This window comes from Salvia hispanica, chromosome 1 (assembly GCF_029641045.1).
Source record: "Salvia hispanica isolate PSC_SH4W2 chromosome 1, Shi_PSC_v1, whole genome shotgun sequence".
In the NCBI taxonomy this organism is placed as follows: domain Eukaryota; kingdom Viridiplantae; phylum Streptophyta; class Magnoliopsida; order Lamiales; family Lamiaceae; genus Salvia; species Salvia hispanica.
In genome coordinates this window covers 10,942,848-11,013,722 of record NC_142692.1, presented here as the reverse complement: position 1 = coordinate 11,013,722, position 70,875 = coordinate 10,942,848, and the positions used below count along the sequence as shown (strand labels likewise).

General features: G+C 37.8%; 7 protein-coding genes and 1 non-coding gene across 18 annotated transcripts; 3 read left to right on the top strand and 5 right to left on the bottom strand.

Moving 5' to 3' along the window:
- Window positions 1-9,117: 9,117 nt before the first annotated feature.
- LOC148933231 (small nucleolar RNA R71) lies at window positions 9,118-9,224 on the bottom strand. The gene has a single exon (XR_016134787.1). It is a non-coding gene; the product is annotated as a small nucleolar RNA R71 (small nucleolar RNA).
- Window positions 9,225-26,428: 17,204 nt separating this feature from the next.
- Window positions 26,429-30,916, bottom strand: LOC125222944 (uncharacterized). Of its 8 annotated transcripts, none has more exons than XM_048125847.2 (8): window positions 30,655-30,916; window positions 30,147-30,225; window positions 29,518-29,693; window positions 29,354-29,429; window positions 29,201-29,263; window positions 28,252-28,838; window positions 27,729-28,153; window positions 26,429-27,504 (listed from the first exon to the last, which is right to left on the bottom strand). In XM_048125847.2, the coding sequence occupies exons 1-5, from the start codon at window positions 30,772-30,774 to the stop codon at window positions 29,247-29,249; spliced, it is 468 nt and encodes a 155-aa protein (XP_047981804.1). In that variant the 5' UTR covers window positions 30,775-30,916; the 3' UTR covers window positions 26,429-27,504; window positions 27,729-28,153; window positions 28,252-28,838; window positions 29,201-29,246. The 8 variants fall into 8 exon arrangements, with proteins under 8 accessions (XP_047981804.1, XP_047981806.1, XP_088919253.1 ...); XM_048125849.2 differs by having other exon boundaries at window positions 26,429-27,099; XM_089063127.1 differs by having other exon boundaries at window positions 26,429-27,955; window positions 28,027-28,153.
- LOC125222943 (UDP-Glycosyltransferase superfamily protein) lies at window positions 26,590-28,228 on the top strand. Its single transcript, XM_048125846.2, has one exon. It carries the CDS (start codon window positions 26,590-26,592, stop codon window positions 28,036-28,038), a length of 1,449 nt encoding a protein of 482 aa, XP_047981803.1. The 3' UTR covers window positions 28,039-28,228.
- Window positions 30,917-38,445: 7,529 nt separating the features above from the next.
- On the top strand, window positions 38,446-43,232 carry LOC125222343 (uncharacterized). 3 transcript variants are annotated; one of them, XM_048124874.2, is made up of 5 exons: window positions 38,449-38,909; window positions 38,985-39,074; window positions 39,163-39,409; window positions 40,548-40,661; window positions 42,594-43,232. In XM_048124874.2, the coding sequence occupies exons 1-5, from the start codon at window positions 38,613-38,615 to the stop codon at window positions 42,746-42,748; spliced, it is 903 nt and encodes a 300-aa protein (XP_047980831.1). In that variant the 5' UTR covers window positions 38,449-38,612; the 3' UTR covers window positions 42,749-43,232. The 3 variants fall into 3 exon arrangements, with proteins under 3 accessions (XP_047980833.1, XP_047980831.1, XP_047980832.1); XM_048124875.2 differs by lacking the exon at window positions 42,594-43,232 and adding an exon at window positions 41,122-41,521 and having other exon boundaries at window positions 38,453-38,909; XM_048124876.2 differs by lacking the exon at window positions 38,985-39,074 and having other exon boundaries at window positions 38,446-38,909.
- Window positions 43,233-44,979: 1,747 nt separating this feature from the next.
- Window positions 44,980-45,632, bottom strand: LOC125220026 (copper transporter 6-like). The gene has a single exon (XM_048122139.2). The coding sequence runs from the start codon at window positions 45,567-45,569 to the stop codon at window positions 45,105-45,107; it is 465 nt and encodes a 154-aa protein (XP_047978096.1). The 5' UTR covers window positions 45,570-45,632; the 3' UTR covers window positions 44,980-45,104.
- Window positions 45,633-52,922: 7,290 nt separating this feature from the next.
- On the top strand, window positions 52,923-53,515 carry LOC148933230 (uncharacterized). The gene is made up of 2 exons (XM_089068550.1): window positions 52,923-53,015; window positions 53,132-53,515. Exons 1-2 carry the CDS (start codon window positions 52,923-52,925, stop codon window positions 53,513-53,515), a joined length of 477 nt encoding a protein of 158 aa, XP_088924676.1.
- A 4,437-nt stretch (window positions 53,516-57,952) lies between these two features.
- On the bottom strand, window positions 57,953-61,310 carry LOC125206512 (protein FAR1-RELATED SEQUENCE 1-like). Its single transcript, XM_089059665.1, has 3 exons — window positions 60,749-61,310; window positions 60,357-60,623; window positions 57,953-57,987 (listed from the first exon to the last, which is right to left on the bottom strand). Exons 1-3 carry the CDS (start codon window positions 61,308-61,310, stop codon window positions 57,953-57,955), a joined length of 864 nt encoding a protein of 287 aa, XP_088915791.1.
- A 5,064-nt stretch (window positions 61,311-66,374) lies between these two features.
- Window positions 66,375-69,326, bottom strand: LOC125217616 (uncharacterized). 2 transcript variants are annotated; one of them, XM_048119143.2, is made up of 4 exons: window positions 69,083-69,326; window positions 68,670-68,775; window positions 66,824-66,940; window positions 66,375-66,653 (listed from the first exon to the last, which is right to left on the bottom strand). In XM_048119143.2, exons 1-3 carry the CDS (start codon window positions 69,192-69,194, stop codon window positions 66,862-66,864), a joined length of 297 nt encoding a protein of 98 aa, XP_047975100.1. In that variant the 5' UTR covers window positions 69,195-69,326; the 3' UTR covers window positions 66,375-66,653; window positions 66,824-66,861. The 2 variants fall into 2 exon arrangements, with proteins under 2 accessions (XP_047975100.1, XP_047975099.1); XM_048119142.2 differs by having other exon boundaries at window positions 66,375-66,629; window positions 69,083-69,323.
- Window positions 69,327-70,875: the final 1,549 nt, after the last annotated feature.

The window sequence follows — 70,875 nt, the reverse complement described above, 5'->3', positions numbered from 1 at the left end:
TACTTCACTGAACTGAAAAAACAATGCACTATAAGCAAGGATCACAAACATGTCACTCTAAACACATTTTACTTCACTGAGATGAAAAAACAGATCACTATATGCATGCATCACAAACACTTCACTCTAACCATAAAATACTTCACTCTATGCACATTTTACTTCACTGAGATGAAAAAATAGTGCACGATCACAAACACTTCACTCCAAGCATGAAATACTTCACTTTAAGCACGTTTTACTTCACTGAACTGAAAAAACAATGCACTATAAGCAAGGATCACAAACACTTCACTCTAAACACATTTTACTTCACTGAGATGAAAAAACAGATCACTATATGCATGCATCACAAACACTTTACTCTAACCATAAAATACTTCACTCTATGCACATTTTACTTCACTGAGATGAAAAAATAGTGCACTATAAGCATGGATCACAAACACCTCACTCTAACCATGGAATACTTCACTGAAATGAAAAAATAATGCACTATAATCATTGATAAGGCTAATTTCATGCATCGGTTATATGGTAAAAAGCGTTACAATTTGTTGGGTCTAACATGTTTCCTAAGCCAGGTGTGTGATAAAATTGCTAGATCGAGGGAATGCTGAAGGAAACGGGCTAGCAAAGGAATGAAGTGAAGTGAGCAGAATTCAAAAGAAAAGAAGGCGTGACGGAGGGAGTCAGTGGCTGAGGGCAACAAAGTCTATCTATACCTCGCTGGACCCCACTCCAACGCCTATAAATAGAAGAGCATGCAACGCACAAGGATATCACTTTTTTCACTCTCTTTTAGCTCACACACATAACACACACTTGGGAATGGGAGATCTGGGGTAGTCAGGGTTACGAAAGGGTTCATTTCTTTAGAAGGTCTCAGTTGCAACACCGTCCGCGTGTGGACGAAGATACAAGCTCTTTTAATTTCAGTTGTTTTGCACTTTTGCGGTCGAACTTCACTTTCGGGAGTCGACTTGGCTGTTGATGTTACTTGTTATCTTTTCGCTTCTGTTGGTTGCGTTTAGTTGTGATATTTTGAGTTGATTTACGTAGATCTTGCTGCTGAGAGTTTATTTTAACAAGTATTATGTCGATCTCTGTTTTATTTTGATGTTGTGGTACTCGATCTAGGAATTTGGTGATAGATCTGTGGTTTATTGACTGATTGGAGGTTGTTGTTTAAATCTGAAGTGATGAAGTGTTTCTGTTTGGAGGAGTTTGTATCGGACGCTTGGATCCGGAGTGGATTTAGCGTCTGAGGTTGGATCCAAAGTGAGAAAAGGAAGTTGTTAGATGGATTTGAGTTTTCTGCTTGTTTCCTGTTTTACTTCGTCTAGCATCTGTAGATCCGTTCAGTTCTTCATTGTTATGCTTCAATTTGATTTAGATTTAGTTTGCTCTGTTCTGATTTCGTTCATGTTGTTTTTCTTATGAGTTTTTTTTACGCAATTTGGTTGAAGAAGATGATGTCGCTGTTAGTTAGTACTCGAGTTAGTTATTCTGCCAGCTTTTCGTCCGTACCCTGCTTTTTCAGTCATGGTCCCCACAGTTAGTTTGTTTCCTAGGTCTAGGTAATTAGAGTAGTTTTCTTAGATCTGGTGGTTGAGCAGTTAATTTTCTTGCAACGTTTATTGTTATTTCGTTTAAGGATCTGGTGTAAATATTTTAATTTCTGTTATTTTCTTTCTCCTTGACAGTTTATGAACGCATGCTTCCATTTTGGAAGTTGGGCAAACTCATCTGGGCCAGGGTGTGGCCAATACAGGTGGCGAGTCAAGGAATTTACATCTACCATCACCACCAGATCAGGATTGAGGACGGAGGATCCATTCCCGTTCGAGTCAGAGAGTGAAAAAGAGTGGAATTCGTCGACAGAGGAGAACCCCGAGTCGTTAACAGAACCAGAGCATTCCGAGACCGAGGAGGAGGAAGACCCGAATATGGCTCATCTGTTAAATCCCGATCCGGAAATAGGGTCACTCACCGCACATCCCGACGGTGAACCCGCTCATGCTATAGTCTCGAACCCACGACGGAGGTCGATCGATATCAAGACGAATGTACTCGGAGTTCTACCCACTTTCTCTGGGCGTAGGAACGAATGCCCTTATGAATTTTTGAACGAGTTCAGTAAACTATGCAGCATTCAAAAGCGACCCAATGAGGCAACAGAGGAGGTCTACCGTCTTCGAGCAATCCCGTTTGCTCTCAAAGGGGAGGCGAACACTTGGCTGCTAAGGCTCTCACCGGACTCGATCAACACGTGGAAGGATTTTAAACTAGAGTTTCTGGATTACTTTTTTCCATCGAACAAGACGAATGCCTTGAAGAAGGAGATTCCGGAGTGCAAACAAGAATACGATGAGTCTCTGAGTTCTTATTGGTCCCGTTTCAAGGGGCTGCTGGTTGCTTGTCCGAACCACAGGATGATAGAAGTGGAGACTTACTATCTGTTCTACGAAGGTGCAAACCCTGAATCAAAGGACTTGATGAACTCCTCGAGCGGGGGAAATTTTTCCAAGAATAAGGCAAGTGAAGCTCGGGAAACCTTGGGAAGGCTGATCGAGGTGAAGAAGGCCTATGATAACCTGCGAAGCATATTGAGGAGAGGATCAGCCAATGCAGTGATGGAACAAGAAGACAAGAAGGTGGAAGATAGGATCGATAAACTGGAAAAGGCCTTGCTAAATGCAATTGAGAAATACAATCCGCATGCTCCAGTGGAAATTGAGAAACCCCCTGGTCAGGAGGAAAGGCAACTTCAACCATACTACAGTCATCCCTGCGAAGGGGAGTGTCAAGCTCAGGCAAATTCGATGGGAAGTTGGAATCCCGACGGAAGTTGGAACCAAGGAAGACAGAGGGACGCTCCATGGAGGACTCACCCAAACTTCAGATGGACTGACCATGATCAAGGCCAGCCACCCCCACTTCAGCTCACGAATTATGCACACCCTCCGTAGAGGCAGTCCAACTGGTCATGGAAAGGTCAAGAGGGGCAATTGCAGCTGGGGTACAGGAATCAGGACCATACTAATTGGGGAAATAGGAATCAGAACAACCCAGGGAGCTTCTATGTGCCACCTCATCAGAGGAATAACCAATGGAACTACCAGATTTCCCAACCAAATCATCAAGGGAATCAAGGGTCTGGTAGCCAGTACAACAACCATCAGGGAAATCAAGGGTCTAACAACCAATACAACAATCATCAAGGTAACTATCGTCAGAACCAAGGTCAAGGACCAAATTCTGGTCAATTTAACTCCAGACCACAGAGGAGTTTGGACGACATGGTACATGATCTAGTGAATTCACAGCAGTTCATGCAGAGTAACCTGCACTCCAACAATGACGTGGTGCACAAATTGCAAGACGCTCAGTCTGAACATAAGGCTGCCATGGACATGATGGCAAAGCAACAGTCCCAAATCGCAGTTTCCTTGAATGAGATGCGAGGGAATGAAGGGAAACTTCCCGCCACCGTCAAACCGCCAGACCGAGCAAACATTAGTCAAATCACCTTGAGATCTGGGCGGGGTTATGAAGGGCCGACTATGGAGATTGACGAGGAAGTACCCGTGCAGGTCAGTGGAGGACAAAAAGGCCAGATGCATCAAGGGGATAACCCTAGACCCAGGGAAAGCCTTGTTCAAGATGACCTCCAGAAGGGAGATTTAGGGGGGTCCCTACCTCGACCGAGAGACCCATTCTTCCTAGACCAAGAACTGGAAGGAGTGAGCAAGGAAGGGAACAGGGGAGTTGATGAAACCCAGGCTGGGACTTCCACAAATGCAGTAAAGCGAGCAAAACCATTTCCATACCGAGGGGAAGCGAAGAAGAAGAAGGATGATATAGAGGATCTCATGGAGATTTTTAGCAAGTTGGAAATCAACCTGCCATTCTTGCAAGCCCTTAAAATGCCTGCCTTCAGCAAGTTTGTCAAGGAGTTTATTGCAGGGAAGACCAAGCCAGATGGGAAGATTGTGATCGGGGAGACTGTGTCTGCTGTGATACAAAAGAGAAGGATGCCCTCAAAATGCACCGACCCAGGTATGTTCACATTACCCATCTCTCTAGGGGATATCAAGGTCGAGCATGCTATGTGTGATCTAAGGGCGTCAATAAATGTTTTACCGCTTTCGATCTATAAGAAGTTGACTGGGGTGAGAATGGTTGCTACCAAGGTAGTGATCCAGTTAGCAGATAGAACTTGCATCTGCCCTGAAGGAGTGTTGGAAAATGTTATAGTCAAAGTGCATGATTTTCTATATCCTGCTGATTTTTATGTGATCAAGATGAATGATAATGAGTCTGCTGAGTCCAGTGGGGTAACTTTAGGGAGACCATTTTTGCGTACCGCTAAGACCATTATCGATGTCTTTGATGGAACAATTTGCTTGGACTATAACGGGGAAAAGTATACCTTTAGCATAGATGAGGGGATGAAAAGGCCTTTAGATGTTGAGAATCTCTATGCTATTGATGTTATTAACCCTTTAGTCCAAGAGTATCTTGAGACGGAATTGATACAAGAACAAATCGACAACTCGGAGTTGAGTCATTCGATTGACAGAGAAGTTGTAGGATGGTGTGCAACAATGAACACAACGAAATTGACAGATGAAGAACTCAAGGAGGCCATTATGGAATTCTGCAGAAGTCCTGAGTCAGCCAAATCTAAGGGATTAGCTCACGTGGCTAGTCTGGAAACATCTCCTGGGTCTGGGAAGGAGGCATCACCAGAAAATACGGACAAAAATCCCTTGCCCCAGGAGACGAATGGAACAAGAAAGGAGCTGAAGACACTTCCACCAGGCCTCAAGTACGCTTACTTGGAGGAGGATGAGACATTTCCGGTAATAGTCAACAGCAACCTGACCAAGGAGCAAGAGAAGGAGTTATTAAAAGTCATCAAAAGAAACAAGAAAGCAATAGGATGGACTCTCTCAGATTTGGTGGGAATAAGTCCGGATCTTTGTATGCACCACATTCGTTTAGAAGAAAGTGCGAAGGCTCATCGAGATGCACAACGGAAACTGAACCCGAACATGCGAGAGGAGGTCCTAAAGGAGGTGTTAAAATTGCTTGCTCTAGGGATTATCTACTCCATTCCTGATAGTGAGTGGGTCAGTCCTGTCCATATGGTACCAAAAAAATCTGGAATACAGGTTGTTAAGAATGAAAGGAATGAGTTGGTACCCACCAGACTAGTGACAGGATGGAGGATGTGCATCGACTACAGGAAGTTGAACGAAGCCACAAAGAAGGATCATTTTCCCCTACCTTTCATTGATCAGATGCTGGAAAGACTGGCTGGCAAACAGTACTTTTGTTTCCTTGATGGATACAACGGCTATTTCCAAATTTACGTTAATCTAGAGGAACAAGGGAAAACCACATTCACGTGCCCCTTTGGTACCTATGCATACCGAAGAATGCCGTTTGGATTGTGTAATGCACCGGGAACTTTCCAACGGTGTATGATGAGCATTTTCTCGGATCTGTTGGAAGTATGCATTGAGATATTCATGGACGATTTCACCGTATATGGGAACTCATTTGATACTTGTTTAGCCAGCCTTGATCTAGTGTTACAGAGATGCCAAGAGAAGCATTTAGTGTTGAATTTCGAGAAATGCCATTTCATGGTGACTGAAGGCATTGTCATGGGTCACGTGGTTTATGAGAGAGGTATTCAAGTAAACAAAGTAAAGGTGGATGTGATATCAAAATTACCATACCCTACGAACCAAAAAGAGGTGAGAGGCTTCCTAGGCCATGCAGGGTTCTATAGGAGGTTTATCAAGGATTTTGCAAAAATCGCGCAACCACTCACTCGGTTGTTACATAATGATGTGGAATTCGTCTTTGACGAAGGATGCGAAAGGGCGTTCCAGTTGCTTAAGGACAGGTTATCAGCACCAATTATCAGGGCACCAGACTAGAGCCATCCTTTCGAGATAATATGTGATGCGAGCGATTTTGCTGTGGGAGCTGTCCTAGGACAGAAAATTGATGGAAAAAGCTATGTGATCTTCTATGCTTCCAAGACGCTGAATTAGGCTCAGAAAAATTATGACACCACGGAGAAGGAAATGTTGGCGGTCGTATACTCGTTTGAAAAATTTCGACCGTATCTCCTTGGGTCGAGGGTTATAGTCTTCACGGATCACGCGGCGATTAAGTACTTGCTGTCTAAGAAAGAGTCTAAGCCGAGATTAATCCGTTGGGTGTTACTCTTGCAGGAGTTTGATTTGGAAGTAAGAGACAAAAGAGGAACGGAGAATAGAGTAGCTGATCACTTGAGCAGAATACATCAGGGGAAAACAGAAGAGGCCATACCCGATGCCTTCCCCGAGGAGCATTTGTACCTTTTGGAGAAATTTCCTAGACCACCTAACTGGGAAGCAGTACTGGCTCTGACCGGTCTAGGGGAATCGGATAAGGGGAAGCACACACTAAATGCAAAACCGTGGTTTGTTGATTTAGCCAACTACTTGGTCACCGGAGAGATGCCAAGTTCAGGCGAAGTTTCTCGGGCCCAGATGATGAAAATTAGGAGTGAAGCTAAATATTACTTTTGGGATGACCCTTACCTGTGGAAAATGTGCTCAGATCAAGTGATTAGACGCTGCATTCCTGAATGGGAACAAAGAGATGTGTTAATTCATTGCCACACCTTACCATGTGGAGGCCACTTTGGACCAAAGAAGACAGCGAGGAAGGTCTTGCACAGCGGTTTTTATTGGCCGACGCTAAATAGGGATGCCTTTGATTTCTGCCAATGTTGCGAGAGGTGCCAGCAGACGGGGGAAATTTCAAGGAGAGACGAGATGCCTCAGGTCCCGGTGATCGTGTGCGAAATTTTTTATGTGTGGGGAATGGACTTTATGAGACCGTTCCCATCGTCTTGTGGGAACACGTATATATTGGTTGCAGTGGACTATGTGTCTAAGTGGATAGAAGCTAAGGCCACCATGATACACCCGGATTTTGCACTGTTTTAAGGCCATTATTTGGTCCGTTTTTGTTATCAAAATCACTCTACATGTCCATTATTTGCATATTCTATACATTTTGGTATTTTGACGTGTTTTGTGAGAAATGTGCATATTTGAGCCGAAAAGGGGAGTAAAAACGCATAGTCTGGAAATCTGGAGTCAGACGGCGACCGGCGACCGCCGCGAAGTTGTACGGCGACCGCCGGCGCCCGGCGGTCAGAGCTATGTGGCGGCCCGCCTCGGAAATTTACGCTAGGAGAAGAGTCTCGCCCGGCGACCGCCGGAGGAAATGTGGCGGTCCGCCACCGAAGGGTCAGAGTCTCTGGACTCCAACGAGGCGACCGCCGGCCAAGGTGCGGCGGCCCGCCGGAGAAAGGCGGCAAATCCGACCAGCCCTAGATTTGCTCCAAGATTTACCAAATTGTGAAGATCTTTTCCTTCTATGATGAGGAATAATCTTCCCCTATAAATAGGACCTCAAGCTTCATCAAAAGAGAGTTTTTTTTCCGACACACAACAAGAACATATTCATAGAGATCAAAAGCTAGAGTACTTCAATTGTGCAAGGAGTTGAAGAAGGATTTCAAGAACATCAAGAACGACAAGGATTCAACCTACGGGTTTTATTTGCTTTAGTTTTATGTTCAAATTGCTTTCCCTTCAATCTATGTTTTTAGTTTATTCAGTCATGTGTAACTAAACTCATAGGATTCTAGGGATGTGTTAGTAGCAACTTTGGTTATACAATTCTGTTTTCTATTTAATATCCGTTTTGTTTTTACTTTGTTTCTTCCCTAAGTTAATCATGATGCTTCATAATTGAGTGACACAATTATGTATGATTCAATACAACTTGCTTCATAACTGTGACAGAGTTCTAGCGAGTTAGATCCACTTAGTAGACACTACAGTTAGCTTCATTTAAAACGGCACTGTTAATTGAGAGTGAGGACTTTTCAAGGGTCTTAGGAGATTTTTGGAGTTACGTGTTAGGATTGACAACCCTAATGTTAGTAATCAACGTTTGTATCGCATGAGCATAAGCTAGGTGACTCGTCCTTTCAAAGTATTAACTGTGCTAGGGTATTGTAGTTTGGAATTTGTATAACCATAAAGCGAAAGCACATCCCTGGAATTCCCCTTATCTCTATACTTTTCTCTCCGTGATTTGCCTTGTTTTTAGTTGGTTACTGTTTTTAATATTTACTGTTTTCAAAAAGTTACAAAAAAAAAATTCTTGTTTCTCCAGATAGTAATTGAGTTCTAGTAGGAGATAGACACTTTGTGTACATCTTCCCCGTGTTCGATACCCGGTACTAACCTTTTGCTATACTATACCTACTCTGTATACTTGCAGGTATTTATAGTGCAAATAAAAAGTGCATCAAGTTTTTGGCGCCGTTGCCGGGGAAGACAATTCACTTTGGTGTGATATCTTCAAACGGATAGTTTTACTACTTTGGATTTTTATTGCTTTCTGTTTTAATTTTTTTTTTTAGTTTAATTTGTTTTTGTTTTCGAGTCTTGCAGGTTTTGTATGCGAACGCGTTCTGGGAAGTACATCTTAGAGCCGCTTGATTTAGAGCTTGAAAGAACTCGTAGAATAATAAGAAGTGAAAAAGGATCAGGAACAATGGGTAACCGAACATATATTGAGAAGCTGCAGGAGATGGTGAAGATGCTGATGGATGAGAGAGATGCGGAAAGAGCAGCCCGAGAAGCCATGGAAAAGAAGAACAGAGAAACATTACCTGTGATGAACATGTTCAATCATGGGAATATGATCACTTTTCCTAACGGCCCTCGTATTGATGCTAACAATTTTGAGTTACGCATGCCCCTTATCCAAAGGGTCGAGCAAACTCCTTTTGCAGGTAGGGCGACTGAAGATGCTAACCGCCATCTCTCTAGATTCGTGGAAATAGCAAACACTCTGAAATTAAATGGTGTCGACGACGATGCCATACGGGTAAGACTTTTTCCATTCTCATTGATTGATTCTGCTAAAGAGTGGTTTGAGTGTATGCCACCAGAAAAGGTCTCCACATGGAAGGACATCGTAGCTACCTTCCTCGACAAATACTACCCGCCAGGCACTATTTTGAAGCTCAAAAGTGAGATCTTTCAGTTCACACAAGGCCATGACGAGCCCCTCTATGAGGCATTTGCTCGTTTCAAAGCTCTTCTTCGAAAATGCCCAAACCATGGTTTTTCCATAGACCATCAGGTAGGAATCCTCTATAATGGATTTAACGAGAAAATATGTGCTATGCTTGATTCAGGCGCAAATGGAGGATTTCTAAGAAAGACAGGAGAGGATGCCATGGCGGTGATCGAGGAGTTCGCCACCAATAGTCGGGGGTGGTCGAAGGAAAGGCATGCCACGAGAAGAGTAGCAGCCATAGAAGAGGCCGAAGAAAGTTCTTTTGCTAAGGAGTTAGCAGAACTTAGAGTCAGGGTTGATCAAATGGACATCTCGAGGAAGGAAGATCCAATTCCGGCAACTTCCATAGTGGCAGTCAATGCACCCGAAACTGCTATATCAACTGTGGAAGAAATAAACTACGTGCAAGGAGGCGGTCCCAGAAACTACAATAACAATTATCGCCCTAATCAGGGGGGCGGCAATTTCAATAATTATAATGGGAACCGTCCGCACCCAAATCTTTCTTATTCTAACAATAATTACTTGCAACCCCCTGCAGGATTTAATGTTAGCAAAGGAGGAGTGGTTGAGCCGATGAAGAAGGAAGACAAGTATGAACAAGGAATCACGAAGATCTTGGAAGTAATTACGCAAGATAGGAAGATTAATGACACCAAGATCGGAGTGGTCGAAGCAAGGATAAACAACCTCGAGCAAGGAATGAACACAATCTCGGCAGCTGTAACCAATATTACCACTCAAATGGAGCAAATTCAGAAGAAGTTAGATGAGGATAGAGCAAAGGCAGCAGCAAGAGTGGATGATATTAACAAGAAGTGGGTGGCAAAGCAGAAATCTGGGGACTGCCCAGATGCCGGCGGACCGCCGCAGACCCCGCAGCGGCCCGCCACTGAGACGGCAGAGACACCAACCAGGCAGGACTGCCCAGTCGCCGGCGGACCGCCGCACACCCCGCAGCGGCCCGCCACTGACAAGGCAGAATCGTCCACTAAGCAGGAGCTTGTGCGGCACAACGGGATTGTACTCCCTTTTCAGCCAAAGAGGAAGTTCAAGCTTGAAGAGCAGTTCAAGCATTTCCTTAACATGTTTTGCAAGGTCCATACTAACATTCCTCTTGTTGAATCGTTGCAGGAGATACCAAAGTATGCAAAGCTACTAAGGGAGGCGGTAATGAGGAAGAAAAAGCCGACTAAAGCCGACCTTAAGCTACCGCATCATTGCAGCGAGATCATCCAAAAGGAAAGGGCAGTGAAGCAAAGAGATCCGGGCCAGTTCATCATTAGATGCCGAATTGGAGAAGGGAAAGTTGACAAAGCACTGTGCGATTTAGGATCGTCCATCAATCTCATGCCACTGAAGTATTACGAAAGGCTCAACATTGGGCCACTCAAATCTTCAGACGTAACACTCAGGTTGGCAGATAACTCGTCCATCAAGACTGTAGATATGATTGAGGATGTCCTAGTTAAGGTTGATGATTTTATTTTTCCCGCCGACTTTATTGTGCTTGACATGAAAGTAGACAAGAACGTCCCTCTAATCTTAGGGCGAGATTTTCTTGCCACTTGCAAAGCTTTGATTGATGTAGGTCGTGGCGAGATTACAATCAGTGATAATCATAGTCAATCCACCTATAAGATCGAGCGCGAGATGCTAAAATTTGAGGAGGCAAAGCGGGCAAAAATGGAACAACAGTGCAGAGCAGTCATGACTACCGACTTGACCAAGCCCAAAGATCCCTTTGAAGCGGAGGATCCTTCTACCTCCACTATCTACATTGTCAAAGAGGTAAGATACTCTTCTAAAAAGGGTGATACTAATTCTTCTACATCTGCTCCACAGAAGAAGAAACAGAAGAGAAAGAAAACACCCAAAGAGGACCCCGAGATATACGTCATCAAAACCAAAGAGGGGAAGTACAAGTGGTGGAAGAAGCTAGGGACCAAGTTGCTCCCTATGCCAATTTTCAACACTCGAGTTATTGATCCGCCCAACTAGTGGGCCACTTCATGTCGAGCTAACGACTTTAACAAAAGCGCTTATTGGGAGGCAACCCAATTTTCTTTTATTTTTTTTTATCTTCTCGTTTTTTTTTTATGTTATGTTCTGTTTTAAAAAAAAAAAAAAAAAAAAAAAAAAAAAAAAAAAATTACGGGTGGCGGTCGCCGCACTTAAAGCACGGCGGTCGCCACACGTGTGTTAACATGTGCAGGAAGGATCGGGCTTAGGGCGGGCCAGAGTAACCGCTGCACGGGCCGCGGCGGCCCGCCAGGATTGCTTTTTACGAAGGCCCGTGTGGCGGCCCGCCACGAGAGACGCGGCGGTCGCCACACGCAGTCCAGAGACGGGAGTGAGCCATAAAAGGTATGTTTTCCATTCCTTTTCCCATTCCTTCTCAAATTCTTTCCTTGCACACCACCCCCACTTATATAAATCACCAAATTCACACACCCACACTATCATTCTCTCAATTCTCTCCAAGTTTAGAGCTCTTCTTCTACAAATTCTCTCCACAAAAAGGTATGAATCCTAACTCAATTTCTGAGTTTTGCTTTACTTCTTCCATGGATTGTGCTTTATTTTGGGTGAATTGTTCGGTAGAATCTCTTAATTCATGATGGGGGATGATTATGTGTATGAATTTTTGAATTCTATGGTTTAAATTTTGCTTGATTGGTGATTATTAAGTTGTGAATGATGATTCTCTCTTGGTTTATAGTGTTTAAAAGTTGCAATCATGTTCATAGCATTGTTAGGCTATTATTACTTCCATGAATTGCAATATTTGTGATTTTGTAGAGATTGTTGGTTCTTATGGATATTTGGTTGATACGTCTCTGCATGGGGGATGAATTCACGTTGGGGGATGATTTTTTTTGGTGTCCTAATTTTGTTGATTTTGCTTAACATGTTATTATGCTAGAAATTAGGATGCTATTGTACCCAAGCTTGCATATAAGTTCTTATCTCTTCTTTTTTACTTGGTTGAATGCAAGTTTGGGGGAACTTTTGATCTCCTACTTGTTGGTACTCTTCTAAGAGTGTAATTTCTTTTGTAGGATAATGGGATCAAAAGGGAAACCAGAGAATGCGAAGAACTATGGCATTAGCCTTGCCACGGAAGAGCAAAAGGCTATGTGGAAGAAAGTGTCGGCCCGAGAGACGGCACCTTCTAGATATCCCCACGATTTCCCTCTCCAAACTTTAGGGATCATGGAGGATTTTTGGAAGTTGTGCGACGTGGGTGATGGGAATGGCCTCGTCTACATGTTCCAAAGGAAGTGGCCATCGTTTCGAAAGTATACTCTCGAGTTCCTAAGCTCGCTAAAGGTCACTAAGGATCGCCGCCAAAATTTTCCACTTAGCATCGATTTCCGCTTAGGGAACCGTTGGCACTCGCTCACCATGGAAGAGCTTAGTGGGATCTTCCATTGCTTCGACCCCAACCCCGAAGAGGACAATGAATATGAATTTTCAGAGGTTTGGGGGGCGATGACAAATGAGCAAGAGCATGCAGCGGGCTATGCCAAGTCTTCATCAATTCGCAACCCCGTCTTGAGGTACCTCCATCGTGCCATGACTCAGCTTATGTTTGCTCGTATCGATGGGGGAAGTGTCTCCCAAACGGAGCTCAACGTGATGTGGTGCCTACTCAACAAGAAGGGAATCGATTATGGGACCCTCTTTACTTACTATGTGGATAGGATCACGAAGAAAGACGGGGGCGTCATTTGTTGTGGGGGATTGATTACGGCAATTGGTGAACATTTGGGGGTCTCTTTTGCCGGTGTGACGGAGGATGGTGGAGAAAAGTTCATCACCTATGAGGTGCTATTTTCGGTGGGGCTTTTGAAGACCGATGGTTGGGGTCAAGGGTATTTTATGCAAGTAGCGGGGGATCACTTTCCCGTTCCACTCCCGCAATTGACCAAGGTCGATGTTTGGGCAACCCAAGCCAATTGGAAGCTCGACACACCCGCCCACCGGAGAGCTATCGAGGCTAACCCCGTCAATGGGGAGTTTAGAAAGAGGAACATTCCCTCTCGCATTCCTCAATTTGAGCACGATGAGGATTCCGCGTTTGATGCCATTGATAACTATGAAGAGGGCGCGGAGCATTCACAAGCTCAAGGGAATGAAGCACCGCCACCACCGCAATCCCAACCACGACGAGAAGAGGAAGAAGAAGAAGAGGAAGTGGAAGGACATCGCCGCCGGACAAGAGCGAACCGCCGCCGCGGGAGGCCAAATCCGGAAGAGGAGTTTCAAGTCAACACCTCCGCCCAATTAGGAGAAATTTTCTCCTACATGCAAAACATGTCCAACACTTGGGACAATCGATGGGCGGAGCAACAAGCGGAGAATGCCTACAACCGCCAAGGGTGGACGGCTCAAGGCGATTGGCGCACGGCGGAACAAGAATTTTGGGAGCAACAACGTTTGGAAGACGCTCATCGGCGTCAACAATATGAAGAGCTCCGAATGATGGCCGCCGAAGCTAGAGAGGAACGAGAGACAATGAGGAGTGATATCACGTACCTCGTTGGAGTTTTCGAGGATCTTAGCGCCCGTTTTCCTCCACCTCCTCAAGATTGAAGAAGTCAAGCTCGATGACTTTAAATGAGCATTTGTACCATGTTTTTGGATATTTTTGAGACGTTTTATTTCGTTGTTTTAACAATTTTTGCTTTATTTTTAAGTATTTTTGGTTTTGGTTTAATTTTGTGCTTTGCAAAAATTTCGCAGGTTCTGACCTCTCCGTGGCGACCGCCGCAAGCTCTGCGGCGGTCCGCCACCTGAATGCTGGAAATCATCTTTGACATGCGGCGACCGCCGAACAGCTGCGGCGGACCGCCACCTGGGCACATCTTTCCAGCGCGATTTTTCGAAATTCTTCGAATTTTCGCCCCGCTCAACCTCTACGCGAAATTTTTCAGGGTACGTTTTTGTTTTCAGTAGTATACTCACGCCCCTACCGACTCTACAAACTTATTTTACACTTTGTTGTAAATAAGTTTGGGGGATGAAGTGGTGGACCGTGAGTTTAGGGTTTTCTTTTTGTTTTTTTTGTTTGTTTTTGCTTTAATTTTCCAAAAACCCGTAGGAGATTCTTGTGTTCAAAAAAATGTTTTCTTGAATCCATGTCATGAACATAACATGAAGAACTTAGAAACACGCATGCTTAGGGACACATTTAGACCGAGTTGCCAATGATATTATATTCCATCTATGTTTAAGTGTGGCATTAACGTTTTGATATGATGGTTGGGTGAAAAGGTGCATAATTAGTGAATTGCTTGTTCGCCTTGAATCGTGCTTCTACCTTGTGAGATTTGAGCCTTAAATTCTTTCTTGTGTGATTTATCTGTATGCATGTATATGTTTCTAGAACTTGCTCTTAGTCTGCCTAAGTTTACATAGTGTTTAAGCTGATTTAGGAGGATGTTAGGCCGTCTTTTCTTAGCTACTTTTATATCCAAAATTTTCGACCCTCTCAATTTTTTTCCTTTGGAGCCAATTTTGAGCCTTTAAGCCTTTTCTTTGGAAGCCAAAATAAATGGGGGGACAATTCCTTGGGTTAGTATAGTTTTTGTTATCTTCTTTTGTAAAGGAATTGGAGAGATAAGGAGGAAAGTATAAAAAGTAGTGTGCTTAATTTTAAGAAAGTACAAGTTGCGAAATTGAGAAAAATTCCAAATATGTGCTTGATCTTAGAAAAAAGAGAAAGGATGTGTAAGAAAGAAAAAAGAAAGAGAAAGAAAAAAAAAAAAAGAAAAATATGTGTGAAAGGTTGTGAAAAAAAAACGAAGGATTGAAAGTAAGTTGAAGGAGAAAAATAAAGTGTTAGAAGTGCCTTAAGTTTTAGAAAAGTGGGGTCATCTTAACTCTACTTGGGATATTTTTATATTTGAGTCACTTTTTAGCCAAATATTCCTCACCTACCAAAGAGCCTACGTTACAACCGAAAAGAAAGACCTTTCGGACTTTTGATGCTTAATCACATTGAGTAGAGGAGGGATTAGACTTTGAGCAAGCCTATGGTAAACTTTGCATGATGCATGATTTGAGTGATTTACACTTTACCTTTATACACTTTGAGAGTGAGAGAAAGAACACTTCCCATCTTTGGAAGTTTGCCACATGTGAGTGCTTGAATTCAAGGTGTTCCACGAGTTAGTAATGAAAGTGCACTATTAAGCCTTGCTTGATTTGATGTGCTCAGATCAAGTGATTAGACGCTGCATTCCCGAATGGGAACAAAGAGATGTGTTAATTCATTGCCACACCTTACCATGTGGAGGCCACTTTGGACCAAAGAAGACAGCGAGGAAGGTCTTGGACAGCGGTTTTTATTGGCCGACGCTAAATAGGGATGCCTTTGATTTCTGCCAATGTTGCGAGAGGTGCCAGCAGACGGGGGAAATTTCAAGGAGAGACGAGATGCCTCAGGTCCCGGTGATCGTGTGCGAAATTTTTTATGTGTGGGGAATGGACTTTATGGGACCGTTCCCATCGTCTTGTGGGAACACGTATATATTGGTTGCAGTGGACTATGTGTCTAAGTGGATAGAAGCTAAGGCCACCATGATACACCCGGATTTTGCACTGTTTTAAGGCCATTATTTGGTCCGTTTTTGTTATCAAAATCACTCTACATGTCCATTATTTGCATATTCTATACATTTTGGTATTTTGACGTGTTTTGTGAGAAATGTGCATATTTGAGCCGAAAAGGGGAGTAAAAACGCATAGTCTGGAAATCTGGAGTCTACGGCGACCGGCGACCGCCGCGAAGTTGTACGGCGACCGCCGGCGCCCGGCGGTCAGAGCTATGTGGCGGCCCGCCTCGGAAATTTACGCTAGGAGAAGAGTCTCGCCCGGCGACCGCCGGAGGAAATGTGGCGGTCCGCCACCGAAGGGTCAGAGTCTCTGGACTCCAACGCGGCGACCGCCGGCCAAGGTGCGGCGGCCCGCCGGAGAAAGGCGGCGAATCCGACCAGCCCTAAATTTGCTCCAAGATTTACCAAATTGTGAAGATCTTTTCCTTCTATGATGAGGAATAATCTTCCCCTATAAATAGGACCTCAAGCTTCATCAAAAGAGAGTTTTTTTTCCGACACACAACAAGAACACATTCATAGAGATCAAAAGCTAGAGTACTTCAATTGTGCAAGGAGTTGAAGAAGGATTTCAAGAACATCAAGAACGACAAGGATTCAACCTACGGGTTTTATTTGCTTTAGTTTTATGTTCAAATTGCTTTCCCTTCAATCTATGTTTTTAGTTTATTCAGTCATGTGTAACTAAACTCATAGGATTCTAGGGATGTGTTAGTAGCAACTTTGGTTATACAATTCCGTTTTCTATTTAATATCCGTTTTGTTTTTACTTTGTTTCTTCCCTAAGTTAATCATGATGCTTCATAATTGAGTGACACAATTATGTATGATTCAATACAACTTGCTTCATAACTGTGACAGAGTTCTAGCGAGTTAGATCCACTTAGTAGACACTACAGTTAGCTTTATTTAAAACGGCACTGTTAATTGAGAGTGAGGACTTTTTTCAAGGGTCTTAGGAGCTTTTTGGAGTTACGTGTTAGGATTGACAACCCTAATGTTAGTAATCAACGTTTGTATCGCATGAGCATAAGCTAGGTGACTCGTCCTTTCAAAGTATTAACTGTGCTAGGGTATTGTAGTTTGGAATTTGTATAACCATAAAGCGAAAGCACATCCCTGGAATTCCCCTTATCTCTATACTTTTCTCTCCGTGATTTGCTTGTTTTTAGTTGTTTACTGTTTTTAATATTTACTGTTTTCAAAAAGTTACAAAAAAAAAATTCTTGTTTCTCCAGATAGTAATTGAGTTCTAGTAGGAGATAGACACTTTGTGTACATCTTCCCCGTGTTCGATACCCGGTACTAACCTTTTGCTATACTATACCTACTCTGTATACTTGCAGGTATTTATAGTGCAAATAAAAAGTGCATCACACCACAACATGCGAATCGAAGGGGTGGCAAAATTTTTGAAGGCCAATATTTTCAACAGATATGGAGTTTCTCGGGCCATCGTCTCGGATCAGGGAACTCATTTCTGTAATCGCACCATCGAGGCTTTGATGAAGAAATATGGTGTTCACCATAGAGTGTTGACTCCATACCATCCTCAGTCTAATGGCCAGGCAGAGATTTCTAATCGCGAGATCAAGACGATATTGGAGAAAATAGTTAATCCGTCAAGGAAGGACTGGAGCAAGAGGCTCGGAGACGCATTGTGGGCTTACAGAACTGCTTTTAAAACGCCTATTGGAATGTCGCCTTACAGACTTGTATTTGGCAAGATGTGTCACTTGCCTGTTGGGATTGAGCACAAGGCGTACTGGGCAGTGAAAGAACTGAACATGAAACCGATAGCTTGCGAAGAAGAACGGAAGTTACAATTGCAAGAATTGGAGGAACTTCGGCTGGAGTCATTTGAGTCTGCCATGTGGTACAAAGAAAGGACGAAGTTATGGCATGATAAGAATCTCCGGGTCAAGGAACTTCATGTGGGACAGAAAGTGCTCCTTTTCCAGTCCCGGCTCAAGCTAATGCCAGGAAAATTGAAGTCTAAATGGATCGGCCCATATACCATCATCGACATCCGAGCAAACGGAGCAGTGGAGATCCAGAGAAGTGCTCCGAACTCTGTTCCTTTCCTTGTCAATGGTCATAGAGTGAAAGTCTATAGGGATAATTGGCTGGGTACCGCTAATTCAGCTCTTACAACTACCGACCTCTACTTCACATGGTGCATGGCGAAAGGTGTAAAGGTGCACTTAGGATATTGGCTGGCGCAGGCATGCCACCAACTGACGAGCAACCCTGCGCGTCATATGTACACCTGCCACCTCCTCGGCGCTTTCCTCCAGCGGAACATAGAAATGAAAATTGCCAAGACCGCTCCTTTGGTAGTCATGTGCGAACCCCCGGAGGTGTTCAGTGTTGATTATTTCTTCAACAAGGGGTTACTGCAAACTCATGGCGCCAAGACCCTCTTCTACTCGTTAGGGGATAAGGTTAAAGCAGAGCCTGAGGAAGTCGAGGAAGCCATGCCAAGTGAAGAGGTTGAAGAACTACGCAAGGAAGTCCAGGATTTGAAGAAGGAAATGCAATCAATGAGAAGGGAAATGATAAAGGAACTTGGTGGGATCAGAAAGGAATTGTTTGGGAATCGGGAGGAAGTGAAAACCCTGAGGGGCAACATTGCAGATTTGGCGGTGAAGTGCGCCAAACAAAATGAGCGAATGACGGAAGCGGTGGAGCTTTCAATGAAAATGTTGAAGTGGATGCAGCAGACGCTCCCCTTGACCCAGTCGAAGGCAACTCCTGGGTCCAGCAGTGAAGTCAAGAAGCCCATTCAGAGCAGTCCCTCCGTCAGGCAACCGCAGCAATCGCTCAAGCAGTTGATCTCCCCGGCCGTTCCCAAACAAGTTCCAGCCCCATCTAAATCAAAGTCTATAGTGAGGAAGCCAGTACTCGAACAAGCAGCACAGGAGGAGGAAGAGCTGGAGCAGCCAGCAAAGAAGAAAGTAAGAATGACCCGACCCGGAATCCCACCCCAGTCTGGCTCTCGAGGGAGCCAGCCCCAGAAGTGAATCACCATCCCATGACCAAGTAACTTTTAATTTTCATTCTTTTAGTTTTTTTTTTATTTCTGTTACCTATGTGTGTTTTATAATTGTTTGTGTCTTCTCCCACTTAGCCCACTGCGTGGTCTAAGTGTGAGAAGTTTGTATTTTCTGTTTTATTGTGTTTTTCTCCCACTTAGCGCAATGCTTGGTCTAGGTGTGACAAGTTCTGTTTTGTAACCTGTTTTGTTGTTTTGCATTGATCTCTCTGTTTCCCCCCTTCATGACGATGGCTTGAGGACAAGCTTGAGTGAAGTGGGAAGGGGAGAGGAGTCAATGCATTACTTTGTCTGCATGTTAAGAGTCTGTAAGTCTAAGTTTTGTCGTGTGAGCCAGTGAATATAATACGGCATGATTCCCTTAGTGAAAGTAATTGAAGATAGGAGGCATTTCAACTTAGAAGTTTTTTCCTGTAATAAGCCTAGTTAATCTGAGTGAAGCGAGAATGATGGATGATGCCTCTACTTACTCAGTTGCGAAGCCCTACTATAATAGTGAGTTATAAGCCTTAAATAACTTCGAGCTAACACATGTTTAAGGGCCGCCACTGAATGTTTAGGGAGAAGAGTTGTGAAGGAGGAAAAAAAATGGGAAATTGGGTTATAAAGGTATAAGCTGGACGAAGTTCAGGGTAAGATGTTATAAGCTGGACGAAGTCTAGAAGAGAGGAGGAATGGAGGAATAAGCTGGACGAAGTCCAGGGAGAAAAAAAAAAAAAAAAAAAAAGAGAGAAAAAAAAAATATATATATATATATATATATACATATAAAAGGAGAAAAAAAAGGGGAAAAATATATATAAAAAAGGAAGAATAAGCTGGACGAAGTCTAGAGGGAAGTTGTCTAGAAGGCAGGAATGATAATAGCCTGACCCAGGAAAAGGAGGAACTCTCATAACCCGACGCTTCAGTGGTGTAGCATTAACTTAAGAGAGAATCGATCCTAACATCCCTGGTGAGGAATGAGTGATTGAGTGAATCCAACAATCGGGTAAGTAAAAGGCTATCTTGACAAGCTGACAGATTGGCTAGGTAAAGGAAGGAAAAGGGCCTATTTGGAGGAGTGCAACCTATTGAATTGACCTTAATCTTGTGGGGACGGATGCCTAAGTTGAAGCTAGCTCATGTATATGTGTTTACGTGTTTGTATGTTTTTTCTTACACTTTTTAAGTTTTTAATTGTGTCTAGAGTCCAAGGAGTCGGTCAGGAGATAACCTTGCTTGAAATTCGCCTTATTCTTTTTCTTTTCTTGTCTTTATACTTGAGGACAAGTATGGTTTAAGTGTGAGCAGTTTGATAAGGCTAATTTCATGCATCGGTTATATGGTAAAAAGCGTTACAATTTGCTGGGTCTAACATGTTTCCTAAGCCAGGGGTGTGATAAAATCGCTAGATCGAGAGAATGCTGAAGGAAACGGTCTAGCAAAGGAATGAAGTGAAGTGAGCAGAATTCAAAAGAAAAGAAGGCGTGACGGAGGGCAACAAAGTCTATCTATACCTCGCTGGACCCCACTCCAACGCCTATAAATAGAAGAGCATGCAACGCACAAGGATATCACTTTTTTCACTCTCTTTTAGCTCACACACATAACACACACTTGGGAATGGGATATCTGGGGTAGTCAGGGTTACGAAAGGGTTCATTTCTTTAGAAGGTCTCAGTTGCAACACCGTCCGCGTGTGGACGAAGATACAATCTCTTTTAATTTCAGTTGTTTTGCACTTTTGCGGTCGAACTTCACTTTCGGGAGTCGACTTGGCTGTTGATGTTACTTGTTATCTTTTCGCTTCTGTTGGTTGCGTTTAGTTGTGATATTTTGAGTTGATTTACGTAGATCTTGCTGCTGAGAGTTTATTTTAACAAGTATTATGTCGATCTCTGTTTTATTTTGATGTTGTGGTACTCGATCTAGGAATTTGGTGATAGATCTGTGGTTTATTGACTGATTGGAGGTTGTTGTTTAAATCTGAAGTGATGAAGTGTTTCTGTTTGGAGGAGTTTGAATCGGACGCTTGGATCCGGAGTGGATTTAGCGTCTGAGGTTGGATCCAAAGTGAGAAAAGGAAGTTGTTAGATGGATTTGAGTTTTCTGCTTGTTTCCTGTTTTATTTCGTCTAGCATCTGTAGATCCGTTCAGTTCTTCATTGTTATGCTTCAATTTGATTTAAATTTAGTTTGCTCTGTTCTGATTTCGTTCATGTTGTTTTTCTTATGAGTTTTTTTTACGCAATTTGGTTGAAGAAGATGATGTCGCTGTTAGTTAGTACCCGAGTTAGTTATTCTGCCAGCTTTTCGTCCGTACCCTGCTTTTTCAGTCATGGTCCCCACAGTTAGTTTGTTTCCTAGGTCTAGGTAATTAGAGTAGTTTTCTTAGATCTGGTGATTGAGCAGTTAATTTTCTTGCAACGTTTATTGTTATTTCGCCTAAGTCTAGCTATTAGCGTAGGAGTTTTAAGATTCCCAAGTCAAGTTTAATTTGTTTTCCTCAACCCAAGAAAAATGCGTGGCAGCAGCCAACACCAAAAACAAGTCCAAATCCTTGAACATGATTATTACGCATCCTTCTCTGTGGGATCGATCCCTACTTCCCTATACTAGGTTTAGTAAAGTGGTTAAGGGTTTTTGAAAGAAGTGCTCTGTGTGTCCGACGACCGGGATTTCCTACGACCGACGAGTTCCTAGACCGCGTGATCTAGTGGATTTGCTGGACCAAGGGAACCTGTTTATTTCCTTCTGTGCGCACCGTGAACACATTCACGTACTTTCAAGCATGGATCACAAACACTTCACTCTAAGCATGGAATACTTCACTGAACTGAAAAAATAATGCACAATAAGCAAGGATCACAACACTTCACTCTAAGCATGAAATACTTCACTTTAAGCACGTTTTACTTCATTGAGATAAGCGCCGCTAGTTGGGCGGAATATTATTTGGAAGCCTACTACGTCACGCCAGAGATGAAGACGAAGTGGGTAGGAGGTTGAAGGGGAGCAGGAAGTGACGATGACACAGCTGGTGGGCCACAGAGATGAGATGACAGGGGGAGGAAGCTGCAAGAGGAAGCCGGTGGAGGAGGGCGTCGCCGGAGAGGAGGTTGATTCGTGTTCCTCCACATCCTTCGTGTAGTGATGCACTTTTTATTAGCACTAAAAATAAATACAAGTATACAGGGTAGATCTAGTATAGCTAAAGGTCAGTACCAGATATCGAACACGAGAAATATAATTGCAACTGGCTATTATGTACTAAGCGTCAAATACTATCTAGAGAAGCAAGAGAAGTTTTGGTTTTTGAAAGTAAAAAACAATTAAAAGCAATCAAACAACTAAATGCAATTAAATCACAAAGATAAAATATGAGAGGTAAGAGAATTCTAGGGATGTGCGTTCACAGTTATACAAATTCCAACTACCATACCCTAGCACAGTTTATACTTTGAGAAGATGAGTTACCTAGCTTATGCTCATGCGATGCAAACGTTGATTACAAGATTAGGGTTGTCAATCCTAACACGTAACTCCATAAAGCTCCTAAGACCCTTGAAAAGTCCTCACTCTCAATTAACATTGTCGTTTTAAGGGAAGCTAACTGTAGCGTCTCTACTAAGTGGACCTAACTCGCTAGAACTCTGTCACAGTTATGAAGCAAGTTATATTAAATCATACACAATTATGTCACTCAATCATGCAGCATCAAGACTAACTTAGGGAAGAAACAAAGTAAAAACAAAACGGATATTAAATAGAAAATTAGAATTATATAACCAAAGTCGTTACTAACACATCCCTAGAATCCTATGAGTTTAGTTACACATAATGGAATAAGCTAAACACTTAGATTGAAGGGAAGACAATTTGAACATAAAACTAAAGCAAATAAAACCCCTAGGTTGAATCTTTGTCGTTCTTGATGTTCTTGAAATCTTTCTCCAACCCCTTGCATAATGAAAAACTCTCAAATTTATGCTATGAAAGTAATTGGCAAAAAGATGATGAAGAATTAGGGTTGGAGGAGGAGCTATGAAAGCTCTCCTTTTGGGGGCTAAGGAAGGGTTGAATTCTATGAATGAGGTTATGGGGTATATATAGGTTTGAGAAGGATTTAAATTTGGTAATAAGTTTTCTCCAAGCATTAGGAAAGATGTAATTTTCGTTCCCCATAGTAGAAGGAAAAGATTTGGCTTCACAAGGTAATATCTTCTTTCCTTCTTCAAATTTCCGCCTAGACTGCAGCTGGCAGCTTTGCGCGACTTTGGTAGAACGGCCGTAACTCTCTCCACAGAACTCCGATTGAGGTTATTCTTATACCATCTTGAAGCTCTTTTCAAGAAGAAGAAATGGTGTGTAGAACGCCCTGATCAGGCTTCAGGATCGCCAGAAAATTGAGTTTGAAGACAGCTGTCGCGCGATGCATTTTTGTGGCGGGCCGCCGCACCTTGGTCGGCGGTCGCAGCGCGTACTCCTGAAGCTTCTGACTCCTTGTGGCGGTCACCAGGCACTTCCCGGCGGTCGCCGGGCATGTCTTTGTCTCCACTAAGCGCCGGCGGTCGCCGGAAGTGTTGCGGCGGTCGCCGGACGCTACCTGAAGCTCTCCAAATTTCCTACTTCGCGTTTTAACTCCCTTTTTAGGCTCAAATATGCACATTTCTCAGAAAACATATCAAAATACCAAAATAGATAAAATATGCAAATAATGAACATCTAATGCAACTTTGACATTAAAAACGAACCAAATAATAGCCTTAATACAGTTCAAAATCCGAACGTATCATGTAGATAGAGAGAGAGAGTATGCATGAATGTGATGTGTATGTCAGAATATGGAACAAAGTTGATTTCCCAAATTATCCCAAGCAATTTTTATTAATAGAAAATGGATACTTAATTTAGTCATTAGATTAAGAATTTAAAATAATGAGTAGCTGAGATTTATTATGTAGTTATACACTTAAAATTAATTAGACCTTGATCACTCCTCCACATATATATATCCCATCAACCTTCATACTCATATGCATATATTATATACATATAAATAATTAATCAATCACTATATTTATGGAACTATATTTGATAGAGATAAATCATTGACAACTAATCTTTATAATTAAGCAAATCAAAATTACTATAACACAATCAATTATAGGATCCACTAATTTTTTTAAAAAAAAAATCAATAACTAATCTATGTAATTATAGAAAACAAATATGCAATTATAATACTCCATAATCATGCATCTAATAATAAATTAACTAGGAGATATGGTTATTAGATATATTATTATGCATGAATAATATTCAATATTCACCTAATACATATGCACACGTCTATAACAAATATGCAATTATAATACTCCATAATCATGCATCTAATAATAAATTAACTAGGAGATATGGTTATTAGATATATTATTATGCATGAATAATATTCAATATTCACCTAATACATATGTACACGTAAGCAATATGCACAAATAACTCGAAAGAACTAATGCCTAATAGTATAAAATTAAATGCATAATTAGATTCTGCCGGGACTGGGCCGGGACTAGGCTGGGTCGGGCTTTGAGTGGGCCTGGGTTTGTAAAAGGCCCAATTGAAGCCCGATTAATCTACTAAGCCCAGCCCAAGCCTGCACCATTTCATTGGTGGGTCGGGCCTAGGCCGGCCCATACCGGGCCGGGCCCAGGCTGGGATGGTCAGCCCGGCTCATTTGACATCTCTATGCGCAAGTGATGGACTATAAAACCTACACACACGCCACCGTTCGGAGCTGTGCACTTGGTTCTTAGAAATTGATGTTTGGCGCGTTTATTAGTTTTAAATCCACCATTAACTCTAGAACGTAACATCTATCGGTTATGAATAGATTGATTGTAGCTCCCATAACTCCTACAATTTCATACATTATCGACATTCTGTCATCATCTTGTCCACTTTCCAAGAGCTCGTACGAATCAGATTTATCTATGGAAAAGACGCTCCTGAACTGAGTGCACTACGAAAGATGTCTTCATCAACTATAGCTTATTTATGGGTTTTTAAGTTTGGGTTTATAATATTCGTTGTTTTCAAGTTTGGGTTTATAATATTCGTTGTGTTTCAATTCTATATTTCTTTTCCTTGTATTGTCTTCTCCCTTTTGTATTCAAGCTCAAAACTTGTTTAGCTTTCTGCATTCATATTTTTTTGAAGTTTTGTCTTCACCTTCCCGATTCGCTGAAACTCATTTGGTCCACGGTGGTACTACCTTTGAGACGAAGCCATTTTCATCTTTGAAGATGACATGTCTAAATTTTCTAGATTATGTTTTCATTGTATTTCAGTTCTGTAGTTTATTTTCTTTATATTGTCTTCTTTTCTTTTTTCTTTTTAGATTGTATTTCGTCTATAACTTACTATATCCAACAAATATCATATATGACCGTCGGGAGGAGAAATTTCGGAATGAGTCTCAATTTGTTGACCTTTCGAAATTTGATTAAATTCGTCGACCTTTCAGAATATGGGATTGAAGCACACGAATTTTTTCGGGATAAGGATTTTTCATTTTTTTTTTCTTTTTTCTTCTTCATTTATTTCCAGTGGTGATACCGCAACAATGGGGAGGATGAATTTAAGCAAGGCGCACCAGATGGAGCTCTGGATTGTCACGAGCAGAGCACTAGATAATGAGATTCATATTAAAGTGAATTGATTAACATTATAATATCATTTATAAATGTAATGATTAACATTTGAAAAATCTTTCTGAATCTCCACAATTTTTAATGAAAACTGTATATTGATCCGTAACTGTAACTTTATTAGAAAATGGGATTCATATTGTGATTAGGGAAAAAAATATAAATTTTCAGCCCCCAACCACCAAAGCTAGAGAGAGAAATCGGGGTTTTAGCATTAGGGTTTCAAATTATCAGACATGCTAGAATTGAGGTTTCAAGTCTTAAGTGGGATAATTTAGTCCATTCATATATTTTGTAATGAAAATAATAAGAAAAAGAAGAAGAAAAAAATGAAAAAACCCTTTATTTTAAAAAATTCGCGTGCCTCGATCTCATATTTTGAAAGGCCAGCGAATTTAATCCAAAATATCGAAATGTCAACGAATTGAGACCCATGTTCCAAAATTTCTCCCTCTGGGAGCCAGTAAAACGGCTAATATTATTCTTCACATATTTATTTCTTGGGGCATTTAATAACATGTAAGTATTGAAAAAACTAAATACCTCTAAATGATCCTTTACAATGTTGATCAAATGAAGGTCTTCATAGGTTGGCACTATTAGTTTCCTTTAGTTCAAATATCGGTAAATTTGAAATATAAGAGAAACAGAGAGGAAGTAGTGATTATTTATACTAATATTAGTTGAAAATAATGAAACACGCGACTAACTACCGTTGACTGATAAAAAGTATTGGGATTAGTTGTACTTATCGCATAGAGAGTGCATTAAAAAAACCCTGATGGGGTCTTTTTCGATACCTGTATTAGTACAGATGCTTTGCGCTGACTCCATCTCTGAAAAACTAATCAACATATGCAGCTTCATTATAAAAATTCAACATGTAGGAATCAGATCACATTAATATTAAATATATCATCCAAGTGTGCATAAAATTGCATCTCTAAGCAAACCAAGAACAAGTGGTAGATCACATCAAGATTGCATAAAGTTTCAACTCAATTTTCTGATCATCTACAACTTCAACAAAAACACAACCATTAATGGCTAAGGACCAACCCTTCTACCTGAGTTTGCGCCGCAGTTGCTACCTGCTTCTCTTTCTGTCGTTCTTCTCCTCGTTCCTGTTCATCTGTTGGTCTTACTTCTCCAACCGCTGCTATGCCGATGTCCAGATTGCAGTCGAGGCAGATAAGAGAGAGTTGAACCTTCTTTCGTTTCAAGCTGCATGGAATTCGCTTCACTTTCCTTCTGAGCCACCTTCAAGATTGCTCAAGCTAGCTGTTTTCGTCAAGAAATGGCCTGACAAGCACCACGCTGGAGGGCTGGAGCGCCATGCCATGACTCTGCATCAGGATCTTGCCAGACGGGGACACGAGCTCCACGTGTTCACATCTTCCTCGACTAATGTAACCTCGATAGAGAATTTACATTTCCACCTCTCACAGCCAACGGCTGCTGGTTATCTAGACCAAGCTACAATCTGGAAGCAGTTTCAGGCTGAGGATTCTACTGGGAGACCTTTCGATGTGGTTCACACAGAGAGTGTTGGCCTGATGCATTTTAGAGCGAGAAATCTTAACAACATAGCTGTTAGTTGGCATGGAATTGCATATGAATCTATACATTCTGACATCATTCAGGAACTGCTGCGGGCTCCTCAAGACAAGCAGTCATCCATTTTGGCCGAAAGGGTAACCAAGGTTGTGGAAGAAATACAATTCTTCCCACGTTATGCTCACCATGTTGCCACTAGTGATCATGTGGGAGATGTCCTGAAACGGATCTACATGTTACCTGAGGAGCGCGTTCACATTATTTTGAACGGTGTTGATGAGGATATTTTCAAGCCAGAGGCTTATAGTGGTGAAGATCTCAAGTTGGCATTTGGGATTCAAGAACCTACGCCACTAATTCTTGGAATTGCAGGAAGGTTGGTGAAAGACAAAGGACATCCCCTGATATTCGAAGCATTAAAACAAATTTTCAACGAGAGTTCAAAATTCAAGGAAGATGTCGTAGTTCTAGTGGCTGGAGATGGTCCCTGGGGTGCGAGATACAAAGAGCTTGGATCCAACTTGCGTGTTTTAGGCCCGTTGGACCAAGCTCAACTAGCAAGATTCTACAATGTTATTGACATTTTCGTAAATCCAACACTACGTGCTCAAGGTTTGGATCATACCTTGTTGGAAGCCATGCTTGTTGGGAAACCGTTGATGGCCACAAAACTTGCCAGCATCACAGGTTCTGTGGTCATTAGCCAAGAAATAGGATACACATTTTCACCCACAGTAGACATGCTGAAGAAAGCTCTGTACGACGTTTGGAAGGATGGAAGAGTTACTCTCCAGAAGAAAGGTCAGTTAGCCAGGGAAAGGGCCTTGAAATTGTTTACTGCCACCAAAATGGCTGCAGCTTACGAGAGATTATTTTTGTGTATTGCTGAGAACACAAAGGTTAGAAATGGTCACTGCACTTACACAAATAACTAGAAGATAGGTTTGTGACAGAAGATCAACATTGCTCTTGAGGTACACTACAAACCCTAACATGCGTCTTGGTTTGGTAGTGGAGACACCCGTTGGAGTTTACAAAGAGATAAGTTCACTGCAATATGATACCATGTCAGAGGTTAGTTCTAACAGTGCAAGTACATATTTTTTTTATTTGAACTGCTAAAAAGGTATTAGAAGGTATTAACAGACCTGAACATAACAGAAGGAGTTGTAGAACATATGGTAACACCAGAGTGTATGTGATGTCTCCAATCCATTAGGCCAGTTCCCTGCTTCTTATTTCAAACGTTTCATTTGAATAAAATTGTTGATCAGAGTACAAATGAACATTTCTAAGTATATTTTCTCCCTATTTCTTGAATTGGTAAGAACAATGGTTATTGCAGCATGTATGACTTATTATCTTTTATTGATTTCAATTACGGTAGCAAAACTATACAGCCTGTATTTAACAATAATCCAAGAAAGAATACAAAATGAGGCATCATCAGACTTTATCAGTACTATCCATAAAACTCCCAGAAAATCAATCATCAATTATTACAAGTATGTGTCCTATTACTAAGGCTCACAAATGTCTGAAAAGTTCTCGCCAGTTATGGCTAAACAATGATTTTAAATGAACCGTATCAGTCTAACAATATGTTTCGACTCACAAATCCAGAAAGGTAAACATAACGGGAGAACTCATGATAAAAACTTCAAGTTCTGCCACAGAAGGCTGCAAGTTACAACCTGAAGCTACATCAATCAAACTGTTCCAAGCTTCATGATTCCTGCATTGAATGTGTAAACATATATAAAGAAGAAAACCACTGAGTAGTGAATAAAAGGACAGAGAATCATCATAAAGAAAAGAAAAAATATACATTCGGTTCATCACTGAAAAAATACACATTCGGTTCATCATTTGATAATCCACATAAAAACCATGTTCAAAACTTATTATATGCTGTCATTGTTGTTTTGATCTTTCTACTTTGCAAAAGCACAAAAGCCAAGATTAAATTGCAGCAACAGGCACATCAAACCAGTCAAGAATGATAGGGAACATCTGACCTAAATATTTCTCAATTTATATTAATATAATAATAGTTAAACATCAATATCAGTTTATGAAAACCCCATCTCATCATACCTAACAACAGACAGGGATTCACATGCGATGGATCTTCAAGATTAAGTCAATAATAGAGCGATCCTGGACAAGAAAGGGCGTCAGATCTTTCATTTATGAGGTTTCGTTCGACGGGGGCAATATGAATAGAGCTTGGCATTCCAACAATTATACCTTGCCACCAGTTTCCCCTCGAAGCACCAGTTGAATTATTTCCACTGGGATCATTTACTCCACCATCTTTCTTGTACTGATACATTAAAAAGCACAACTCTGTTATACTCCATAAGTTTGTATAATAAAAACTATTGGTGTTTAGACATAAAAGTCTTACGTACATCAGTATTTGGTCCGGAGGTATGAGGACCTGAAGAATTAACATACATATCCTCTTTCGATCCATAGTAAAGAGATGAACTCAGAGGGGATGGTCCGGGTCTTTCCTGAAAGATAGAGTTCATCTCTTTGCTAGAAATGCAATTGCTCTCATCTTCCTTGCCCTTAATCACATCACCTGCAATTGACAGAAAATTGAAGTGGATTTTGTTCAGATGTGTGAAAGGCATGCAATCCATGTACAAGATTGAGTATGTGTTGTTGTTAATTGCAGCTAGGGAACTACAATTTTCATATTCAAAGTATTATAGTACTACCTCCGTTCCATAGTAATAGAGTCATTTTGTCATTTTGGTATGTTCCATAGTAATAGAGTCATTTCCTTTTTTAGTAAAAGTCAACACATTTTTCCACATCTACTTTACTCTTTTCTCTCTTCATCTCTCTACCTTTTTTCATTTTTCACTTTATTCTCCCTTTACTTAACTCACTTAACACAATTTTTCTTAATCTCCGTGCCGAAAAGTTTTGCCTCCATTACTATGGAACGGAGGGAGTACAATATTGTGAAAACGTTACCACACCATCTATCATATTCATATATGTTCTGCAGTGCAGTCTATGTACTTACAGAGGACTTCGGTATACCCAAGCTGTAGCTTGTGCTCGTTTGCATTGGATTCAGAAGTGGAGTGGTTCCTTTCTGCAACCTATTTGAACTTACATAATCTATTAAAAGGAACACAAAGCATAGACCAGATTTTACAGAGGGCACAAGAAACTTAATGTATACTGTATAATACTACTTCTCATGATACAAATATGTAAAACGAAACAAAGGAAACAACATAAATCAAAATCTCATTCTAACATTCAACTATCGACCAATGAAGAAACAAAACAAACAATCTCTAAAAATTAGCTTCCAAAATATTCAACCCAATCCATCCTAGGTTTGATGAGACAAGCATCATATCAAATTCAATCGAAAATCTCATCGAAACGACCTACGTACATTAAATTTTTTTATCAGCCCAAACCTATAAAATTAAACTCAACATCAAATATCCTACCGCGATCAAGCAATATCTGTTAAAAAAAAGCCCCAAAAATGATCATGCAGCACAACGAAATCATACCGCGGATGGTGCTGCGAAAATAGACGAGAAAATCCCATTGGCGGCAGAATTTGGGTATGAATCCGTGGCGCCGAAGAGATCGTTGGTGAATGAGGAGGAGGCTTGATTGTTCTTCTCCATTAATGATTGAGTGTTAAAGAGGTTACACAAAACTGCAGTCGTCAAAAAAGATCCGAATTTTCTTTACACAGAATAATTGGCGGCAGAACACGACGACGCCACTCCGCGCAATCAACTCACTTTGTGTATCCAACCTCTATACATAAAAAATAATCTTAATAATAAACTATATGCATTTTAATATTATAAATAAATTTGATAAAATAAAATAGTCATAACTACTTTTATTAGACAAATATAGTACTACTACTATTCATTAAATTGTTCATTTTTATCATCATACTTATTTGAAAATTTTGAATTCAGCATAAAACTAGTGTTCAGATATTGAGAACTGCTATTTTATTTGAGTTGAGTAATCAACATTTCACTCTTTATATAAATGCAAGTTTAATTATTGGGAATGGGAAGCAAAGGAAAAGAAAATTCCCCATCAACCAGAGATGTTTGCCGTCCAAAACACTTAACTTCATACCAAATCCAATTTTGAATAATGTAATTGTAACCCATGCCAATATGGTTTTGTCTAACCTCTATTAAAAGAACTCTCCACTTTCAAAAAATATAGGTGTTGGTAGAGTTGGAATCTATGTCGGTCAATGGACTTTGATCAATTATAATTTCAATGAGACATTTAATTTTGTGAAATTAAATGATATAGCGCCGATCTACGTTCGGAGTAGATGACCGTTGTATATTCATTTTCTCAAATCTGATTCTCGGTGAATGAGAAATAATGGATTAAAGTTGTGCAAAATTGCAAACTTAAATGAATAATTAAGAGAGTTAATTATCCCACATTGGAAGTTACAACCTTATTAAACTAGTATTTTATAAGAATGATTATTACATGTAATAATTATAGTGGACTAAGATGGGTTGTAAGAGCCCACACGCACACACGCGCGCGCCGCCCGCCTCGCCGCGAGCCGCGTGCCCACGTCCTTGTCCTTGTGGGTGCTTGGGCTCGACCCAAGGCTAGTGGGTCTAATTCTTTTTAGACCACCACCGTTTGCACGTCAGCGAGCCAAGCGGGATGACACCTCGTCAGTATACGACCGTTACGGTCTAGCATTGATTACAGCCATCAAGGCTGCGTTGACCCCTACAGTGGATTGAGCCTATAAATAGGCTAGTCATTCTAGCATTCTACACACCAGAAACTAGAATCTGCATAGCACTCTGCATCATACACTCTCACCTCTCTCTGCATTGTTTTTCTGTCGAAAGCTCTGCCCTCTCCTCCATCCAGTTCGCTGGAGCTCTGTTGATAGCAGTGCTGCTTCATCAGAGACGAAGCCGTTTTATCTTTGGGGACGACACGTCAATCCGAAGAGCACTATCGTGGCGTATCTCGTCTTGCGGAAAGAGGCCTCCTCGACTCGACTAATTCTTTCACGGTTTATTTGTTTCGATTTTTCAAGTTGTAATTTCAGTTTTCCATTTTGTATTTCTTCTTGGGTTGTATTACGCCCGGCTAGTTTATCTCTTGTAATTCCAGAACCCAACAGGTAGATAGTGTCGAACTACATTTTTGAAAAAGGAACCCAATTGATTTGATTATCACTGCAGTATAACTTTCGTGCAAACTAGTGAAAGCATTCACAATACGAAAAATCTAAGAGTGTCCACAGTGGGAGGACCATGGCCCTCGGCCCCGAGTCAGCCCAGGCGCAGTCCCCCACTACTAGGGCCGACGGGGGGCACGGCTCAGGGGGGGTGGACGAGAGAGAGGCGAGCTGTCGGCCTAGCCGAGGCTCTTGGGCGCGAGGCGCGGCTCGCCACTACGAGGGCCGAGAGCCGCAGCCCTCTTAATTTCTGATTTTTTTTTTCAAAAATTGTTTATATATATTATTTCCTTCCATTTTTTTATCATTCTCAATTTTAAACCCTAAATTTCCTTCTCTACCATTTTCTTACTATCAAAAATGCAAGCTGTAGATGATTCTCCCGGCTATGGAGAGTCGGGATACGGTAACTTTCCATCTTCCCAACCGTGGAGATCTAGTCCCACCCCCCCTCTAAACCAGATGTGGAGTCTGTGATCTCCGCCGCCGTGACCCTAAACCCTAAACCCTAAACAGACACCCCAACACCGGGGTCAGTCCTCCTCTCATCAGCAGAGGAACATGGGTCGTCCCCAATCGGGGTTCGGCAACTACCGGCCCAATATGGACGCGATCAACAACCCTTCTCAGCAATTCCAATACACCCAATCTAGGAACGATTGATGGGGGCATGTTAAGTACCACATGCTCTCAACGACTGAATTGTTGTCCGATAGATACAAAACACAAGAATCCGGCGCCCTCGAGGTGAAGGTCGGCGGCCAACGATTGAACTAGCGTGAAGGAGATCTCCGTCGGCAATGATTTAGGGTTGAATGTGTTTATGCAAATAATTTGGGCAAATAAATCTTCATTAATTGAATATGAAATCAATGAGACGCCCTTTTTATATTAACTAGGGCCCTAGGGTTGGTTCGACCTAATCCTATACATCGGGAAAGAATCAACAAAGAAAATCCGACGGAGCTTATAATTTACTCGACCCAAATAATCGTTCATAATTAAATAAAATAAACAAACTAGCCAAAACAATTAATATATCTAAATAAATACTAAACTAGCTGAGGCATTTCCTTGAACAGCTTCGGTGCCAATTTGGCAACGAAGTCTTGGTAACGATCCGGCGCCTTAAGATCCTTCCTCGGCCTCAGCGTCCTTCCCTTGTCATCTCCAGCCACGTTCGCTGCTCTTGTATCCGCCTGTTGTTCCTGTGGATGCATTGGCGTTGGGGACGAATCCTCCTCCGTTGGTGTTAGCTGTAATTTCTCCTCTGTCTCGGCTGGAGGAGATGTCTGGACTGCTGGTGTTGATGATGGAGGGGTTGTGCTCGTAACAGGACACCACCAGAGACTCCGACATCCGGTAGTGTGGATATGAGGAGAGGAGGCGGTGGCGGTGAGAGAGGCGCCGACGGTGGCGAGCGAAGTGGCGGTGGGGGGCGAAGTCAAGACGGTGGGGGGCGAAACGGCGGCGATGGTGGGGGGCGAAGCTAAGGCGGTGGGCGAGGCACCAGCCGCGACGGAGATCAGGAGCCCGGCGGAGGTGGCGGGCGAAGCGGCGGGTGAGGCGGTGGAGGCGGCGGCGATGGAGGTGGCGGTGGCGATGGCAATGGAGGTCGGTGGTCGATGTTATACAACAATGATGAATCCCTTGCTGTAGCCAGGGCCTGGGAGGCGGTCACGACGGATCAGACCGACCTTTGCTTCTGGAAGCGCGTTCTAAATGTGTACAACGGATTCAAACCAGCAGGCAGCGTCGAGCGTACACATAGCCAAATCCGGAAGAAGTTTGGCAGGATCACTAAAGCGTTGAAGAGGTTCAATGGCATATACGAGACCCAACTCCGCATTGCCGAGCGCGGCCGCAGCGAAGCCGACGTACGGGCGTTGTCGTATCAGTTGTTCAATACTGAAAAGTGGCCCAAGTTCACCTACTGAGATGAATACTTCATTCTGCGAGATTGCCCGAAATTCAGGTCCCTCATCGACAAAGAGCCTGCTCCTGGTGCGAAGCGGACAAGACTCGGCGTCGCCGGCAACTACAACATTAGTAGCGACTCACGTGCCTTCGACCTGAACGACGATGCTTCGGAGTAAGACCCCTCCCCCCCCTCGACACTCTCGCGGCGCCCACGTTCGCAGGGCCAGCGTGCCACAATCCGAGAAGCTAGAACCGCCTCTCAATTCTCTGCTACGAGTGCTACAGCAGTGCCCTCAACACCGAGGGCGGCGTTGGCTCATACCCTAGAGGTGCAGATGATGAAGCACCTTCAGGATAGCATGTCCTTGTAAGAGAAGTCGACAGACCCGGACACCAAGAGGATGTACTACGACCTCATTCTTCGACTGAGGTCGAAGTTGGGGTGAAGCGAAGGGTCGTAGACGGGAGACGCAAGCGGCAGTGGGAGCGGTGCCAGCGGCAGTTGGGAGCGGTGCCAGCGGCAACAACGATGTTGAAGATGTGCCGGATTCCGATGGCGACACCGAGTAGGCGGGCGGTGACGTCATTTTTTGAGTGTTTTTAAAAAAAATTCGTTGTATAATTTTCCCCTATCTATAATACGACGAACATTTGGTTTCAATTCACTCATTTTTAAAGTATGCATTTTTTTTTATTATTATAGGCATATAATTTTAATTCTAGTTATATTAAAATATAACAAAAAATTGTAAGAAAATAATTTTAATTTTTGTTACATTAAAATATAATACAAAATGGTGGTCCGGAGGGCCACCATTGTGGAGGCCAAGTTTTCATGGGCAGAGCTAAGTTTGTTAGACATGCCCAAGATGGCCACCACTGTGAACACTCTATGCCCCAATCCCATTTTTCACTTGACACTTCAGCTTTTCTCATCTCTATCCCAATATCTACAATGTCCTGAATGTAGCCCGTCTCAAATTCTGCCTCATTTAATTTGAAGTCATTTAAACAATTTAATTTTTATAGAAAACCATATTAATTGAAATTGAAAAATAAATATCTATGGAAAATGTAATAATTTAATTATAAAAAAACTATAAAATTTTAAGAAAATATTAAATTAAATAAAAAAAGTAAGTAATACAAAAATGGATAAATTAGTGATAAGTTTGGATGTAAAAAACTGATAAAAAAAGGGTATTTATAGATGGAATTAGGGCATTTAAAATAAAATAAAATAAAATAAGAAAGAGGTTGTGGCGACTGCAATGCAGGCACGAGGACCGCGAGCGGCCGATGATTCAGCCACGAGGCCTGAGGGGGGGCGGGTAGCCAGGCAGGTCAGGTCGTGAGGTCTCGTGGAGATGCAATGCAGCCCCGTAGGACAGTCGCCCCAAACTAGGCTGCATTTGCAGTAATTATACAGTATTAATGTCATTAATTGTGGTGATTAAATAGTAATCAATGTGATTAGGCATTACACAAACAAAATCCTTTTGCAGGCTTGCGCACAGTACATGCTGGCAAATCGAACCTCATCCATAAATTAATGAACCATCATCCTTTGCCCTGTCTCGAACTATAATTTTGAAAATATGACAGTATATTAAAATAATAATACTCTCTCTGCCTCAGACCTCTTTGCTTTTTCGCACGTATTTTTTAAAAATCATACTCCCTCCGCCCAGGTTACTTGATTCGTATTCTTTTTTGTGTTGTCCCAAGATATTTGAGTCATTTCTTTTTTTGACTAAAAATAAAACATCTAATCACACCTACGTTATTCTTTCTTTTATTGTACTCTCTCTTCTTTCTCTTACTTTATTCCCTCCTCTACTTTATTTAACTCACTAAACACAACTTTCTTAAATCTCGTGCCGAAAAAAAACGCCTCAAGTAACATGGGACGGAGGGAGTAATAAATAGTTAAAGGAAAGAAAGTAAATTAAGAGAGAGAATTGAGCATCCCAACAATGCTCTTAGGGAAGGATGTCGTCCGTGCTGACGGCGCGGCACCCTGTTGTCCGCCGATGTGCTCTTGCCGTTGGCACGGTCCTGCTCTATGCATAGAGCACGTTCGTGCCAACGGCAAGAGCACGAGCAGCCGACGTGGCATGCTCTGATTGGCCGTTGGCTTATCATTTTTTTTATTATTATTTTTTAAAATTTTGAAAAAAATCTGAAAAATTCAGATTTAATAAATACTTTCATCTATAAATACTCTTATTTCATCTATAAATACTCCCATTTCAAACACAAAAAATGACACAATACCAAACAACTCTCTCAATCTCAATTTTTAGAATTTTAATTATGTAATTTTTAATTTTTATGATTTTAATTATATAATTTTTAGGATTTTAATTATGTAATTTTTAATTTTTTAGTAATTTGTAATGGTATTGGGTATTTTTAATGCATTTGAATATTGTGCAAATGTTTTTAGTAATTGAAGTATTTAAATTGAATAATGGAATGGTGGGACCCTTGAGCATGCTCTTGCGGAAGAGCATGGAGTAAAAAATGAATAAAAGTGGGTCCATGCCCACTTCCAGATGAGGATGCTCTAATATGAAAGAGACTATCTTCTACATTATTTTTTCTCTTACTTTACTTTTCGTTTACTTTAATTATTTAAAATGATTTTTTCAAAACACGTGTGGAAAATGAAATGGGTCATCTTAAATAGGATAGATGGAGTAATATTTGGTACTCCATCTGTTCCATTGTAGTAGAGTCATTTTTGTATGTTCCATAGTAGTGAAGTCATTTCATTTTTTTAGTACCTTTCTCTCTTTCTTCTCTTTACTCTTTTCTCTCTCATACTTTATTATTTTTTTATACATTACAGTTACACATCTTTTTCTTAATCTCCGTGCTGAAAAGAAATGTCTCTACTACTATAGAACGGAAGAGTAGTAATTAACAATAAGTTTTAATCATAAGTAAAAGATACTCCCTTCGTCCCCGATTAAGAGTCACACTTGCATTTCTGCACTCATTTTGTAAAAATAATAATAAATAGTTAAAGTGGAAAAATGGTAAATTAAGAGAGAGAATAATGTAAAGAAGACTCTTCTCTACCTTATTCTCTCTCTTACTTTACCATTTTTTCACTTTAACTATTTATTATCATTTTTATAAAACGAGTGCAGAAATGCAAGTGTGACTCTTAATTGGGGACGAATGGAGTATCATTTATATATAAGAGTATTATTACTTTTATATGTCAAAAAAATCACCTTTTTAATAAGAATGTAGTATTTTTAATCATATGAACAATAAACTTTCTAAAGTTACTTTAGTATTTAATAAAAAGAACAATAATTTTTAATAAAAAAAAATAACCATTTCATCTTCTCTTTTTTTCTCTGTTTTTTTTAATATTCAGAGATTTGAACTTGAATGTATTAAATCGAAGTGTAAAAGTTACTGTAATTTGCATTTGTATAAATCCAATATAAGCATTGATACGTAATGGAATACAGTATTAGTAAAACTATTCTTTTCACTGTATTTTAGGTCTGTGTGTACTTAATGGATTATCTAAGTTCACTGATGAGATAAATTTCTAAAATAAGCGAGACACCTTTCATCCGAAATTATTGAGTTGAGCTAAAACAAGAAGAGATAATGATGAAGAATATGGAATCTTAACTGCCACACAAATGTCGGTTGAGTTGCCTAGTCAAATCTACGGTCCAACCACTAAGCCCCAACACTCATTCAATATGCCCATTTTTGTGAATCCAATGTCACCTTTTGTTATACTATAAATGAAGTACTGTATAAATGTATAACAAAAAATTGTTACTCCCAAACCCTAATGCACTTTAAAAAATATTTGACGGATTTATTTTTATTTTTATTTTTATTATTTGTAAATTATCGGGTACTTTTTGCATTTCATCTGTGATTTATCATCAGATAATCAATAAAAGAAGCACGTTTTCCCAACAAAAAAATGGAGGATCAAGAAAGATTAATTTGCCAAAAATGGACGATATAGCAATCAAAACATAACAAAATAGGTTTCAAATAGATGCCATTTATAAAGAACATTAATAAAAAATTTACAGATCGACATTGAAATAATGTACACCTAAGTCCAATAAAAATTATGCAACGTGACACCCTTAAATTAAACCCTTCCTCGTCACCATCATTCCATATTTTAGTTTTATAAATTAGTAGGACTATAATCACTAATCCACCCCCTCTCCCTCTCCCTCTCACACTAACCAATTCCATTGCTCATAATTCGGAATCAACCCCTTTCCCCAAATTCCATAATCCCAGCTGCAACCACGATTTATGCTTTAGACCTCAAATCGAACTGCCTTAGCCATGGCGTTCGATTGCAACAACAATCACCGGAAACCACTATTGTTTTCGGATTTATTCAAAAACCACCAAAACGACAAGGACCAGCACGGCGCGGCTTCCGCCTCTGCCTCCACCTCAAGTTCGAATCAGTTCCTATCGTCGTGGGATTCCTCCTCCTCCGGCTTCAGCACGCCGCTCCGCTCCGATTTCGGCTCGTCAGAGGGGGATGACGCCGATTTCATCGCCGATTTGACTCGTCAGATGGCCGAGTGTATGCTCGACGATGAAGAAACCGCCGCCGCCGATACTGTTTCTGAGGTAATTTTACTTTACTAATTCCGACGTCGTGTTGTTGAATTCGCCGCTAATTTTCCGTTATACTAATTGCTTAAGGCGAGTAGCTACGATAACTTGGACGCCGTTAATAACGAGTCGTACTCGAGTTGTGTCCGCATCGACGGATCGTCTCAGGCTAGTATGAAGGTTAACTCGCATTTTAGCTTTGCGATTATTGTTTTCTTTTTTATGAAAATAATCGATTAATTGTGTGTGTGTGTGTGTGTTTTGTTAGGTTTATGAGTTGAAGAATCAGCCGCAGCGTTCACCTCGGGGAAGACGAGTGAGGCGAAGCGAGTCAGCTCAGCAGAAAACAGAGCAGCAATTTAAGCAATACAGAGAATGGGGTGGACCTGTGATAAATGGTTATTCCGGGTCGGGTATGCAGGCGGTTTTTCTCGGCGGATCCGGGCCCAGAATCGGGTCTAGTGGAACCGGAGTTTTCCTGCCCCGTCATCCGACTGAACCAAAAACCAAATCAGGTCCGTATATATATTATGTTTCTTTTTGCAAATATAATTTACATTTTTGCTTCCTTTTTTATGAAGAGAGATCTAAAATTATTCAAGAAAGAGAAATCCGACCTGCTTATTGTGGGATTCCAAATTAATTATACATCAATTCAATTCAGTACCTACTACTAATCCAATTTTCGGATTTAGCAGTGATTAGCCCAAGTTAAAGTAAGAAGATTAATCTATATTTATTGGGATCTAATTGAATCTCTAAATAAATATATTATTGTGAAAGCTAATTGGAATCTTGAATTATTGAAGGGTTATGATTCCACGATGGTTGGTTGTCAACCGTTGATTTGGCATCTCTTTTCTTATCTTTTAACCGAAATTTATTAGATTTATGAATATGCATCAACCAATAACCTTGGTTTGGAATCCTCCTCGTGGTGGGATCCCATCCTCATTGGTAAAGCAGAAAGCAACGAATTAAGGTCATACTCACACACACACCCTCCTGGCTTGGCTCTTCAATTATTTTGTTCTCTCTATATTATTGAGATATTCATTATTTTCCTATGAATAGGACATAGATAGATATCTCGATCCTTATCTCTTTTACTTTTGTTTAACAACGATATAATGATGCAAAGATGGCATGAATATTGTTTTTTTTTATGATAAATAATTTAAAAAATGAAAAGCTGTGTGTCTAAACTCTAACTAATGCTAATAATAGCACACTAGCCATTATAGCCTTACTTATAGAAACATAAAATAATCGTTGTCTGTTCTTATCTTACACCAATATTAGTAAGTATTATGAAAATCTAAAATATACTTATTTGTTATATGATCTGTGATTGTTATTATATAGTAATATAAATAAAATAGTAAGCGGTCATATCAGATGTTGACAATAAGAAGATGATTATCAGCTTATCTTACATAACTTGGTTGCTTATAGATAAGAAACTACTCACTTTAAATTGTGTGTTACGTCTGCATTTGTCGGATAGTTCATAAAGATTTTTAACAATTATTTGCGTATTAAATTTTCCCTTGGTTGGTTATGAATTGAAGTCTGATACAGAGTTTGATAGTTGATACCATGATTATCAAATAATTCAACAAATATTATTGGAATAATGAATAATGATATCAGGTTGTTCTATGGTGTTAATGCCAACACGAGTGCTTCAAGTGCTTGAGAAACATTTCAGCAAAATGCAACAAGATTCCAATGCTCCACCACCACACAGTGGTGGGTCCCCCAAAGGTACTTATTCTCTCACTTTCATTTACATGGATTCTTATTTCTTACCCTACTATTAGAATGGTCCACAGACCTTTCAATTTATTGAAATAAATTCAATAAGTATGAATCTTGAGTTGACTTTTAAATAGTTGAAACCAATATGTGTGATTGATATAATGAACTTTGGGATCGTATTTTTTGAGGGGGGGACCAAAATGTAGGTTTGCGATAACCATCAATCTACAAAGTAATAAAGTCTTTTACATTACTATCAATTTATCATAATCTACATATGCCATTAATAATTGTTACTTATCTCTTTTGAATTTTTTTTATTAATTCTCAAGGTTGATACCAATGAGTTGAGTAAATAAATTCTGTTATCATCATTATATTATTTGAAATTTAATTTCGTGCGTATTTTATAATTTTTCCTTTATTTTTATTTTATCATAAATCCATCACTGAATTGATTTTACAGAGGAAGGTGAATCTAGAATATCAAATGGGCTTGAGATGCAACTGCCGCAAGAATGGACGTACTAGATATCCTATACGCCCGATTAATAATGTAGGCTTCCTCCAAATTGACATCAAGAACAATAAAAAAAATATTAATTTGGACAGCTTGGGAAATAATATCTTCAAGAACACAATAATAAATGAGGTTGAGAATAACATGGCTATCATTCTCTGTATGTAAAATTTAGGCTGAAAATGATGGCCACTTGCTATTGGATATTAATAAAATAGTTGCAAGTTGCATTGATTTGTAAATTATGTAGGGTATGTGTTGCTTACTCCTGTTACAAAGTTTGCTGTTGTAGTTTGTCGCATTCGTTGCTTTGAATAGTGGAAATTAAAATATCAGTTGGTGATCTTGTCAATTTTTGATAAAATGATATTTAGTGTATGTATATCATAACTATGGTAATCATGCACAATCAATTAAAAAATCTTACTAGGTAGGCCCAATTGGATGAGTCCAACTGAAAGAGAACATGAAATCATCATCATCATCATCATCATCATCATCATCATCATCATCATCATCATCCATAAATGAAAAGCTAGTTTGTAGAAATAGCATATACTGTAATATACAAAAATGAATACTATTTAGTTTAGTCTATAATAATTTCATACATAAATAGTCACGTCAATAGAATTCTCTTTTTTTCACTTAAAAGTATTCGCTCAAAACTTTAGATTGGATGGCATACTAATTCAATACAATATGTATCACTTGAATTCGACCGTCTAGTTAATGTAAGTAGCATTACTTCTAAAAAGTGCCGGCGTCTAATATAACAAAAAATTTAAAAAAATTGTATTTTCACAAATTTTAAACTTGATAAAATATGAAATGGTTGTTGAAATTTTCCTACCAACAATCAAATTCAGCTACATTTTACTTATTATATCATACGAGATATGGTTACCACTTAAAATAATAATCGTGTGATTACAAAGTCTCTAGAAGGTAGATATAATTATCCATTTCATTTTAATATAGCTGGATTTAGTTGTTAGAGGAAAAAATTCAACAATATTTAAGTTCTTGATATTATATGTTAAGTACAAAGGGTGAGAGAAAAAATAATTTTTTACAAAATTTCGTTATATATACTCCAATATCCTTTTAAAAATTATACTACTAGTATTATAGTTATACAACGACCACGGTTTGATTATAGAATTCCTTCTACATACACACACTGTTACCTAGTTCTTCATAGGCATAGAAAAGATTTATGAAAAAATGGTGATGATTCACTTGGATTTTACATAATTTTAGAGGGTAGTTCCATTTGATTTTGATCATATATTGTGTACTTTGAGACATGGTTATAGCTACTTCTCTAATATGTTGGTATTTTGACCATTTTGTGAAGAATGTGTAGAAAAATGTACAAAATATGTGAATGTGCAATTGCTCAATGTTCGAGACAGATTTTCTGGAGATTTGGAAGTCCGATTTACATGTAATGCATACCATTCTCTTCTTCTTCGAAAGAGCTTCGCGTGGATATCTTAAACGTCTCAATCGGAGTTCGGTAGAAGAAGTTATGGCCGTTTTACCAAGACTGCGCAGAGTAGTGACATAGCTGGTGACCCGCCAGGTTCGCATGCAAACGAACCTGGCGACCCCCCAGCAAAAGACGAGAAAAATGCAGTAAGCAGTTGGCGACTCTCCAGCTTCAACGCACACCCAACCTGGCGACCCGCCAGCTTCGTCCGACAGTTTATTTCGGACCCAAAGTCAACCCTGGGTATATATATGCCTAGGAAACGCCTCCAAACACAACTTACACGCCTCCTACCCCAAAAATACCACTTTTTCACCTAGGAAGAAGAGAAGAACGAGCAGAGGACGAGTATTCATCGTAAGATTGAAGACGAGACTCCAATCCGCCCAATCCGATTCTAGGATTTCCTACCTTTAACTTTATTTTTGTTCAAACAATGTTTTTGAATATTTCTTTGAATATTTCTTTGACTTTTATGTTGAACAAGAGTAGCTAAATCCTTCGTAGAGTTCTACGGGGGAGATACAATGATTCTTATGTTTAATTGATTTCCTTTTTTCTATGCCTTGACTCATGTGGTTATTTTCTTCTGTGCTTATACATTTATTTGATGATCACCTAATAAATGCATGTGGATTTTACTACAAGAACTGAGAAGTGAGTAGTTTAATTTGAAAGAGAAGAAATTGACGTCTTGCCAATATAATCGAGAGATTTGAGCCTTTGAATGAAGCTAAGTATCTTAGGAGCTATTAGGAGTTGTGGCCTTAGTTCTAGGAAGGAGACTTCGGTTCTAGGTAGCAATCTACAAATTATATGCTTTGAGAAAAGATATAGTTTTACCTTAGTGATAGCTTAATAACCCTTGAGACCCTTTGTTGGCATAGTTAGGAAGTTAGTTGAGCATAGGATAGTTGTTATCGATCCCGTAGGATTCTACTCTTTTCATCCTTGATCTACATCCGTTTTCTTATTTGCTTTTAGTTCTCTAGTTGTTTTTAATTGTTTTTACCTTGCTTTTAAGTAGATTTAGAAAACCCAAACTTTCTGATTCATCTAGATAGTAGTTGAGGTTGGTTCGTGGTAATTAGGTTGACACCGATTGTCTCTGTGGATACGATACTCTTTGCTTACTATTTGCTACATTAGCCCCGTACACTTGCGAGTATACTTGTGTTAAAAAAAGTTGAGTCAGGTGGCCACATCAAATTTCACTAATAAAAAAGGTCTATGAAAAAATGGTGCATGGACACATCAAATTTCACTAATATGGATTATATCTAAAGCCAAAGGATCTTGGATTCGGATTCAGTGCGTTGGGCTTTTTAAAAAATTAATATTACCAAGAACCAAAAAAAAACATAGATTTAGAGCATGATCTAGAATATTTTTAGAGATCTTGAATATGATTCAAAAATCTAGATATTCAATCATTGATCTAGAATGCACCATCATAGATCTAAAATAGATCTATGCATATTATCCACAAATAATATGAAATTACACATTTTTTGGAAAATAGACTTAGAACTAAATTTAGAGAAAATATTTTTTTTGGTCCGCGAACTTTGCCAAGGTATTAATTTTGGCCCATAACATTTGAAAATATCTACTGAGATCAATGTAATATCGTTTGAGCTACTTTTTCTTCATGCATAAGACCAAATTATCAGACCCCTTGAAAGAAGTGAGCTACTAAAAGGATAATGTCTAGAAAGCCAAACACAACAAAAAACTAAGACCAGGCCAAAGTAAGACCAACATAAGCTCATGCGATAACGAGATCACAATGGGAGCAACCACAACAGTTGGAACGAGTCAAGACAAATTGCAACCAACCATCAACGAAGCAAACTAAGGAGCAAAGCAACACAAGATATCAAACCTGCTCCAACTCAGCCAGACCAATCTCGAATGTCGCTCAAAATCTCAAATTACCAGTGAGGTGTTCTAGACGGAATGGATAATTGGAGCACCATTATTATCCGCATTCCAAGTCTCCAAATCAAATTTTCTTCTCAAAATCTCAGTTTAGATTTAAAATTTTCAAAAACAACCGGTTACAAATGACCCAAATAGATTATAAAATGACATAAATAAGAACATGTACACCCATATCTTCGTATTAAACATTCGAAAGGGAGCACCTAGCTAAAAAAGTGGACACACGCCTTCGATTGCGTGGATATACAAACCTAAGTACTAGCATACTGGATGGATATAATCGCCCCACATCACTCATGTATGTGATATGTGATATATTTGACTTTCTATTATAAAATGGATTATAACCAAACACGATTAACAAATTTAAAATAAAAACCCCAACATTATCATATCAACCGATAGGAATTCAAATCAATCAGACCAAATTACGGTACACATTCTTAATATCACACAAAATATTAGCAACAAACATGAATAGATGGCCACGTCAGCAACCAACCCGATTGTCATAACCGGTTTTGTCCGAGTCACCACAAAATCTCTTGAAAACCCTACTCCCAAACACCAGAAACCCTAAACTATGTCCCACAACGGCAACGATGAAAACTCCGGCATTAAACGACATCAACGCCAACATAACAAGGTAAGCCAACCCGATCCTCAGACCATGGACAAGGGTCCGGACCAGGGCGCTTACTTTCTCGGCCCTCTGCAGATAACTAGAAAGTAACTCAACGATAAAGGCAAGAGCAAATACAAAAATGAGGGCCAGCACGTACATGCCCGTGCGGGTCCCGGGCCACCCCGAGAAGAGGATCTCGGAGTTTTTTCCCCAAAAGAAGGTCATGTGCGCCATGGATGACCCCATCATGGTATGACCTTCATCGCCATGGCCGGAGCCACTGCTGGCCGCAGGAGGTGACATCGTCATGCCGGGCATGTCATGATCCATTTATCCGATGCTGAAACGCTGCGTTTTGATTGCTTTGAGGAGGGATAGTTGGGTGGAGATAGGGTTATATTGGTTTAATAGAGATGGGAGATGGAGAAATTGAGTTGTACTGCATGTTTAACATGGGTTGTACTTCAATTTGACTATTTCATGGCATTTGAGAATTGTACATATCTTAGTCAACTGTCTCAGTTTCAGCTCTTTGTTTTCTTACATTTTTGTTCTCCAGATTAAAAAAAAATAACCACATTTTAATGCATAATTAAAGACCAAATCCAAATAAGTTAAACGAATACTATCATTATGAGATTGTTTTAATTCATACGAGGGGCATGGCCTTGTATTAAAGACCTTCGTGTTATGAACTAAATCGATTTGAAAATACCTACTAGTTATCGGAAAATAATCTTCATGTTTAGTTATTTAATTATTATGGTATTTATAGTCTACATTAACTAAATAAAAAAAATAACTGGAAATTTATAGGACAGTTAATTAAGTAAAACCGGATAATATCCGTTAATAAGTGTACCGAATGTCTATTTGAAGCTTTCTGACTAATTCAATTTATATTTCATGATTATTGAACATTTGCTTACCCTTTCACTATGCTAAAAGTCATGACACTATTTACTTTATATTATATTGATTGGAAATATATATTTATAATTAGAGAATTATTGGGCAATCTGCAAACTTCATGCCATACGAGAACAATGCCCCTCTGCAGAGCCTCACGCTTCATGCGCGTTTCGAGAGAGAGAGAGAGAGATGCATCTTGACATCAATGTACAGCTCACAATTAAACTAGTATATCGAAGACTATTATTAGTATTTCATTATGATCTGTTTATACCTCTGTTGTATATATCATTGTTTAATACTCCTCTGTACCCTTAAAAATAACAACATAAGTCATTTTGGGATGTCCTTTAAAAATAGAACAAATCTATTTAAGAAAAAAATTTTCTTTCTAATGATCAAGTAGGTCTCATTCTCCATTAACAATACTCCAATTACTTTTTCTTTCTATTTCTCTCTTACTTACTTTACTAATTATACATTAAAACCCGTTTCAGGATCTATTAGAATATGGAGTATTTTTTAGAGATTGAGGGATTACTTTCGGGATCTATAAGAAAATAGTTGATAGTATTTCCATGTAGATAATTCGATTGCCACGTTGATCTCAATTTTACCGGAAATAGATAAGTTGGTCGGTAGGAATAAATTAATAATTTTAAGTTTGTAATACTAAATTTTGTTAAAATTTGGGATATTTCAAATCAATGCCCGTGTATATTATGGTTGACACGTCATGTAATGAACATTTCACATCTCTAAAAAAAATCGATGGGGAACTTTGATTGTGCATCAGCCATAAAATACTTATGTATATTGCGAGCAGATCACTCGAAATCTAATCAAATTTGGAATGGATCATTTTACTTTAAATTTAAAGGAATATAGATATGTATTGATTTCATTAATAGCAAAAGTTTGACCCAAATTATTACGCCTCGATGTTGACTTCCACAACAATCAAATCCAATAATTTCAATAATACTCCCGTATGTGAATAGGAGTCCCGTTTTTTCATTTTAGTTCGTCCGTTAATAAGAGTCCCGGTTCATTTTTACCATAAATGGTAATAGAGTCCCACCTTTACCTAACTCAATCCACTCACATTTCAGTTAAAACTAATATAAAAAAAAATGGGACCCCTATTTCACTAACTTTTATTCCACTCACTTTTCTTAACATTTCTTAAAACTCGTGTTGCCAAGGAATGAGACTCCTAATGACGGACGGAGGGAGTATTACGCATTTTATATTACTAGTACTTGTTAGTACAATTATTTAAAAAGTACTACCAACATTTGCATAATCACACGTAACAACGAAAAAAAATTCAATATAAATATAATAGAATCAATTCAAATATCGGATAGCAAAATAGCCGTGAGCGTCAATCCTGAGCAGGCAAAGCCCACATGATTTCTGGTCATGCCCGGTAACCACTCCGGCACGCTCACTTCTATTTTAAAAGTTTCTCTAATATATCTATAGACCATAAATTCATTTACATATGGTGTATAGCTATATATATATATATATAGGGTCTTGTTAGGCTGAGATTATTTAGCTAAATTGAGAAATGAGATGCAATATGGGCCACTAATCCATAAGATTAAGAAAATGTCAACAAATACCAAATAATGTCAACAAGGGGGTATAATTGTAATTTTATTAATAAAAAAGCTGAAAACATAAAAACGTGTTTCAATCCAATTTCAAAAAGCTCTCTAAAACTCTGCTGAAATCTTCAAACCTTCATGCAATTCGATCCCCTTCAAAATCTGCAAAAACTCGGTAATCTTCACAATTCAAACCGTAAACATTCATATAGAGTTTTCTAGAATGACGATAGAAGAGCAAAATCGAAAAGAATCGGTTGAAACATCGATTGAAGTTGAATTGGCTGAAGCAGCGGTCGAAGAGAATCGGCATTCGAAATCGGCGACGGTTGAAGCGACTTCTTCAGGTTAAGAAATTGATTCAAATCTTAAGTATATTACTTCGATTTTGGTGTATTAAAACACATCTGGATTTCGTTTTTTATGAATTCGATTCCTGCTGAATTTTTTTTGTTGATTAACGATGGTAGAATCGTAAGAGATGGAAACGAACAATGCTGCTGGAAAAAACGGAAGAGATCAAGCATTACCTTCCAGTTAAGGATTTGTTTAAATTTTGAAGACTATTGACATTTTATATACTATCTATTGACATAGCTATAATATTATACTGTTAACAGTAGTGTATGCTTGTTTGAATAGGCGTTGACATAATTATATTAACATAATGTATGCTTGTTTGAATGACTGTTAGGATGGCTGTAGAAAACATACAATTTTATGGTTGTAGTAGTATGTCAACAACTATTGACATAGTGTATGCTTGCTGTAGAAAACATATGTATAGTTGTAGTAGTATGTCAATAGCTATTAACATATTGTAAGCTTGTTTAAATAGTTGTTGACATAGTCATACTTATGTAATCAGAGTATGCTTGCCATAAACTTTATAAGATAATCGACAGGGTATGTCAACATTATAAACTTTAACTATTGACATAATAATAATGATAATAAGATAATTGTGGTTGCTATATATAGGATATACGTGTTAATTGACAGAGTATAATTCATAAATGAACTTCTGTTAGTTGTGCTTGCTATATCTATTGACATAGCTATAATAATATACTGTTGACATAGTCTTATTTTTGTAAACAGAGTATGCTTGCCATAAACTTTATAAGATAATCGAGAGGTTATGTCAACATTATAAACTTTAACTATTGACATAATAGTAATAAGATAATTGTTCTTACTATATATGAGAAATACCAGTTAATGACAGAGCATACTTAATGCTTGAAATTATGTTAATTGTGCTTGGTATATCTACTGAAATAATTTTAGTAATATACATGCACTTGATGTCAACAGAGTACACTTGTTATTGTTATGATATTTTGTATAATTGATATAGATTTATTATGTTTAACCAGAAAAACATACAAGCGAAAAAGGAGTACCTCAGTATCTCAGGAAGAGTTAATTACTATTAAGAAAAATCAAAAGAAAAGTGTAAAGGATGGAAAACAGATTGTTATTGCGGAGAATCTATCACAAAGGCTTCTAGTGAAAAGGAAGCCGATGTATTTTGTTAATGCAATAAGCAGACTGAATAAGGAACAGATTAATTCTGTGAAGGAGTTGGGTTTCGAGAGTGTCCTACATTTCAAAATCGATTACATTCCCAGCAGATTAGCATTAGCATTATTAAAAAATTTTGATGAAAATAAGTGCAAGATAAAGCTTAATAATGGGAAAAAAATTCATATCACTGAAGAGGATGTGGAGCTTGTATATGGATTTCCAAGAGGTGACATTAATTACTCCAAAGATAAGTGTAAAAGTAATGCAGCTTTCATGAGGAAGATAGCAGAGAAATGTGGTACGAAACCAGCAAGCGTGAATCATAAGGATGTTGAAGATGTTATGTTAGAAGATCTTCAAGGAGGAAGACAGTTCAAGAGGATGTTCTTGGTCCTATTAGAATCAACATTGATTGAGCAATCAACATGTGGAATGGTAAAATCTAAGATTGGGGAGATAATTGATGATCTGGATAATGTGAGGAATGTCAATTGGTGTTCATATATAATATCAGTGCTCAAATTTGCAAAACAAAATTGGTCGATCACAGAGAAGAATGCCTTTGCTGGACCACTTCCCTTCATTATGGTATGTTTTACATTTTGCATTATAGATTATTAACATGACTACATTAGGTTGTATGTGTAGTTGATATAGATTGTACTATAGTTATCATAAGTTGTATTAGTTATTTAAGTGGCTTGTGTATAGAGTTGACACTACAAACTAGTAATTTATATGCATTTTTTAACTTATGCAGCTCTGCTACTTAGACAGAGTTACACAAGACAAGCGTCATGTTCCTCGGACATTTCCATTAATGAAAGGGAGGAATAGTGAGCACCTTCAGGCTAGAGAAGATAGAGAGATCAGTGCAGGAATTTTTGGTTTAGGTCATATAAAGAAGAGATACGTTCGTAATGAGGAGCAGCAGGAAGGGAATGAAGAACAAAGTATTGATGTAGATGACAGTGGAGTTGGGTCATCTTCTCAGAATCTACTCCCATCAGATATGGTGAACAATGTAGTAAAATACATCAATCAGATAAATGATGGCAGGACCAATCTTGTTAGAGTCCTCAAAGAAGCTTCTTCACAGATCAAGAATAATGATTTATTCGGATTTGTTTGTGATATTGCTAGAAGCGCAATTGGAAGCCAAAAATCTCCGGTTGTATCTGTGAGTGACACTTTAATGCATTTGTCCCAGTCATTTCATATAGACAACAATGTTGGTGTTGATAACTGGAAAGCGGTGTTTGACGCAATACGGAATGCTGAAAAAGAAAACGAAACACTTGAAGATTTGAATGAATTTCCAACTTTCAGATTGGAAGATTTCTTCGATAAAGTAAGCACATAATCAACCTATATTCAGATTAATACATCATTTTGTTGATATACGTTTCTCTTAGTTGACACTGAATTACTCCTACAGTTTAGAAAGTAACATTGCTGAACTAATTTTTGAACAGGCTGTAGAAGAAAGAAATAGAGAAAATTTACCTATATCTCCAGTTGATAATCCTGAAGAGGTCAGACAAACTGTTGAAGAAGATGAACAAAGCAAGGAGAACATGATGTGTGATGGTGATAATGAATCAAACTCTCCTATCTTGACAGCCATACTAGGATCTCCACACACAGCATCTCCATCTCTCTAACAACAAGAAGCCAATGCTTAAGAGCATGTCAACAATCAAGCATTAGTTTTAGAATCTGAGAACAGAGGAAGTGAGTTGGAAATTCAAGTAGAAGTTCAAGCTGATAGGGCATCACCAACTACTGAATATCCTGGACATGTCAATACTCGAGCATCAATTATAGAATCTGAGAACAGTGGAACTGAGTTGGAAATGCAAGAAGAAGTTGAAGCTGATAGAGCATCACCAACAAGGGAATCTCCTGGACAGGTCAATAATCAATCATCACTTATAGAATTTGAAAACAGGAGTAGTGAGTTGGAAATTCAAGCAGAAGATGAAGCTGATAGGACATCACCAACAAATGAATCTCCTGCACATGTCAATATTGAAGCATCAATTATAGGATTTGAGAACAGGAAAAGTGAGTTTGAAATTCAAGCAGAAGATGAAGCTGATATAGACTTAAGAACACAAAATGCCTTGCATCTATTATCAAATGCATGTACTGACTTTGAAATCAGCAAGAATGAAGAAGCAATCAAGGCAACAAATGCTATTGTTGATATCATAAATGAACAGGTACAGTTTATAATGATTATATTAAAATCTTAAAGCTTTGTATAATATAATTTTATATTAGTTATTGACATTGTGCATATCGTAGTTGACATAGATAAAAATATAATTGACATGGTATAGAATGGAATTTCAGGAAGACAGGGAGGATGCAGCTGCATGCTCAATTGTTGAGTATATGATGAGAGAGGGTATTGAAACACTGGATGATACCCCTCCTGAATCGAACATACAAAAACAAGAACATAAAGGGAAAGAGAAGATGCATGAGGAAAAAGAAAAAACTCCTGAAAACACAGACAGAAGAATGACTGTTTACCAGGTAAAAAAATTAAAATTAACCTTATTACTCTTAAAAAATGAATGAATTATTGTTAACATTGCTTGTAATAGTTGTTAAAATGGCTTGTATGTGTAGTTGTCAAAGCATGTAGATTAGTTTACATAACTTGTCTGTGCAGTTGACATGATATGTATCGTAGTTGACATAATCATATTAGTTATTAACATGATTAGTGTAATATAGTTGACATGATTTGTAATTGCAAGTAACATTAAATTCACTGACAACAGTACCCGGACCCTGTTCCGATCTCTGAGATTCCACTGGCTGAAGCTAGAGAGAGACGGACTCGTGCTGAAATGCGTCCTAGCCCAGTGCTACGCTCACCATTTGAAATACGAGCCGTGCATATGAAAACAACCCTGAACCCAGATGAAAGAGATATGTACTACTACATAGTAGAAACTGAAGGAACAAATGAGTATGCATAATTTAATTCTTTGAATAATCTATACAATCCTTTTATATTTCCATGCAGTTGACATAATTTATGAATGATATATAAATGTTGTCTGCACGTTTTCATTTCAGTGATTCATGTGTCTACACTAATGGCTTTGTTTGGGCAAGCAAAGGAGTGTTTTCATCTCTGAAACCCCATTCAGAAATCAGTATAGGTGTAATTGATGTATGGACAGCGCACCTGAACTACAAGGAAAGAGAAAGGGCAGATTCGTCACCTCCGCGCCTGTTTCTGACATCATCCCCATGCGTGAGTAATCTAAATTTCTGTGTCAACTATTTGGATGACAAATTTCACTAACAAAAAATGTTAAATGCAGTATTTGAATATAACAAATCGGCAGCCTCATTGGGATCCATTACAATCCCAGAACAACTTTGTGTCGCGAATTCAATAGGAGATTAGAACAATAGAAGATTTCGATTGGAGAAAGATTGATTTGGTAACAAATTTATTTTTGTGCAAAGATCTCACAGTTTCACCTACATAGTTTTGGACAGGAGTTGTCAAATTCTTTTCTCTAATTTTATCTAACATACAATACAGGTATTCTTTCCTGTTTTTAAAAGTGGCTATTACTATCTTGTGGTATTCTGGATGAGGATGAACAAAATTGAGATAATTGATAGTGCCAAACCAACTAGGGACAAGAATCCCTTGGAAAAGTATAGCTTTGATGTTGCAATACTGGTATGCTATTTTTAAATACAGTTAACATTATGTTTAGATTTTTGTTGACATAATTTATGAATCTTGCTAAAATGCTTTGTATGCTAATTTTAATTTAGTTGTTTATATATTTGCAGAAAGATATGTTTGAGGCATACTTTATAGAGAATAACATGACAGATCTATCACAAAATATAAAGAAGTCTCCTTACAAAGTTATTCCTTTAGATTGGGCCACAAGCACCAATAAAGAAGACGGCGGTGTTTATACGATGAGACATATGGAGACATACTTTGGCAGTAAGGGAAGGGATTGGGATATTGGCTTTACTCCACGAGGCATGAAGATTCTACAGGTACTCAGAGGAAGATATTGCGAAGCCATGCTTACATCAGAGAACAACAAGAAGTGTATGAATATGATACGCGATGCTAACATCTGGATGAATGCAAACAAGCAAAGATTGTCTGCGTTACAGAAAAAATACAAGGAATGGTTTAGCCGTAGAAGCAATAAGTAAAAAACTGTTTTATTCTGATTTGAACAAAGAGTGGTTTGATGCTTATCATGTTTTGAATATTTGGACAAAGATTATCATGTTTTGATTTGATGCTTAGCCATAGAACCAATAATTCCTGTTGTCTTGATTTGAATATTTGATGTTATCATGTTTTTTAGATGGATGTGTAAAACAATTTTCAAATGTGGTTTTTAAACTATGCAGTCTGTAATAATATATCAACTATCAAATCAGTACAACAACTTAAATAGAAATGTCAACAACTTGAATTGAATGTCAACAGTTAATAGTTTCCATATAAAAACTCAACATTTTGTCAATACCTTAATTATCAAATGTCAATAACTTATAGCAAAAATGTCAACAGCTTGTCAATAGGCTTCATATAAAATTTCAGACAACTCAATATTTGGAACATATTCATGAATTATGGTCATACAATACATATTAGTATAAAGCAAATTAAATGTCAAAAACAAAAAAGAAAATATAAATAAATTGTGCGTAATGTAAATAACTAAATAATTGTCATGTCAACTGCCTTTTTTTCAAATGTTAACAATGTCAACTGCCTTTTTTTCTAATAAAATGGAGGAAAAATAATTTAATTTCAAACCCTCTACTCTAAAAACTATTTCGCTAACTCACAAAAAAGCGTGGCAATAAATATTTCTCTTCCATCTACTCTCTCACAAATAGATTACCGCTCAAAAAATTTCGACAACTCTCTCATATACAAACCCTTAATCTACTCGACTTCATCTCTTTTCTAGATTTCTAAATTGATTAAGAGTATTAGGAATATCAACCGGACACAAAAACGCAAGTGATTTAGTTGGATCGTCGACCGTTCCTGGAAAAACGACAGGAGAAATGGAGGTCAACACCAAATCAACAAAAAGCACTGAAACGACTGGTTCAGGTTAAAGATTTCATTCGTTTTTTATTTGTATGACTTCAATTTTAGGTTTTTAAAACACAGTTTGATTATTCAAAAGATTTAATTTTTAGGTTTCATTATTTAATTTTCTAATGAGTTCGATTTATGCTTTTTTTAAACAACAGAAAAATATTCTTGCAGTTATATTTAAATTTTTATGATTATTGACATTAGAAGATATCTGTTGACATATTGGTATTGACAATTTTATACAATAATTATTAACATAATGTATGCTTATTTGAATTGTTGTTGACATAGTCATATGGTTGCTATAAAATAGATATGTTCTGTATACATAAAGATGAATTCATATGTGAAGTGTGAGAGGATTACATAGTATTATATTATATATATACCAACAGGGTATGACTGCACTTGTCATATGTATGCTTGTAGATGCTATAAATTTTGGCATGATATTACTGTATTGTTGACATTTTGTTGACATAGGGGTTTTGACATTTTATACAATAATTATTGACATAATGTATGCTTGTTTGAATGGCTGTCAACAGTCATATGGTTGCTATAAACTGTATATGTTTTGTTGACACGGGATTATTTATATTAAAAAGCGTATGACTGCACTTGCCATATGTAGGGTTGTAGTTGCTATGAATTTTGACATGATATTACTGTATTGTTGACATTTTATTGTACTTGATTTTAATCCAGAAAAAAAAGAACACATCAGAGCGTAAAAGAAGCACAACAATTGATGAGGACGAGTTAACTATATCTGAGATTAGAAGCAAAAGAAAAAATGACCGGAAACAGTTAATTGCTTCTAAGATTAGAAGCAAAAAACGGAATGACAAGCACACAGAGGTTAAGGAACAGAATAAGAAAAGTAATTACTTTTCTAAACGGCTTCTAATCAAAAGGAAGACGATGTTTTTTATTCAAACCATGAGACAAATGAATGAGGCACAGGTTAATGTTGTGAAGGAGTTGGGTTTTGGGAATGTTTTGCATTTCAACATCGACTACATTATTAGCTTTTTGGCATTCGAATTGGTGAAGAGTTTTGATGAAAAACAGTGCAAGATAAAGCTTAATAATGGTAGGAGTGTTAATATCACAGAAGACGATGTGGAGCTGGTATACGGATTTCCGAGAGGTAGGATTAGTTATTCCAGATATGACTGTAAAAGTAATGCAGATTTCATGAGAGAGTTAGGCAAAGATTGTGAAATAAAAAAAGGAGGAAACGTTAGCCATTAAGTTGTTGAAGAACTTATGTTAGCTGATTGTCAAGGAGGGCCAATGTTCAAGAGAATGTTCTTGGCACTATTAGAAGCAACATTGATTGAGCCATCAACATGTGGAACAATCAAGTCTAAGATTGGGGAAATAGTTGATGATCTGGAAAATATTAGAAATGTCAACTGGTGTTCGTACACATTGTCTGTTCTGAAGTTTGCAAAGGAAAATTGGTCAAAGAAAAAGAAGAATGCTTTTGCAGGACCACTTCCTTTGCTCATGGTATGTTACATTTCACATTACAGATTATTAACACTGGACATAATTATATTAGGTTGTATGAGTAGTTGATATAGCTAGTAACTGTTATTGATATGGATTTTATATGCAGCTGTGCTACATAGATAGAGTTTTACAAGCCAAACGTTCAGTTCCTCGTACATTCCCAATAATGAAAGGCTGGACAAGCACTCATCTGCAAGATAGGGAAAATCGAGAGATACATGTAGGAATATTTGGTAATGGACTTATCTTCAAAAGATATGTCCGTAATCTGGAGCAGGAGCAGGAGCCTCAACAACAAATTCCACACGTAGTTGACAGTGGGGTTGGGTCTTCCCAAAGTGTTGTCCCAAAAGATATCATGCAGAATGTAGTGAAATACATTCTACTCATAGATTATGGGAAGAACAATCTAGTAAAAACCCTTGAAGAAGTTCCTGCACATGTCAAAACTAATCATCTATTTGGATTAGTGTGTGTGATATTGCTAGATCTGCAATTGGAAGACCAACAACTTCTGTTCAATCTGTGGAAGACAAGTGTGTAAAATTGGCAGAGTCATTTCTTCAAGACAAAGATGAGGCATTTGACAACTGTAAAAGAATTTGTGAATCAATAGTTACTGTCGAAAAGAAAAAGGAAGCACTTGAAGATTTGACTGAATTTTCAACTTTCAAATGGAGTGATTGTTATAACAAAGTAAGTACATCATTTTATTTACATAAGTTTGTCTAAGTTGAAATTAATTTAATATTAATTATAAATTACTATTTCAATAGACTGTTGAAGAAGAAATACATGAAGAACAAGAAAAGGAACAAGATCAAGGACAAGGATCAAAAGAGGACACATCATGTGGTGTCAATAATGAATCGGCGTCTCCTATATCACCAACTGTTCTAGAATCTGATAACAAGGGGATTGAGAAGATAATATTGTTAAGGAGAACCAAGATGACACACATGTTGAAACGAACAGACAAAATCCACTGGATAAAGAAGATAATATTGTTGAGGTAACTAAAAGTAAGATTAAACAGTATATTATTTTTTATCAAATGAGTGAAGTGTTGTTGACATGACTTCATAGTGTAGTTGATATAAGTTATAATAATTATTGACATGGCTTGTACGTGTAGTTGACATGGCTTGTACGTGTAGTTGACATAACTTATAAGTGTTGTTGACATAGCCTCTATGAGTAGTTAACATATTATGCACCGTAGTTGACAGGAGAAAGAAACAGAATACATATCCCTACATCGCCAGTTTCTGATCCTAAAGGGGTGAGTCAAATCTCGTCTTTTGTTATTTAGAATTAATTCAAATTAATTTGATATTAATTATAAATGACTAATTTAATAGGCTGTTGAAGAAAAAGAAGAAGAATGAACAAAAGAAGACACAGTGGGTGATGACAATAGTGAATCAGCCTCTCCTATCTCACCACCAGCTGCAGGTCCAATGGATGACGCACATGTTGAAATGAACAAAGCAAAGCAGCAGGAGAAAGGAAAAGAGAAAGAAGAGAATATTGTTAAAGTAAAGTAACTGAAACTAAGATTAAATAGTATATTGTTTTTATAAAATGACTGAATTGTTGTTGAAATGGCTTGAAAGTGTGGTTGACATTTTGTTATAATTGTTATTGACATGATTTGTACGTGTAGTTGACATGTCTTATAATCGTTGTTGACATGATTTGTATGTGTAGTTGACATGTCTTATAATTGTTGTTGGCATGAATTTTATTTGCTGTTAACATGGTTCTGTGTGTAGCAGACATAGTACGTACAGTAATTTACATAACTCTTATGTGCGGTTGACACAATAAGCACCATACTTGACATAATTATACTAGTTGTTGACATGGCTAGTACATATAGTTGACATGATTTTTAATTGAAACTGACATGAATTTTATTTGCACTGACAGAAGACTGTTGTTCCATTCTCTGAGATTCCACTGACAGAAGCTAGTGTGAAAAGGTCTAATGATAAAACGCATTCCTACCCATTCCTAGGCTCTCCAGTTGACATAAGAGCTGTAGATACAAAAACATACCTGGAATCTTATGAAAGAACTGTCTACTACTACATACTAGAAACAGAAGGAACAGATGAGTATGCATTATTTAATTATTTCATTGATCTAAAAAGTAGTTTAAGTTTTCTATGCAGTAAACATAATTTATGAATATTGTTCATATGACATTTGTATAACTTCATTTCAGAAATGCATGCGTTTATGAAGATAATTTTACTTGGGCGACCAAGGAATTGTTTTTATCACTGAAGCCCCATGTTGAAATTAATGTGGGTGTAATTAACGCGTGGGCTTCACACCTGAACAACAGAGAAAATGAAAGGCCAACAACATCACTTTCACGCTTTTTCATGAGTACATCTCCATGTGTAAGTAATCTTAAATTATATGTAAACTATTTGAGTCAGATGTCTCTCTAACCAAAAATTTTAAATGCAGAACTTCAATGTAACAAATCGGTAGAAAAATTGGGATGCTTCGACAACAAAGAGAAATTTTATTTCTCAGACAGATAATGAGGTTGAAAGAAGACCAGATTTCAACTGGAGAAAAATTGATTTGGTAATAAGATCTAAAAATGATATCTATGTTAGAATATGAACAAGTATTCTATGGATATAATTGTATATTTCATGTCATACAGGTCTTCTTCCCAGTTTGTGCAGATAACCATTACTACCTTGTAGTATATTGGATGAAGAAAAACATCATTGACATCATAGATAATATAAAGCCACTTAAAGATACAGATCCGTTGAAGAATTATGACATTGATATTGGCTTACTGGTATGCTTTTATCTATATTATAGACATATTCTCTACATTGTGTTGAAATGCTTTGTACGTGTAGTTTAATTTAGTTATTTATATATTTTGCAGAAAGATATGTTCGAAGCATACTTCATAGAGAAGAAATTGCTAGATCTTTCAGAAAATATAAACAAGTCTTCATTCAACTTTCTGAATTTAGAATGGGCAACAACCACAAACATAAAGGACTGCGGTGTCTATTTGATGAGGCACATGGAGACCTATGTTGGGAAAAAGGGCAGTGATTGGGATATCGGCTTCTCTGCGCGTAGTCTGAAGATTATCCAAATACTCAGGGGAAGATATTGTTGCACGATGATTGCATCAATTTACAATAACCAGAAATCGCCAATGTTACAACTAGCTCATGATTGGATGGAAGCAAACATGGACAAATTGTATAAGCTAAACAACAAATACAAGAAGTTGTTTAGTTGTAGAAAGAGGAAGTGAACAAAAACAGATTTTAATGTTTGATGTTAACTTATCTTTTGGATTGGTTTTAAAATGATTATTATGCATTCTGACTTTTGAAATTAGCAGTTATAACAAATGTTAATAAGTTCAACAAATTGTATTGAAATGTAAACAACTTGATCGAAATATCAGCAACCTATAACAAAATGTCAACAGCTTGTATAAAGTATCAACAACTTGGAAAACAAATATTATGTCAACAACTTAAAATTGACATAATTATATTAGTTGTTGACATGGCTAGTACATGTAGTTGACATGACTTACAATTGTTGTCAACATGTTTTCTATGTATTGTTCACATGGCTTGTACGTGTAGTTAACATGGCTTGAAACATAGTTGACATGACTGGTATGTGCGGTTGACACGATATGTACCGTAGTTGACATGACTGGTATGTGCGGTTGACACGATGTGCACCATAGTTGACATAATTATATTAGTTGTTGGCATGACCAGTATATATAGTTGACACGATATGTACCGTAGTTGACATGACTGGTATGTGCCGTTGACACGATGTGCACCATAGTTGACATAATTATATTAGTTGTTGACATGGCCAGTATATATAGTTGACAAGATATGTATCGTAGTTGACATGACTGGTATGTGCCGTTGACACGATGTGCACCATAATTGACGTAATTATATTAGTTGTTGACATGGCCAGTATATATAGTTGACATGATTTTTAATTGTTGACATGTGCACCTTAAAAACATGATGGAGCACGAAAGCAAGGCAGAGTCCAAGTTGTACTAAAAAGTCAACTACTTATAACCAAATGTCAACACCTTGTATAAAGGTGTACAACTCAGAAAACAAAACTTAAAATTAAAAAAACAGAATCATAAAATAGATGTCAACAGAGAGTAAAATCAGATATCAACAACTAATAAGAAAATGTCAATAATTTGTCTATGTCAACAACAAAAAAACAATCATGTCTCCTTTCTGCCACAGCTTCTAGCATTATGATCAGTAATTTTATGACATTTTCCACAACGTCTATGAGGTTTATTTGCTTTTTCAATTGCTTTCTCTATGCTTGACTTAATCCTGTTTTTCTTGTCACTTGCACCTCCTTTTGTACTAACCACATCTGGAGCATGTGCAGTTTTTTCTTCAGGTACAGCAATACCATATATGTTCATGATTGAATCATTTTTATCAATAGACGACGATCCAGCACAGTCATTTTTAAAGATTTGAGGACCAATACCCGCAAGCAAATTATCCAAAGCAATCAAATGATCTTTATTCCTAAAAGCACGCTGATATAGACCAAAGTAACGACCATGACACCTGTTAGCAATCTGTAGTTTGTCATCTTTGTTAGAACCTACACACATATAAAATGTCAACAGCCTATATAAGATGTCAATAGCCTATATAAGATATATCAACAGCTTAAATAACACATGCTAAAACTTAAACTGAAATATCTATAGAAAATAGTTTGAATACCTCTGTCAGACGCACTATCATCACTCGTGAGACCATGAACTGCCTTTAGTAATTCACTTTTAAGCCAACGGTTACCAACATATTTCTCTGGAATATTGTTTACATCTTTGTTTCTGAGGATGGAGAAAAGGTGGTTGCATAGATAACCACACCTTAAAAATAGTTTACACTCACATTCATATGACTCAGTCTCTATCTCATATGTAACTATAAAGGTCTTCTTTCTAGCATCAGAAACTTTGAAGACCTCGATATTCTCCAATGTGGACATGCTAATCATCCGATAACTCTTATCAGCCTCAGCAATAAATTCTTGTACCACTCTAAACATCCTATCTGTGTATACAGATGCCAATTGCTTCTCAAATGCTAAATCAGTGACATATTTTGGAGTGATTACAGAATCATAATAGTCAAGCCTTTCAGTTTGATTCCTTTGAGCATCAATGGCATTATTATACTGAAGAGTGAAGTCAGCAAAATTAAACAACGATTTCGAGTACCTCTTAAAAAAACTGTTTTCAGATTCTGAAAAAGATGTTGTTCTCATTAAAGAACCCATAGGAACATCTCTAAAGAAGGCTGGGATCCACATATGTTTAATAGCAAACATATCCTTAAACCATTTATGATCTTCTACACCATATTTTTCAACAATACTAGTCCATAATATATCAAACTCATCCGGATCTAACAACTCTGACCAAACACAAGACTTAAACTCCTTACTAAACTTTTCTCTGTCAGAAATAGATTTAGGTATCTTCTCAAACAACTTGCTCATAATATGCCACATGCACAAACGATGCCTTGTACCAGGTAATACCTTCTCAATGGCAAGCCCCATTCCCCAATCTTGGTCAGTGAGTATGATTCTTGGAGCAACACCCATGCATTCAACAAATACAGTGAAAAGCCATGAAAATGCATCACAATTCTCACCGGATACGAAACCAACTCTAAACGCAATAGGACACCCATGATTGTCTTTCCCTGTAAATGGACCAAACACCTTACGATACCTATTGAACAAATACATCAACACAAAACATCGATAATGTCAATTATAGGTATATGCTATGTCAACTATTAAATCAGAAATGATGCAAAGTACAAATGTATCCTATGGCAACTACCATATCAACTACTATCTATGTCAATTACTAAGTATAATAAATAAACTACCTGTTTGTTGAATATGTTGTATCAAATGCTACAACATCTCCAAACATGTGGTAATGCTTCCAAGACTCAGCATCAGACCAGAATAAGCTCACTAACTTATTATCTTCAGGTGATAATTGATATTTGTAAAAAAAACCTTCACAAATTCTCTTCTTCTCTAGCATCTGATTTAGGATCATTTGCACATCCACTTCTTTTAATTTCTCTTTAATATCACGTGAACAATTCCTAACATCAGTCAACGTACACCCAACAACATCATAACCACCGAAAAACTCCTTTAATAAGTTAAAAGTATAGGTAGGACCGATGTTAGCTTTGGTGCAATCTTCAACAAACTTGTGATGAACATCATTCAAACTGCGATTACCTTTCATAAATCTCTTATGATCTTTGTTAACCATAGCATGATTGTGTTCCTCAACAAACTGATGCACAAGGTAATACTTATCACCAAAATCAGAAAAAAAAAAACTTAAAACTAATTCTCGCTTCACATCCACACCTTTTGGTGCCATGTCTACGTCTCTTCTTTGAAGATACTTCATCAGCATCAGACACATTACCATCCTCAGATACACTAACATCAACATCCAACGAATCTACCGTATGAAATCCTTGTCTATTGCAAACAACATACTGAAAAATAATAACACCACCATTAGACCTATTTCCAAATCTTCGACAATCAAAATAACACTCCTGAGCATACTTTTCATCAAAGGAAATTCCTTCCTCAAGGGAAGAAAATTTTTGACCTTCATAAGGCCTCAACTCAGGCTTGCAAATTGGAATAACAGACCCTACAACATAGAATATTTACCAAGGAACATAAATCATGTCAACAGATTTTCAAGTCATGTCAACAGAGCATAAATCAACAACATAACACCTTTAGTTATCTCTAAAGAGGTGGCTGAACTCTTGTAAAATTCTTAGACAATTGTTATAAGTTATGTAAGCCAAAATATCAGAACATGCTTCAAATTACCAGGATCAAAATGTCCAGTTTAATTAGAATACACCAATTCAAACACACGATATCAACAGAATATTTAACATGTAACATAAATCATGTCAAGAGAGCATAAATCACCAACATGACACAACAAAATAATGTTAATGAAACAGAATGTCCACAAAGAGCATAACAACAACACATAATATTTACCAAGTAACATAAATCATGTCAACAGATTTTCAAGTCATGTCAACAGAGCATAAATCACCAACATAACACAAAAAAATCATGTTAATGAAAATCAAACCAAACTACCTCCACCATTCGTAAATCATGTCATCAGATTTTCAAGTCACGTCAACGCAAATCAAGAGACTTACGTAAATTACCCCTATAGTTATCTCTAAATAGGTGGCTGCACTCTTGTAAAATTCTTAGACAATTGTTATAAGTTATGTAAGCCAATATATCAGAACATGCTTCAAATTACCAAGATCAAAATGTCCAGTTTAATTAGAATACACCAATTCAAACAGACGATGTCAACAGAATAATTAACAAGTACACATAAATCATGTCAACAGAACATAAATCACAAACATAACACAACAAAATAATGTTAATGAAACAGAATGTCCACAAAGAGCATAACAACAACACAGAATATTTACCAAGTAACATAAATCATGTCAACAGATTTTCAAGTCATGTCAACATAGCATAAATAAACAACATAACACAACAAAATAAAGTTAATGAAACAGAATGTCAATAAATAGCTCATAACCCATACATCTCCCTTGAATGCCCATAACTGATTAAGAAAAAGGTTTTAACAGTGTGCACCTAAAATATCCATACATTCCAAACTCAACCATGTTTCTCAACCTTCTCAGGCTTTATGGTCTTTTGCTTAGCCAATAACTAACCAATTTTTTTATGTCAAGTTAAGGACTCTCATCATGGTTATATCATATGGACTTTTACATTCAAGAAAATCCAACCAAAGATTGATCCACTTAGACTAACGTTTATTTCCTCGGTCAAGAATTAATGAGCTGATTTCTCAAGTAGCTTCAATTAAAGCAAAAAATTACCCCTATAGTTATCTCTAAAGAGATGGTTGCACTCTTGTAAAAATTCTTAGACAATTGTTATAAGTTATGTAAGCCAAAATATCAGAACATGCTTCAAATTACCAGGATCAAAATGTCCAGTTTAATTAGAATACACCAATTCAAACACACAATGAATATTTAACATAAATCATGTCAACGGAGCATAAATCAACAACATAACACAACAAAATAATGTTAATGAAACAGAAAATCAACAAAGAGCATAGCAACAACACAAAATATTTATCAAGCAACATAAGTCATGTCAACAGAGAATAAATCACCAACAAAACACAAAAAAATCATGTTAATGAAAATCAAACCAAACTACCTCCACCATTCGTCGACGTAGACTCGGAATAAGATGAAGAATCCATCAAATAACACTTAGCTGCTGATTACGAACTGAAATCGAACCTAAAGATGAGAAAAAAAAAAAAAAACTAATTAGGAACAAATTTGACTGGGCATCAACAAATAAAGGATAAAAACAGAATCAAAGTCGGTAAAATCGACCGAAAAACGTCAAATTCAACAAAGAAATCCGTCGAACAGGTCGTTTGTTTTTTGAAAATTGAATCGGAAATCAGGTATCGTTGAAATCGTTGAAACCGTCTGAGTCTAATTTTGCAAATCAATTGAATCATAAATCGTTAAAATAGATTCAATGAGAGATATGATTCAATCGTTGAAATCTCAGCAGAATCGCCGATCAAAGATGAAAGATGAAGAAGAACCCTAAATTATAACGCGAAAAGACAGTTTTACCCTTTCATATTAAATTAATCTAATAATATTTATTGTGTGGCAAAATCTGGACCACTCATTTAATAAAAATGAGTGGCTGATATTGCATCTCATATCTCAATTAGCCTAAATAATCTCAATTGATCATGATCCTATAAATAAATATATATATATATATATAGTTTCAGGGGTGCGTTAAAATGACAACACCTCTTAAAGTAACACCATACCACCATTCCTAGTCAATCATTTGTACACGTGGACGAATAATCAATTGTCATATGACAATCATAAAAAATGCTCAAGAGTAAATTTTCTCGGCCAGCAATATCCATACACTAGACTAGGCCTGTCAAAATGGATATTGGGTATTGGATACCCGATATCCAAACCCGAAAAAGCCGGGTAATTGGATACCCGAAACCCGATTTTTTGGGTATCGGATCGGGATCGGGTAGTGAGATTTTTGGATTATCGGGTATCGGGTATCGGGTAACCCGATACTTGATATGATATACCCAAATTATCCGATTTTAAAAAAAAAATAATAAATTATGTATTTATTTGGATTTTTAAAAATATAAGCAATTAAATATAATTTCTTTATTATCTTTTTATGATCAAAGTGTTGAACATTATTCAACAACACTATGTTTATTTGACAAAGTGATAAATTCATTATGGATTTTTATGATCAAAGTGCTGAAAATTAAATTGTTTATAATTTTTATTATTATAAAATGTGAATCTGTGATTTTATTTTAGTTAAGGGTGGTAATGCTCGTTATATCAAAGTGGCAATGGCGCATTGCTCAGTTAATATATATAGCTACTAAGTTTAAAAATAATGGCGTTATATATATTCTGGTCAATTTTGAGTAAATAGATTGTTTTATTTAAATTTATTTTAATTGTATTTTTAAAAGTTTAAAGTTATTTTCTCTTAAATACTACTTCAAGTTTGTATGTTTGTATTTCTATAAATTTGCATATAAAATTCTTAAAAAATTAAAATTAAAATCAAAATTGGGACTGGATACCCGATTTTTCGGGACTGGATACCCGATTTTTCGGGACTGGATACCCGAGTCGGATAATTGGATACCCGAAATAAAATTCGGATCGGGTATCGGGTATTAGTTTTAGGGAAATTCGGGATCGGGTACCCGAAATTTTCGTATACCCGATTTGACAGGCCTACGCTAGACAGCAATCTATAATTGCTGTGTAGCGTTTATACTATTGCTAGATACGTGGTGTCACAGTGTCACTCTAAGTGGTGTTGTCATTTTAACACAAACCTATGGTTCCATTTTGATCTCGTATGTAGTGGAATTTGAACACAAAATTTCATCAATAAATAGTGCCGCAAGAAACTCTCCTACAGTGTACACAAAAATTGACCAAATTCAAATCTAATGTAGAACATATCAATGGAAAAACTAGTAAATTGGGGTCATTCATTTGGTATAAGTTTCAGTTTCACCAAAACTATAGAAAGCACATACCAGTTATCATAGCTACTCCTTCAAATATACTACAGACTAATCAATAAGAAAAAGAGGAAGCTGCCGCCTGCCTGTGATGAGGAGAGCCAAGTTCTAAATCAAGAACATAAAAAAACATGTATTACATACGATTTGAATATATGCAATCACTTTGTCTAAAACATCTTGTCATAGGTTTGTTTGATCTACCACAACAAGAATAATATAAGTGCCATATTCTTGAATATACTATCGCTAAGAGAATGACCAACACCTTACTGCATCCCTACTGTAGCTACGGATAATAGAAAGACAGAAACTAGAATATATTATATGGGCCGTCAAATGTCAGAACACGAACGGCAACACCTCGTCAATCTTCCCTGGCATCAGATAAACAGATAGAACTGTTGGAAAATAGAATTGATCATTTTGAAAGAAATGCAGAGTGTATTAAGGGAAAGAAATATCAAAAGAGTAGCTCATTTCCACTTCTGCAGACAACAAAAAATAAAGATGGGACACATTCAAAAGAAAACTTGGCTTAAAGATGAAGGATAATAAGCAGATCACTTACAAGGGTTAGTATTAGAGATGTTGGTATTTGGGGCTAGCTTAGGTGTGTAGGTAATTAGCGGCCATCATAAGTTCCAGCGTGAGCTCAGGTTCAATGTGGAACTCAGTCTCCTTGCCACTACAAACAAAAGGGCAACTCAACATTATCATTAATCACATAAAAAATGAATGGATTAGAGAATGAGAAACTATAATTGTGTCAATTGGTGTGTATTCAAACCCCCAAAACCAGTTCACACTTTCAATTTGTTGTAAAAAACATTTTTCTCTCTGATCGCTAATTGCCAATTTGCCATTAAAAACTGAAATCAAGTAAATGAGCAGTCCTAGTGTACTTAAAAAAATAAAATAAAATACCCATAATGAACATTTATGTCAGATTCTACTTTAAACATACTAACTACACCCTATGTATTCATGTGAAATATTAACATCTTTAATACACTATTTTTCCTACAAAGTACAAACTTTTGATCAATATCTAAATAAAGTCTGCAAGTTATGCAGTTTGGACTCACCAAAATCTTCTCTTTATAAGAAACATATCAACCCTAAGGTATGGGTCATGCTAACAGCATAAGTTGATAATGCTAACACAAAAAACAATATGCAATATCTGGGCAGAGACTACATGTAAAATGGTTGGTGAATTATAATTGAAAAACATTGGGTTAAAATTTGGCATGATCTGTATCATATGAAGTCTTTCTGTAAGAAAGTTGTACCAGCAATCAAGAGTACTACTATCAAAGTAAAAAACTAAAAATGCGGACATACTGTGAAAGCAAGGCCTTGGGAATGCTCTGCACAACCTCAGTGCTTAGAAAGGATTCACAAAAGAAATTTATACTACTATATAGTATACTATGTGTTTAAGAACTGTTGTTTTAAGAGAAAGGATATATGAAATAAAGGAATGCCTTTAGTATGACATCAAAAGTCCAAACATTCCCTTATTTTGGCATGCTGTAAATGAGTGGAGATTTGTCTTGAATAAAATCAGAACATGCACAAACCACAAATTATTGGGATGTGCCCAATATATTGAAAAACGTATGGTATGTATATGCTCGTATGTATGATTAATCTGTATCCAACAATTTATCATAAGAACATATTGACATCCTTTAGGAGCTACACTTCTACCTAGCCATAAACAATATCTAGACTTCATGTCGAGGTAACTGCTATAATGAATAATATGTGTATGCTCATACATATGATTTTGATCTACATCGAACAATTTATCATATTTATCATAAGAACAAATTGACATCCTTTAGTAGCTACGCTTCTACCTAGAAACTGCCAAGCATAAAGAATATTAAGACTCTATGTCGCTGCCCCTGCTCAACTGTAACTGTCTGCTCCAATACAATATTAAGACTCTATGTCGCTGCCCCTATAAGGAGATCTGAAAAGGCTCATACTACATTAACATACATGAATCGTCACTTGCAATCCCCCAAAAGTCTTCATCATAGACACTCTTTTCTTATACCTAACACCACAATATTAGAGCAAAGGGAGATTGATAATGCTAATACAAGGGTAACTGTCAGCATTAACATAATTGTATCTAAAAGATCATCAGTATCAAGTTACTAAGTACCCCATTCCCTTGCCTCACTAACAAACAAACTCTCCACCAATGACCTAACTAGTCCATCTTCGTCATATATGAACATCACGTGCAACCATAGCAATTAGCAAAAGATATATACTGCAAATGAAGAAGACTTTCTTCTCACATTCAACAAAGTATTACCATAGCAAGTGCAAATTAACGATGCTCAAAAGCATAACCTTAAAATTGAACACATTGATAATATAGGAAGTGGCCAAACCTAGCATATTGAAGAGACCAATAAAAGTATTGGCAGATCTTCTCCAGAATAGTTGTGCTTATCTCCGGAAAAGTCACCTTTCCGTGCTCCGTTTCGGAAAAACCACCTACAAACACGCAAACACAAACAAGGTATATGAAACCCCCAAATCGAATAAATCTTAATAATTCGTGATTTTGGTATCAACATGTATAGGACTCTTCTCTTAATTGCAAACAAAACATACATAACCTTACAAAAAAGAGGAAAATCATCCAATCTTCTTCAAACTTTCAACACTCATCTCAATCAAAAATCAAACTCAATCACAAATATTCGCCCTATAATCAAGAAAAATACTCCAAAACAAATTGATAGTAAGGATAGCAGAGTTGTGCAGCACATGAACCTTTCCAATTTGAGAAAGAGCAGACCTGGAGAAGTGAGCATATTGCGGATCGTCTGAGAAACCATAGCCGCCTTCTTGTCGATGACAAATTCGAAACCCTCAGCGCTGATCAGCATGACTGTATCTTCCTTCTTCATCACAGCGGCCGATCAATCGCTCCAACCAAATGATTTTCGCCGTTGGCAGACAGGGATTTTGTTGGAATTGGATAACTACGATTTGGGAAAGGAGCTTCTTTATTCACCATGAATTACTGTTGGAAATTTGGAATGAAATTTTCTACCACACCACACTACGTGTCACGTTTTAAATTTTTCTTTCATATTTATATGTATTGTTTAAACTAAAGAGTTCTTTTTGTCAAGACACAATTTTAAGAAATTATTGGAGTTTGGAAATAAATACTCCATGAATAACTAAAAAAAAGTTAAAAAAACAAATGAATCTTAAATTTATGAATATTTTAAAATGGTAAATAGATCTTTAAATATTGGAAAGGAGTCAAATATATCATACTTTCTCTATGATTGCTTTGGTGTAATTACCTATTACTCCCTATTAATTTTGTACTACTACTTAATTAATTAATCAATTATTTATTAATCAAATGTTAAAATCTTGAAATCTCAATTTCCATCGGTGGTAACAAATAATATCAACATGATTTAACTTTTAAGAATTACATATCCGAATCGGTAAATTGATGCACACACTTTTATGTACTTCTTGAGGTAAGAAAAGGGTAAGAAAAACCTTCTCTTAGCCGAACATCAAAAAATATTTGCTGCAGAACTTATCAAATTTTAATTTGTGATCCAACAAAGTGAAAAACAACACACGATGCATCTTCCTCATATGTACTAGGTGAATAAATACCATCACCTTTTCACCAACAATCTCATAACTCCTTTTAATTTGTAATCCAACAAAATGAAAAACAACACACGATACATCTTCCTCATATGTACTAGGTGAATAAATATCATCATCTTTTCATCAACAATCTCATAACTCCTTTAGAGCAGCCACAATAGCGGCTAGCCCACCGGCTAGCCGATTCGCGTCGCTAGCCGGTCGGCTAGCCGAACTATTGGAATCGGCCAGCGCAAAATCGGCGAAGAAATCGGCATGGGCTAGCCGATTTGAGGGCGCTGGCCACCATTGTGGCGTGCCGATCTGCCAGCGCTATTTTTTAATTTTTTTTAAAAAAAATTTTGAAAAACTATATAAACGCGATTTTAGTTTTATTTTATCCGGTTGCATTTTTTTTAAATAGGCACACAGACGACGGGTTAGGCCCAATACAAAATTAAGACCTAAAACATAAACATGTCACAGCGAGACCCCCGTTCGGCTAGCGGCAAACTATAACGGATTCAAGGCATACTTACATTTTTTAATGTATTTTTTTAATAAATTAGTGAGGAGTAGAGTGGGGCGGTGGCTCGTGTGTGGAAGTCCGGATTTTTTTTTATTATGTAATTTTTTTGATTTTTAGTTAATGTACTTTTTTATTTAAATAAAATTAACGAATTTTTCCCGAATATGTGTCGTAAATTTAAATTCCGTAATTTAATCGTAAATTTTATTCCGTAAATGTAGTTGTTTTTGAATTATTTTTATTGCGGCTGACCTAAATCTGATGTGGCGGGTGGATTTTTAGTGCTGCTGACGTGGCAGGGAGAGAGAGTGGCTGGTCTATGGCTGGCCTAAAGCCACTGTGGATGCTCTTATGGGGCGTCGTTCAGCATGCTCCACGAGTGACAGTCCTAGCTTTTCAACAATAATATCACTGGTCACATTGGCTAGCGTTTCTCC

What these genes read in the sequence shown, in the direction of transcription:
- LOC125206512 (XM_089059665.1), bottom strand. Translation starts at nt 61,310, where the DNA reads ATGGGTTCTTTAATGAGAACAACATCTTTTTCAGAATCTGAAAACAGT. An exon ending in TGATAGTGCGTCTGACAGAG is followed by an intron (nt 60,624 to 60,748) that starts GTATTCAAACTA and finishes ATATGTGTGTAG; the next exon opens with GTTCTAACAAAGATGACAAA. An exon ending in TAGTACAAAAGGAGGTGCAA is followed by an intron (nt 57,988 to 60,356) that starts GTGACAAGAAAA and finishes TTGTATCTACAG; the next exon opens with CTCTTATGTCAACTGGAGAG.
- LOC148933230 (XM_089068550.1), top strand. Translation starts at nt 52,923, where the DNA reads ATGAGGATGAACAAAATTGAGATAATTGATAGTGCCAAACCAACTAGG. An exon ending in GCTTTGATGTTGCAATACTG is followed by an intron (nt 53,016 to 53,131) that starts GTATGCTATTTT and finishes ATATATTTGCAG; the next exon opens with AAAGATATGTTTGAGGCATA.
- LOC125220026 (XM_048122139.2), bottom strand. Translation starts at nt 45,569, where the DNA reads ATGGATCATGACATGCCCGGCATGACGATGTCACCTCCTGCGGCCAGC.
- LOC125222943 (XM_048125846.2), top strand. Translation starts at nt 26,590, where the DNA reads ATGGCTAAGGACCAACCCTTCTACCTGAGTTTGCGCCGCAGTTGCTAC.
- LOC125222944 (XM_089063126.1), bottom strand. Translation starts at nt 30,774, where the DNA reads ATGGAGAAGAACAATCAAGCCTCCTCCTCATTCACCAACGATCTCTTC. An exon ending in TTTTCGCAGCACCATCCGCG is followed by an intron (nt 30,226 to 30,654) that starts GTATGATTTCGT and finishes AAGTTCAAATAG; the next exon opens with GTTGCAGAAAGGAACCACTC. An exon ending in TGGGTATACCGAAGTCCTCT is followed by an intron (nt 29,694 to 30,146) that starts GTAAGTACATAG and finishes TGTCAATTGCAG; the next exon opens with GTGATGTGATTAAGGGCAAG.
- LOC125222343 (XM_048124874.2), top strand. Translation starts at nt 38,613, where the DNA reads ATGGCGTTCGATTGCAACAACAATCACCGGAAACCACTATTGTTTTCG. An exon ending in CGTCTCAGGCTAGTATGAAG is followed by an intron (nt 39,075 to 39,162) that starts GTTAACTCGCAT and finishes GTGTTTTGTTAG; the next exon opens with GTTTATGAGTTGAAGAATCA. An exon ending in CAGTGGTGGGTCCCCCAAAG is followed by an intron (nt 40,662 to 42,593) that starts GTACTTATTCTC and finishes TGTTCGAGACAG; the next exon opens with ATTTTCTGGAGATTTGGAAG.
- LOC125217616 (XM_048119143.2), bottom strand. Translation starts at nt 69,194, where the DNA reads ATGAAGAAGGAAGATACAGTCATGCTGATCAGCGCTGAGGGTTTCGAA. An exon ending in CAATATGCTCACTTCTCCAG is followed by an intron (nt 68,776 to 69,082) that starts GTCTGCTCTTTC and finishes GCGTGTTTGTAG; the next exon opens with GTGGTTTTTCCGAAACGGAG. An exon ending in TGGTCTCTTCAATATGCTAG is followed by an intron (nt 66,941 to 68,669) that starts GTTTGGCCACTT and finishes TTTTGTTTGTAG; the next exon opens with TGGCAAGGAGACTGAGTTCC.